The sequence below is a fragment of the Miniopterus natalensis genome, chromosome X (assembly GCF_054644295.1).
Source record: "Miniopterus natalensis isolate mMinNat1 chromosome X, mMinNat1.hap1, whole genome shotgun sequence".
Lineage (NCBI taxonomy): Eukaryota > Metazoa > Chordata > Mammalia > Chiroptera > Miniopteridae > Miniopterus > Miniopterus natalensis.
In genome coordinates, this window is record NC_142103.1 from 27639615 (window position 1) to 27700562 (window position 60948).

Below are 60948 nucleotides of genomic sequence, written 5' to 3' on the forward strand. Positions count from 1 at the left end.
TTGAATACTTGATGCCATTCCCTTCTGGCCTGTAGAGTTTCTGATGAAAAATCAGCTGAAAGCCTTATGGGAGATCCTCTATAGGTAACAAATTGCTTTTCTCTGGCTACCTTTAAGATTCTCTCTGCCTTGCCCGGCCGGGCGTGGCTCAGCGGTTGAGCGTTGACCTGGGATCCAGGCGATCAAGGTTCGATTCCCGATCAGGGCACATGCCCGGGTTGTGGGCTTGATCAATAACTCTCTCATCATTGATGTTTCTGTCTCTCTCTCTCCCTCTCCTTTCCTCTCTCTGAAATCAATAAAGATATATTTAAAAAAAAAAGATTCTGTCTTGAATTTTTGGCATTTTAATTATGATGCGTCTGGGCATGGGCCTCTTTGGGTTCTTCTTGCTTGGGACTTTCTATGCCTCCTGAACTAGTGTGACATTTTCCTTCACCATGTTAAGGGAGTTTTCTGCCATTATTTCTCCAAACAGGTTCTCTATCCATTGGTCACTTTCTTCACCTTATGCCATTCCTTTGATGCAAATATTTTTATGTTTCATGTTGTCCCACAGTTCTCTTAAACTCCTCCTGTTTTTTGTTTTTTCTTTTGGTTTCTCTGATTGAGTGATTTATTCTACCCTGTCTTCTAATTCACTGACCCAATCCTCAGCTTCTCCTAATCTTCTGTTTATTCCTTCCAATATATTCTTTATTTCTGCTATGTCATTCTTAATTTCCTTTATAGTTTCCATATCTTTCCTCATGCTGTTGAGCATCCTTAAAATCAGAATTCTGAACCCTATATCTGACAGATTGCTTATCTCCATTTCATTTATCTCTTCTTCTGGAGAATTCTCTTGTTCTTTCATTTGGGACTTGTTTTTGGTCTCCCCATTGTGGCTGCCTATTTGGGTTTGTTACTATGTATTAGGTAGATCTGCTAGGACTCCCAGGCTTTTTGGATGGTCTCTAGTGCAGGTCTATGTCAGATGCTGTTTGTGACTGGCCTTAAGTACCCTGTTTTGAGCTCTCAATGATCCACAGCTTGTGGCTCCCTCTGTTGAGGCTGGGTGGGTTTGGAAAGAACCAAGATGCACACCAAGGTCTGCTTTTCCAAGCCCCAGGTCCAGAAGCAGATCAGGCAAAGACTCAAAGCATCCAGAAATCCTCCTTTGCCTGCAGGCTGATTGTTATTCTCAGTCTCTTAATGACCCTCAGGCTATAGACCACAGCAAGATATAAACTCCACAAGGTGGGGTGAGAGGTTTTCCAACAGGGTGAAACAATTGCTTCCCTCCACCAGGCAAAAGCTTCCTAAATGGTAAAGGTCTGCCTGAGAAAGATGTCTGCTGCTATCTGGGGGAATGACTCAGCCCAGGAATCCGAGCTCTATTCCTAGAACCCCTAACCCTGGATTCTCCTCACACAGCACTAGTCCACTCTGCCCTCCCACTGCTGGAACCCAAGGTGACTGGTTGTACATGAAAATTTTGTATGTTGGCCTTATAAGGGGGTGCCTGCATTTCTAGCCATTTCTCCCTGGCAAGCAGAAACCCCCACTCCTTTTCACTACCAGATGTTATATGGGCACCTTTCTCAGTTCTGGTGTTCTGGGCTGGGGAGCCCAGCTTGGGGTTTAGACCCCAGAGTTCCCAGTGAGAACCCCCCACAGCTGAAATATCCCTCCAGACCTTCAGCTACTGTCTGTGGGTGCCTGGCCAGCCCTCTTGTGCCTCCACACTTCCTACCAGTCTCTATGCAGTCTCCACTTTTCGTACTTGATTATGAGGGTTCTCTCCAGCTAGTCTTCAGTTGATTGTACAGGTTGCTTTTTCTGTTTTAGTTGTTATTCCAGTTTGGTCCTGAGAGAGTGTGAGTGTAGCTTCTACTTAATCCACCACTGTCTTGCTCTTCCACCAGGTGATTGGTTCTTAATTTCAAGTGATGGAAGTATTGTTTAAGGCGGGGATTGGTATTCACCTATTTAAATGTGTTCCTTATTGTAATAGTCTGCTCAGGTTGCCATAATAAAATACCACAGACCAGATGGCTTAAACAACAGTAGTTTATTTTCTCACAGTTCCAGAGGATAGAAGTTCCAGATAAAGGACCAGTAGAGTCAGTTTCTGGTGAGAACCCTCTTCTTGACTTGCCAATCAGCACCTTCTTGTTGTGTCCTCACATGGTGCCAGAGGGGGATGGGGAGATACCTCTGGTGTCTCTTCTTCTTTTTAGGACATAGTCCTATCAGATTAGGGTCCCACTCTTATGACCTCAATTAACCTTGATTACCCTATCTCCGGATCCAGTCACATTGGGAGGTAGAGTTTCAAAATATGAATATTTTTTAGAGTGGGGAGTGGTGATGGTGAGAGGTGTGTGGACAATTCAGTCCATAGCATTTATGCTCTCCACAAATGCCAAAAATACTTGGCTCATAAGACAGTGAGTTATGTTCAGAACAAGAGCTAGACCCAGAGTGGGTCATTAGCAGCTATTAGATATCTAAGTTTATGCTCAGTGGAAAATGTTATGTGCTTAACAGTGTGTGTTAGAAAGTGCCTCCTACTCCCTTCCGTACCCAACCCTAGACCTGAGTGTCCCCTCCCATTAAGTTGAACAGCACTTTCCAGAAACCAAGAGAGTTCAGCTAAAATTCCAGCCCTGATTCACCCTAGATCACTTCAGACCCTGTGTTTTCATTTTGTCATCTTTGAGATAAGAGGGCTAGTCCATGTGACCTCTTCGCCCAAAGATTCTCAAATTCTATGATTCCAACTCTGAAAAATCACCTAGCATTCCCCAGTCAGTACCCACTTGATCTAGACAGAAAAGTGCTATTTCCATGAAACAAATCTGCTAGAGTACCCATTTAAAAAAAAATTTTTTTTGGCTGAAAAGTATACCCTTGTGTACTTCCACCAAGAATGAACCACAGGAGCCTGAACACAGTGATTATTTGCATTATTTTATTGCTACATTAGAAATAAAAATAAACTGTGAGAAGCTGCAAAAGCATGCCACTTCATGAAATCACTGCAGGATGGGACGGTCAGGTCATCTTCACAGAGGAGGTAGGATTTGAGCCAAGCCTGGAAAGGTGAATAGGATGAAGGTAGAGTGAAGGTGAAGGAGGGCAAGGTTTCATGAGAGTGAGGAGAAACAGCTTGCCAACAAAGCCCTGAGTCAGCAATGCCCAAAGCTAGTGAGGTAACAAGGCATTTTCCAATTGCTCCCTAGCAACTTCCCATCACAACTCAGAACAACATTATTTCTGCAACTTCACAAAAGCTCAGAAGGGAAGAAGCATCCTCCCTTATCTCTCTGTCAACCCTAAGCAAACAGATGGGACCAAGGTAGCCAGGAAAACATGTCCATAGAGCCATCTGGCACCAAATCTCACCTCCACCACTCCAATTGCCTAAGAGCATGAATCTCAGGACTGAGAACAAGTACTGTCATGGTTCCTTGGGTGCTCTGTCTCATTACCTCACTGAATCCTCACAATCTTGTAGACCCTATTCTACAACGGAGGAAACTGAGGTCCAGAGAGTTCAACTCACCAAGGCACTGCAGCTAGTAAGAGGCATGGCACGCCTAGGGTTTGAATCCAATTCTAATCTGACTCTAAAACCTGTGCCTTAATCACTTGCTGTATGTAGAGCCTAGTCCCACTAGTTCACAGCAGTTACAGGACCTACACAGACACTTTCAACATCTTGTGTCTCTTTCTCCCATTAATGCAGCCCAGCAACACTATTTGTCTCCAGAAACTTTTAATAATTAAGTTAATAACTAATAACTGTGAACTTTTAAAAACTAATAATTAATAATAACTAATAATTCTTCTATCTGAACTTCTGGAAACTGCCAAAATACACATGTGAGAGGATGAGACTGAAAAAGGTAAATTTCGTCATAAGTAAAATATTCCCCAAAGGGCTGACCTAGAAAAATAACCAGGAATGACCATTTAGGAAAGCCATAAAATGCAACAGGGTTAAAGGAAATCCGCGGTTTTTCTGTGAAATAAATACATAAAATATAAGTGTGAGGATAGAATTGATAATGCTTTGTCCACAGTAAAAGTGCCCTAAATGTTGGCAGAATGCCGGAGGATCAAAACACTGGATTAGGTTCCACGTTTCCAGATACTGTACAGATCTTTTTGTGACAAATGAGGTGGCTCTGAAAAGAGCCTTTGGGTTACGATGTTCAGATGCTCAGGTGGTGCTGAGGCAGTTCATTTCTGTAGCTGGTACTGGAGCATAGCCTTGGTGCTCACGGACACGGCATGACTGCCGAGGTGCCCAGGCAGGAGCAGGCACACAGCTGTCTGGATGTCTCTGGAGGTCATGGTGGGGCGTTTCTTGGAGAGGACCAGGAGTGCGGCCTCTGGCCGACTGCTCTAACATGTCCTTTTCGAACAAATTTGGATGAACACAGCCTGCCGCAACAGGCTCGGGTTCTGATGAAGGTTATTCAGGGTCCTAGGAGAAATAGGTGGCGAAACTGTTGAAGGTGGGGCGGTGGCACAAGCAGCGGCCCCTGGGCTTCTCCTGTTCCGGGATCTTTGTGGGGGTCTTCTGTGGGCTCTCCGAATGCAGCAATTCCTCAAAAGTCTCAGAGGCAGGCTCCGCCATGTCGGAAGAGGTTCCCCACAGCCTGTGAGGAAGTACAATGGCGACTGCCGGGCGGCGAGGGGGGCTGCGGCATATGGGCGCTGCCTCCCCTGCCATAATAAGCCGTCTCCACATCTGACTGGATGAAGTGCCAGTGCAAGGAGCCTGTCACTGTTTCAGAGGGAATGCAGCAACAATAGAAAGAGCAGCGCTCCTCAGCAGTCGCCATTTCCTTCCTCACAGCCTGTGGGGAAGCCGCCTCCAACATGGCTGAGCCTTCCTCTGAGGAATTCCTGACGAACGAGCCCAGGGAAGTGGTCCAAAGATCCCCGAGCAGAAGCAGCCCAGGGGCTTCCTTCCCTAGCCAACCCTAGCCCTGGGTGTGCTGCCCTATTAAGCTGAAAAGCACTTTCCAGAAACTAAGAGAGTTCAGCTAAAATTCCAGCACTTACTCACTTTAGATGAAGTGAATGAAGACCCCGTGTTTTCATTTCTTCATTTTTGAGATAAGAGGGCTAAGGTCCTCAAATTCTAAGATTCCAGCTCTATGGAAAACCACCTAGCAGTCCCAAGTCAGGACCCACTTGATCTAGACAGAAAAGTGACAAATCTGTTAAAGCAGGTTTCCCACACCCATACACGCTTTATGTCGGCAGAATGCCAGAGGATCAAACACTACATTAGATCCCACTTCAGCCATTGTACAGCTCAGCTCTTTTTGTGACAAGTGAGGTGGCTCTGAAAAGAGCCTTTGGGTTGTGATGTTCAGGTGGTGCCGAGGCAGCTCATTTCTGTAGCTGGTAACGGAGGACAGCCTTGGTGCCGGCGGACACGGCATGCTTGCCGAGGTGCCCGGGCAGGAGCAGGCGCACGGCTGTCTGGATGTCTCTGGAGGTCATGGTGGAGCGCTTGTTGGAGTGGACCAGGAGTGAAGCCTCCTCGCCGATGCGCTCGAACATGTCCTTTACGAATGAATCCAGGACGCACACGGCCTGCTGCGATAGGCTCAGGTCCTGGTGAACCTTACTCAGAACCTTGGGGAAATAGGTGGCGAAGCTGTCGAAGGCGGGGCGGTGGCGGCGGCCCCTGGGCTTCTGCTGCTGCTTCTGCTTCTTCTGCTTCTTCTGCTTCTTCTGCTTTGAGGTCGTCGGGATCTCTTCCGTGGGCTCGCTCGTGCTCAGCAGTTCCTCAGAGGCCTCAGTGGAAGGCTCAGCCACGGCGCCAACAAATTCCACAGAAGCCTCAGAGGAAGGCTCGGCCATTGCGCCGACAAATTCCACAGAAGTCTCAGAGGAAGACTCGGCCATAGCGCCGAGAAATTCCACAGAAGCTTCAGAAGAAGGCTCAGTCATGTCGGAGGCAACTTCCACACAGCCTGTGAGGAAGTATAATGGTGATTGCCAGGGGAGCTGCCCTATTTATGGGCGCTGCCTCCCCTGACGTCATGGGCAGCCTCCACATCTGATTGGATGAAATGGCGGTACTAGGAACCTCTCACTGTTTGAAAGGGAATGCAGTGACAATAAAAAGGGCAGCACCCCTCCGCAGTCGCCACTGTCCTTCCTTGCAGGCTGTGGGGAAGCTCCCGCCAACATGGCTGAATCTTCTTCCGAAGCTTCTGTGGAATGGCTCGGCGCCTTGGCGGAGTCTTCCTCTGAGTCTTCAGACGAATTTCTCGACGCCATGGACGAGCTTTCCCCTGAGGCTTCTGAGGAATTGCTGAGCACAAGCGAGCCCACGGAAGAGCCCCCGAAGATCTCGGAGCAGAAGCAGCCCAGGGGCCACCGCCGCCGCCGCTGCTGCCGCCCCGCCTTCGACAGCTTCGCCAGCTATTTCCCCAAGGTTCTGAGTAAGGTTCACCAGGACCTGAGCCTATCGCAGCAGGCCGTGTGCGTCCTGGATTCATTCGCAAAGGACATGTTCGAGCGCATCGGCGAGGAGGCTTCACTCCTGGTCCGCTCCAACAAGCGCTCCACCATGACCTCCAGAGACATCCAGACAGCCGTGCGCCTTGTCCTGCCGGGGGACCTTGCCAGGCATGCTGTGGCCGCGGGCTCTAAGGCTGTCCTCCATTACCAGCTACACAAATGAGCTACCTCGGCACCACCTGAACATCGCAACCCAAAGGCTCTTTTCAGAGCCACCTCACTTGTCACAAAAAGAGCTGAGCTGTACAATGGCTGAAGTGGGATCTAATGTAGTGTTTGATCCTCTGGCATTCTGCCGACATAAAGCGTGTATGGGTGTGGGAAACCTGCTTTAACAGATTTGTCACTTTTCTGTCTAGATCAAGTGGGTCCTGACTTGGGACTGCTAGGTGGTTTTCCATAGAGCTGGAATCTTAGAATTTGAGGACCTTAGCCCTCTTATCTCAAAAATGAAGAAATGAAAACACGGGGTCTTCATTCACTTCATCTAAAGTGAGTAAGTGCTGGAATTTTAGCTGAACTCTCTTAGTTTCTGGAAAGTGCTTTTCAGCTTAATAGGGCAGCACACCCAGGGCTAGGGTTGGCTAGGGAAGGAAGCCCCTGGGCTGCTTCTGCTCGGGGATCTTTGGACCACTTCCCTGGGCTCGTTCGTCAGGAATTCCTCAGAGGAAGGCTCAGCCATGTTGGAGGCGGCTTCCCCACAGGCTGTGAGGAAGGAAATGGCGACTGCTGAGGAGCGCTGCTCTTTCTATTGTTGCTGCATTCCCTCTGAAACAGTGACAGGCTCCTTGCACTGGCACTTCATCCAGTCAGATGTGGAGACGGCTTATTATGGCAGGGGAGGCAGCGCCCATATGCCGCAGCCCCCCTCGCCGCCCGGCAGTCGCCATTGTACTTCCTCACAGGCTGTGGGGAGCCTCTTCCGACATGGCGAGCCTGCCTCTGAGGCTTTTGAAGAATTGCCGGGCACAGACAAGCCCACAGAAGACCCCTCCCTGAGATCCTGGGGCAGAAGCCCAGGCGCCGTCACCCCCACACTCCTACGTAGACAGTCAGTGCAAGGACAGGCAGCTCCCCCGTACCCTCATTGCAGCCCAGCTGGCCACTTCTGACCAGCAGGCCACTGGGGGCTGCTCAGAGGTGGCATGCACAGTAGGGGTGCCCCATGGACTCCAACCCCCCCCCCCCCCCCCCCGTGTATGGGTGCGTGGCAAGCCTCAGGTGGCAGGCTGAGGACTGTGTTATTTCCAGGCTTCCTTACCACATGTTTTGTGGCACGCGCCCCACCCCCCGCATTTATCCTGATACCCTCCATAGGCAGGGAGCTCAGGGAATCCCTTCCATTGGCCAAGATGGAGCAGGAGGAGGTTCTTACATTGAGCAGCCAAAAATTAGAAAGATGAATGGACAGGTCCCCAGCTCGCCAAAAGCTAGCAACACAACTGGATAGAAAAAAACCACTCCCCTCCTAATTTCTACAAGAAAAGTGGGCTTGAGCATGAAGGGAAGATAGTCTTTGAGATGGGAGTACACCATTCTCCCAAGTTGAGGCACCCAAATAAATCTCTTTCCTTTTGCACCAGCACGTGTCTCAGGAGTTTGGCTTTGGTTGCCCAATTGCATTTTGGTTACAGGACCTTGGATAGTTTCTCCACCTATTTCCACAGAGTTCTCAATAACTGTTCACCAGGACCTGTGCCTGTTTCAGCAGGCGGTGAGCATCATGGATTCATTTATGAATGACACCTTCTGACACATTGCCCACAAGGCCTCTTCCTGGACCATTCCAGCAAGCATGCCACCATGACCTCCAGAGACATCCAGTCAGCCATGCACCTGCTTCTCCCTGGGCAGGTCTGAAAGCATGCCATGTGTGTGAAGGTCAAGGCTATCCTCCAGTACCAATTGCCTAAATGAGCTACATCAACACCATATGAGCATCTGAATATCACAACCCCAAAGCTCTTTTCAGAGCCACCACACTTATCACAAGAGACTTATACCTGAGAGAGAAGATGGTGGCACTCTGACAAGAAGCAGAGCACACTTGATCCACAGCCATGGACTGGATTTACATCTAAAATACTGTGTAACCAGCTTGAAAAAAAAGAGAAAGGTACCTGAGTGGACATATTTTGAGTAAGGAGCACTGAAGAAACATCATAGAGTCTGGTTAGGAGGGTGCATAGAAAGGAGGAGTCACCCCTGAAGCCAGTGCTGGGCTGTGAGGCCTTAGGGTTAGAGGCTGCAAAACTCCCTCCTCTTCCAAGTGTGGACTGGCATCCAATATCTGGGATCTCAAACCCAGAGTGGAGGAGAAAGCAAGGAGAGCCTATGCACATCATGCAGAGGGACTCAGGGGTACAGTGTGCCTATGAGGAGGGGGCCGCGCCTTCCCAGTGAAACAACTCACCTAATGGCCCTGGCAGGAGAGATTCACCCCTGGTGCTGATGGCAGGAAAGGCTGTCCTACAGGGTGTGGCTTCCAAATAGAAAGGGTCAGAGGGCTGAACTCAATCACCTACAGGGATCCTCTGCTTTCCTGTAAGACATTGTGTAGAACCTCAGAAAGCATTTCAACTATGTGGCATGGGGAAGGTGAAGAGACCCCTCCCGCCACCAGAGAGGGTGGATCAGGACTCCAGCTGCCAAGAGCTGCTGGTGGGGTGAATCAGATTTTTTACCTGATCTGAGGGGAGCTGGGATAGCAGGCACCTCTCTGGCTTCTAAAGGACGGTAAGCTGGGGGAGAAGACAGCTGGTAATGAAGAAAAATGGGAAAGTTGAAAAGGAGACCAAAGTGAGACCTAGTCTGGGATAGAAATTACCTTACTCTTAATGGATGGAAAAGGTGAGGTCATAGAGCTTCCATGTGTCTTTGTGAGACATCAGAAATCAGCCTGATAATAATGTACTTTCAAAAAGAATAGAACACAAAGTACAAGTTTCAGCAAGGCAAAGGAGAGGCAGGGCTTGTAGTTAGGGCTTGCATGACCAGAATTTTCTCATTTCACCCTAAACTGACTGAGTTCCACTGAATTCCACTGAGTTCACAAACACACACACACACATACACACACAGGGAAGGGGAACCCAATATTTTATGGTGACCAAATTAATTATTGTGCTGGAGAAAATGATGGCATGACTCTCAACAGAAGAGGGCCTAAAGCATCAAGATTGTCAGTCATCCAGGGTGCAAACTCTGTTGGATGGCTCTCTTCCCTCTCCTGGGCTCTCATCCATATCTACTTAGTCATCATGGACTATTGATTTATTTTTTTTTCATCTAATGTACCTCACATCTGTCCCTTTGTTTTTAATCCTTGCGCCATTCTATCAGACCAGGTGCTCATCAACTCATGCTTGAAAAACAACTGAACTAACTAATGGGGAGAAAATAAAAGGGTCAGCTTAAGGGCTAACTAACTGCAAATTTCCTCTTAGGGGAAGAGTTCTATGTTTGTTTTAGCAAACACCTTGATGGGTCATTTTGATTGCTGAAAGATCACCCTTGGATTATGGTTGGAATACACCTGGAACCAAACTGTTCTGCTTGAGAAATTAGCAGTAATGGCATGGCCTCTGCAATGAGAGGCAGGGCACTTTCCTCCACCAAGATACACACAACACAGGTAGTTCAGATGCTACGCAACCATAAAAAGATTGGTAAATATTTACCATAATACACCAATCACTTGTGAAATCTTTACCAGGTTGTTCAGTTTTATAAGTTCTTTATACAGAGTCCTTTATGAGAGACATGATTTTTTAAAATATTCTCCTTTTCTGCAGGTTGTCTTTTCATTTTATTGAAGGTATGCTTTGAAACACAAAAGTTTTAAATGTTGATGAAGTCCCATTTAACTACTTTTTCTTTTGTTGCTTGTGTTTTTGGTGTCATATCTAAGAAACCATTGCCTAACCCCAAGTCAACAAAGATGTATTACTGTGTTTTCTTCTAATAGTTTTGAAGTTTTAGCTCTTAAATTTCGGTGTATGATCCATTTTGAGCTAATTTTTGTATATAGTGTAAGGAAGAGGTTCCCCAACTAATGGCTGCAAGCCAGCGAGCCCTATCACTCAGTTTCAAGATTCTTTGCTGCTAGTCAGCTGTTCCTTTCATGCCTTTCAGTTGATTCTTACTGCACACATTGGGCTGCTTCTCACTACTGACATTAAATCCCTTTCTCACCACTTTCTTTATCAATATATGGCTCAAGTAAAATCTAGTGACCTTAGGTTTTTCTTTTTTTAAGGAAAAAAGAAAAGACCCTGAAGTCAATTGTTGCTGCTGTATAGAAGAAATGGAAATTACATGGTTTACTTCTGCCACCTGCTGTCAGTCACAGTTCAGACAATTTGTAGCCCAAGAAGTTGACCGGGTTAGCAAATTTAAATCATTCAGGGGTTGGGTAGGCAGTAGGAGTGTGTGCAAGGTTCTGGTTAAGAACTGTGAACTGCTACCACCAGCCCATAATAAGTAGGCAGCAGCTCTTTCCCTCCAGAGAATTATTGCCATAAGGGTCCATTGATTGGTTCGGTAAGGCCAGATCACTGAATTTTTTTCAAGAGAATCCAGAAATCTAGATATTTAAATGTGAACGCTCCCAATTTTTAACTGATAATTTAAGAAAAGTCTAAGTGCCATGGCAACCAAACAAAACAAGTCTCTAAGATAATAGTTTGCAACCTTTTTCCTGCCACAGTCCCAAGGACTATTTTGATTAATACAGGAGTGAAATTAAAAGCAATTTTCTCTAATGAAATTCAAGTGATATTAGCAGTGACCCAGCATCTTTAGGCTGCTTGACTTATTTTGGAATCTGAAGACATGGGCTTCCTTGAGGACAGAGGGACCAAGTATTCTGCAACTTCGTCTCTTTCAATGAGTACATTGCCCTGGATGGAGTAAGTGCTCAATCAACAAAGGATAGATGAATAGGTTTATGCTTTGACCCTGCCACTGAACAGCTCTGGGATCTAGGGTGAATGAACAGCTCTGGGACTTAGTGTGAATCAAATAGTTTCTCTGAGTGTCCATTTCTTCATATGTAAAATGTGAGTTGTGATGTTAATTTTTTTTTTAATCCTCACCCAAGGATATGGTTTTTAAATTGATTTTCTAGAGAGAAAAGAAGGGAGGGTGGGTGGAGAGAGAGAGAGATATTGATCGGCTGCCTCTCCTATGAGCCCTGACCAGGAATTGAACCTGCAACCTAAGTATGTGCCCTGATTGGGAATTGAACCCACAACATTTTGGTGTACAGGACGACACTCCAACTGAGCCACCTGGCAGGGCGTGAGGTTAAATTTTTATGAAAGTGATCTTTATTTAAAACTGACTTAATAGTGATGAAAGACAAGCTGAATAAAGGAATGTTTACATTTTCCAAGAAGAAGTTCCCAAGCATAAACTGGGTGAACTATAGCCCAAAGATCCTCAGATTTCAGGGAAACCAATGTCATACTAAAAAGAACCCTGATGAAAATCAGTCACAGAACAATTTGACACAGACTAAGAAGATAAAATGTTTCAGCTTGAACATAAATTAGAGAGTAAATTGAATGATTAAGGCTAAACCCACAACTTTGCTCTCATATACTATTCAAAACCATCTACCTAATTAATTTTATGTAATGCAATCATTTCTAATCTTTAAAATGCCATCAGTTGTGGTGATTGTGAAGGGCAAGTGTCAATATGGAAATTGCCATCTAAACATAAAGTTTTTTGCCATCTATACATAAAGTGAATTGCCATCTAAACATAAAGTTTCCCAAAATTACCTGATCATAACACTCACCTCACAGTGGGTACTTGTTAAAATACAGATTCCCAGGCCACACCTCCTCAAGATTTTAATTCAAGAAGTCAAGGTGGATATAATCTGTTTCATCTGTATTTCACAAAGCCCCCCAGGAGATTCATATAATCAAGCAAGTTTCGGAAACTCTAAAGAGGACTTGGTTTCTGATTTTGAGTTCTAGGTGACTGCTAGAAAGCTACTTTGGAGACTAGATTTAGTTTTGATTAGCAGATTTTTAAGACCCCTTTATGATCTAAGAATCTAGATATTATGTTCATTAAATATGAATGAAAGACTGGCATACTCATTCCCTCCATCTTTTTAATTCCTAATGTTTCAGAATCCCCACATCTCTCTAAAGGAAGAACCATTTTGACTAGGTCTGCTTGAGAGGCTTTATTTAGGTTTTTAATATTTGTTTCAGATAATATTGTACATACAGTTCCAGACACAAACTGACAATATTGAAGAAAATTACATTTATCAGATGATTTTAAACTTGTGTCTTACTATTGAACAATGGGACATAAAGAACATTGTTGATTACATATAAAGTCTTATTTTCCAAATAGATTATATTACATTATGTGGGGGTTGGTGGTGTTAGAAGCATAAATATGTTAAAATATTTAAAACATCTCATGATGTTTAAACCCTGTTTTGACATGTCATCATTATTTTATTTTAATCTATCAGGAACCTCAAAAATAACAGTAGTGGCCTAAGCCTCTTTTGAACTCTGAGAGTCCTTGTCTCTAATTATATAACTGGAACATCCTTCATATTATCCAAAACTAAATGTTCCACTCATGCTCTTATCTCATTACTTCTGCCTCTTCTAGAACATTTTTCCATTATTTATTGCAATGTCTCCCTCTCTAGGAACTCACCTATATAACTTTTCCTTCTTGATCTTCTTCAAGGAATCCTCATCCTCCACCAGTCCCCTAACTGGGCTTTTCCCAAGTTTTTAGTCATAGCTCATGTGAACACAAACTCAAGTGCTCAAAGAGACCAGGCAGTAAACATAAATGATTCAGTGTTCCATTGGGGGTTTCTACTTGGCTATCCCACCATCATTTAACATGTCTAAAAAATGCATCAACTTCCTTTGATTCAGTTCTTCTTCACCCCCTACTTTTTTTCTTTTTTTCTTTTTTTCTTTTTTTGTCAGTGACATAATTCTGACCCATCAATCTAGGACCAGTGAAGAACCCTGACAGAATTGAGTCAGACAAAAAGATGTGTGTGGGTGACATCAGCATGGTTGTTATAATGGCACAGGTCTACTCAGAATCCAAGATTAGGCAATAAACAGAAATAAGGTCAATGTGGGTTGTGGGGGCAAAACAGAACTAGGTAGGATTTAAAATACATTATATAATGGCAAAAAAGAGACCCAAAGCCAGGTAAAGCTCAAGCAGGTCTAATCAAGGCCCCAGGAAACTATAAGGAAACAGTTGCTTCAATTATGTTCTCCAGTTACTTTTTTTTCCTCTCCAGTTACATTTTAATTAAAGCAGTTTGGGACTACTGTCTGGCAGTTATCCCAGGGAAGGACCCTTCAGTAAGTGATTCTTAACATTTTATGGGTCATGTAACTCTTTGAGAACTTAATAAAAGTTGTAGACTTTTTCCCTAGAAAAATACACAGATTAACATACTCAAAAATTATTATATATGATTTCAGAGACCCCAGGCTGAGATCCCCTGTCACATAAATTAAAGGACCTTGGCTAAATAGATCAATACTGAATCTCTTAGAGGTAGAGTGGGTAAGGGAAGGAATACTCTTTGCTCAGAAGGCTAAATTTAGCATCAGAAGTTATGATGTCTTCCTTGTTCTCTCTCACAATGGATTCCATTAGGCTGAATTGCCAAAATCTGTGAAAGAAATCTCTCATTCCTGCATTTTTAAAATTTTTGTTCAATAAATATATTTTGAGAGCTGATTATATTTCAGGAGCAAGGCTAGGACCTGAGGAATGAGCAGTGAGCAAGAGAGACAAAAATGGAGCTTGTGATCTAGTGGGGAACACTGACATTAAACAAAGAAAAATACATTAATAAAAGTATTGCAAGTTGTAAGTGTTAACAAAAGAAGTAATCATGGAGTTTAGATATAAAGTTATGGGAGGCAAGGATGGTGGAAATTATTTTTGATAAGAAGGTAAGAAAAGGCCTTCTGAAGAAGAGATTCTTATGCTGAAGTCAAAGGAGTTTGCCTTGAGAAAAATCAGTAGAAGAGCATTCTAAGTGGAAGTGACAGCCTGCAAAATGACCTTGAAATAAGAAAGAGGTTGCCTTGTTTGAGAAAATGAAAAATGTCCAATGTGCACAGAGAAGACTACATGATGGGGAGAATGGCAAAGATGAGGGTGCTGAAATAAGAAGAAGTCCGATCATGCAGAGCCCTTAACAGGTCATGATACCCAAATCTAACTTTTATTCAAAGTGTAATAGGAACCCATTGAGTAGTTATAAATAGGAAAGTCATGTGATTCAATTAACAGTTTAAAAAATCACTTTGCTGCAGAATTCAAGATGGCAGCAGAGTAAGTGGAAGCTACACTCATCTCCTCCCAGAACTAAGCTGGGATTACAACTAAAATATAGAATAATCAATTTGAATAACGAGCTGAAGATTGGCTGAACTGAAGTCTTATAACCAAGGATTTACAGAAGAAGCCACATTGAGACTGGTAGGAAGGACAGAGATCCAAAAGGGCTGGCCCTGCACCCAAGTGTGGCAGCTGAGAATCCAGAGGGATATCTCAGTTGCAAAGGTTCCCCCTTGAGGAGCATGAGGTCTCAACCCCACACCAAGGTCCCCAGCCAGGAGACCAGAACCAGGAAGAGGAGACCACATAACATCTGGCTGTGAAAATCAACAGGGATTCTGTCTGCAAGGGAGAGACAGGAATCTACTAGAGACCCAGGCACCCTCCTAAAGGGGCAACACACAAAATCTAGTTTGCAGCCACTCATGCTAGACTCTGGTGAAAGAAGGACAGCTCAAAGGGAGGGCAGCTAGGAGCAGACTAGAGTTGAATGAGGAGAGACTGGATTGTGTGGCTTTGGGGAGAGAGCTCGAGGAACAATCACCAAGGTCCCTGTGCTGAGTCACTTCCCCACATTGCCCACAGACACCATCTTTCTTGGGTTGAACAATCCCCTCTATATGGTATCAGACTGGGTAAGTACAGCAGTGGCACCCTGCTGAATCCCTGTCCACCACCATGCTGAGCTTAAACCCTGCAGAGAATTCAGCTGTCTGGGCCCATTGTGTAAAGGTCTGGGTGGACTCAGGGGGTGTCAAAGACTGAGTTGTGTGGCTCTGGGATGGAAGCCATTCCACCCTTTCCTATAAACCTGACTGGCACCACCTCCCCATGAAAGATCTGCTAGCTCAACCCTCCCAACTCCTAGCAGCCCTGGACTCCCAAAGAGCAAGAATTGAGGACAGACTGAGTACTGTGTCTGTAAAGCTGGTGGCTATTTTTCCCTTGATTACTCAACTGGTGCCACTCTTCCTGAGCAGAGCCCTTCCTTCACATGGCCAAATCTTGGCCTGTTTGAGCCTCAAAAATTCTGCTCACTTGACCTCTGACATACCACTCCACTACAAACGTGTGTGGGCACATGGCAGGTGGCAGCTGGCCTTGGTGTACACTGAAATTTTTGCTGAGGGCCTCAGACTCGGCATCAGTACCAAGTTTGAATCTATATCAATCTGGTGAGCACCACTCACCCCTACCAGGTGACTCACTGAGAATCTACCTCACACAACTCAATTACCGTCAGAGACTCTTTCAGTGATTGTGCCTAATAGACAGCCAGCAGGCAGAAGCAGGCAGAGGCAAAACTCTTTTTATGAGGCCAGCATCATCCTAATCTCAAAACCAGATAAAGACACTACAAAGAAAGAAAATTACAGGCCAATATCCCTCGTGAACATAGATGCTAAAATCCTCAACACTATACTAGCAAACCGGATCCAGAAATACATTAAAAAGATCATACAGCACAGCCAAGTGGGATTTATTCTGGGGATGCAAGGCTGGTATAATATTCACAAATCAATAAATGTGATACATCACATAAACAAAATGAAGGATAAAAATCATATGATCATATCAATAGATACAGAAAATGCATTCGACAAAATCTAGCACCCATTTTTGATAAAAACTGTCAGCAAAGTGGGAATCAAGGGATCATATCTTAACATAATAAAGGCCATATATGACAAATCTACAGCCAACATCATATTCAATGGGCAAAAAATTAAGCATTTCCCCTAAGAACAGGAAAAAGACAGGAGTGTCCACTTTCACCACTCTTCTTCAACATAGTACTGGAAGTCCTAGCCACAGTAATCAGACAAGAAGAAACAATAAAAGGCATCCGAATTGGAAAGGAGGAAATAAAACTGTCATTATTTGCAGATGACGTAATATTGTTCATAGAAAAACCTTAAAGACTCCACCAAAAAACTACTTGATTTAATAAATGAGTTCAGCAATGTAGCAGGATACAAAATCAACACACAGAAATCAATGACATTTTTATACACCAATAATGAACTCAGAGAAAGAGAAACTAAAAAACAATACCATTTACCACTGCAACAAAAAAATTAAGATACTTAGGAATAAACTTAACTAAGGAGGTAAATGACTTGTACTTGGAAAACTAGAGGGCATTGCAAAAAGAGAGAGGAAGATATAAACAAGTGGAAGAATATACCATGTTCATGAATTGGAAGAATTAACATCATTAAAATGTCCATACTACCCAAAGCAATCTATAGATTCAATGCAATCCCCATTAAAATACCAACAGCATATGTCACAGATCTAGAACAAATAGTCCAAAAACTTAGATAGAACCAAAAAAGACCCCGAATAGCCTCCGCAATCTTGAGAAAGAAGAGCAAAGTTGGATGGATCACAATACCAGATATCAAGTTATACTACAAAACCACTCTAATCAAAACATCATGGCACTGGCACAAGAATGGTCACATAGACCAGTGGAACAGAACATAGAACTCAAAAATTGACCTAAGACATTTTGTTCAATTAATATTTGACCAAGGAGGCAAGAACATACAATGGAGTAAAGACAGTCTCTTCAATAAATGGTGTTGGAAAAATTGAACTATTACATGCAATAAAATGAAACTAGACCACCAACTTACACCATACACAAGAATGAACTTAAAATGGATAAAAGGTTTAAATGTAAGCCCTGAAACCATAAAAATTCTAGAAGAAAATGTAGGCATCAGAATCTCAGACATCTCTTGCAGCAATATTTTTGCCAATACATCTCTTAGAGCAAGGGAAACAAAGGAAAAAATAAACAAATGGGGCTACATCAAAATAAGAAGCTTCTGCACAGCAAAAGAAAACATCAACAAAGTGGAAAGGAAGCCCACTGTATGGGAGAACATATTTTCCAATGATACATCTGATAAGGAGTTAATATCCAAAATATATAAGGAACTCATACAACTTAACAAAAAGAAGATAATCTAATTTTAAAATGAGCAAATGACGTAAATAGGTACTTCTCCAAAGTGAACATACAGATGGCCAAGAGACATAAAAATATGCTCAAAGTCACTAATTAGAAAGATGGAAATTAAAATGACAATGAGATATCACCTCACACCTGTCAGAATGGCTACCATTAACAAATCAACAAATGACAAGTGCTGGCGAGGATGTGCAAAAAAGGGAACCCTAGTACACTGCTGGTGGGAATGCAGACTGGTGCAGCCACTATGGAAAACCGTGTGGAGTTTCCTCAAAAAATTAAATATGGAACTGCAATTTGAACCAGTGTTCCCATTTCTAGGAATATATCCTAAGAATTCAGAAACACCAGTTAGTAAGAATTTATGCACCCCTATGTTCATAACAACACTATTTACAATAGCTAAGATCTGGAAACAACCCAAGTGCCCATCAATAGATGAGTGGATAAAAAAGCTGTGGAAATTTAAACCGTGGAATACTACACAGCTGTAAAAAAAAAAAAAAAAAAAAAAAAAATCTCTTACCCTTTGGGACAGCATGGATGGAACTGGAGAGTATTATGCTAAGCAAAATAAGCCAGCCAGAGAAAGACAAGTATCACATCTTCTCAATCATACATGGAATATAATGAACAAAATAAACTGATGAACAAAATAGATCCAGAGACATAGAAGCATGCAACAGACTGACAAATCTCAGAGGGAAGGTGGCAGTGGGGGAGTGGGTGAGGAGAGATTAATCAAAGAACTTATATACATATATGCATAACCCAAGGACACAGACAGTAGAATGACGAAGGCCTTGGGGGAGGAGAGGGATGTAGTGTGGAAGGGATCAATGGGGGGGGGGGAGGAAGTACATCTGTAATACTTTCAACAGTAAAGATAAATTTTAAAAAATAGACCAGTGGTTGCCAGGGTTTGAAAGCAGGAGAGAGGGAAGGTTGTATAGGTATAGCACAGGGGATTTTTAGGGCGATGAAACCATTTTGCATGGTACAGAAATGATGGACACGTCATTATACATTTGTCAAAACACATAAAATGTACAAAACAAAGAGTGAACCCTATGGAAACTATAGACTTTACTTAATAATAATGTATAAACCTTGGTGCATCAATTGTGACAAATAGTACAATTTCAGATGTTCATAATAGGGGAAGTTGGATAGGTGAAGTTGGGATTGGGTGAGAGGTGTATGGGAACTCTGTTCTGTACTCTCTGTTCAATTTTTCTATGATCCTAAAACCACTTTTAAACTCTATTTTGAAAAAAATTCTGGCTTTTTCCCACTGCTCTGAAGTGCTCCATTTGTTATAAATGATATATGCATCACCTTGTTATTGGATATCTATTCTACTTCATTAATCCTTTCATCTGTATCTTATAAATAAACATTGTATTAATTATCCTCTCTGTATAATGTAAAAAATAAAATAAAATAAGGTACCTAAGAATAAATTTAACCGCCCGACCGGACGTGGCTCAGCGGTTGAGCGTCGACCTAGGATCCAGGCAATCAGGGTTCGATTCCCGGTCAGGCACATGCCCAGGTTGAGGGCTCAATCAATGTCTCATCATTGATGTTTCTATCTCTGTCTCTCACTCTCCTTTCCTCTCTTGAAATCAATATATATTTTTTAAAAAAATTTTTTTTAAAAAAAGAATAAATTTAACCAAGGAGGAAAAGACCTGTACTCAGAAAATTAAAGGACACTGAGAAAGAAATTGAAGAAGATACAAGTAAAAGTAAGCATATACTGTTCTCATGGGTAGGAAAAATTATCATCATTAAAATATTCATATTAGCCAAAGCAAGATATAGATTCAATGCAATTCTATTTATAATACCAATGGCGTATTTCACAGAACTAAAACAAGTAATCCGAAAATGTACATGGAACGAAAAAAGACTCTGAGTAGCCACAGCAATCTGGAGAAAGAAGAACAAAGTTGGAGGTATCACCCTACCTGATATTAAACCATATTAGGCTATAGTAATCAAAAGAGCATGTTTCTGGCATAAAAATACACATATAGATCAATGGAACAGAATAGATAGCTCAGAAATAAACCCACACCTTCATAGTCAAAAATATTTGACAAAGGAGACAAGAACATAAAATGGAGTGAAGACACCTATTCAATACATGGTGTTGGGAAAATTAGACTGGTACATGCAAAAAATAAAACTAGACCACCTTCTTACCCATATACAAGAAAAATCTGAAAATAAATTAAAGATTTAAATGTAAGACTCAAAACCATAAATTTCCTAGAAGAAAACAGGCAGTAAAATCTCAGACAATATTTTTCTATATACCTCTTCAGGTCAAGAAAACAAAAGAAAAATAAACAAATGAGAACATATTAAACTAGAATTTTTTGCACAGCAGAGGAAACCATCAACAAAACAAAAAGACAGCCTACTGAATGGAAGAAGATATTTGCCAATGACATACCTGATCAGGAGATAATCCCCCAAATTTATAAACAGCTCAATACCAAAAACCAAGCAATCCAATTAAAATATGGGCAGAGGACCTGAGTAGACACTTCTCTAAAGATGGCATATAGGTGGCCAATAGACATATGAAACGATGCTCAACATCACTAATCATCAGAGAAATGCAAATTAAAACCATAGTGAGATATCACCTCGCAGCTGTCAGAATGACTATTATCAATAAATCAACAAACAACAAGTAATTGGTGGGAATATGGAGAAAAGGGAACCCTAGTGCACTGTTAGTGGGAATGCAGATTGGTGCAGCCACTATGGAAAAGAGTATGAAGGGTCCTCAAAAAATTAAAAAATGAAACTGCCTTATGACCCAGCATTTCCACTTCTTGGAATATATTTGAAGAAACCCAAAACACTAATTTGAAAGAATACATACATCTTTATGTTCATTATAGCATTATTTACAATAGCCAAGATGTAGAAGCAATCCCAGTGCCCATCAATGGACAAGTGGATAAAAAGCTGTGATACATATATAAAATGGAATATTACTCAGCCATAAAAAGAATGAAGTCTTACCTTTTGCGACAGCATGGATGGACAGAAACGGTATTATGCTCAGTGATGTAAGTCACTCAGACTGAAGGTTGCAAGAGGGGAGTATGGTTGAAGGACTGGTGGAAAATGATGAAGGGATTAAGAAGTACAGATTGGTAGTTACAGAATAATCAAGGGGATGTAAAATACAGCATAGGGAATCTAGTCAATAATATTGTAATAACTATGTATGATGCCAAGTGAGTACTAGAGATATTGCGGGAACACTTTGTACAATATATGTTTATCTATCTACTATGTTGTATACCTGAAACTAATACAAAATAATATTGAATGTTAAAAAAACACACAACACAAGCTAACCAACAAATAAATAATCAGCCAGTAACCCTAACAGAAAGTTTTAAAAAATAATAAAAATATTTTTTAAAATTAAAAAAAGAATATTTTAATAGGGGAAAGATATTTAACTCAACTGTGCTGAAACAAAAGGATGGGAGGGTTTTTAAACTCTGGAGTGAGCTAGTGGAAAAGTACTGGAGGATGTTAGGAAGGAGGTTGTTCAATGAGATTAGTGCATCCAGTGTTGGCTAATTGTTTCTTTTTGAAGTTGAAACTCCTACCTCCCACAGAGACTGGGAGACAGGGGCAATATCTTCCTTGATTGCATTCCAAAGGGACTGCTCCCAGATCTTTGTTGTAAAACTGGTCAGAGGCTGAGAGAAGATTTATCTACATTTCAAAGGGGCAGAGAAATAAATTTACGATTACAAATTTTCTAAAGTAAATGCTCTAAGAAAAGGGAAGTCAGAGGCCTGTAGTCAAGAAGAAACCTGCCTGAAGTTTATTCAAGCTGAGGAGAACTTCAGGCCATTTTGATCAATGCAGAGTTGAGACTTCTCACATATCTGCCAATGTGAAAATCATCATTGGCTTCTGAGTTTTTACACAAGTTTCTGCTTGTACACAGAGGCCAAGTTGAAAACAAACCCTCCACCTGAAGGGAATATCAAAAGTAGAGTCCAATGGTTTGGACAGAGACAGGATGTTCTGTGCTGGGAAGACAGGGGTAACCGTGGCCCAGAAATTCCTCTTGTAGTGATTGTTTCTGCCCCACTGGAGTTTTTAGTCTCTCCTCTCTGTGGCACATACACAAAGAAACTTTCTATATTTTTATAATTTAACTTTGAGGCTAGAGCATTTGGGGCTGGGAAAAAGCATAGCTATTAAGTCCCACATTTAACACCCTACCCCTTCTTCCCCTCATGGCCTCCTTGATGTCCTTTATGTAGTGTTTTACTATGACCCTCCTGTCATGGTATCAGTGTTTACACTTTTAATCCTGCTTTATACTATATAGCTCTTAAATTGAGGATGTAGTTTCATTATTTTAGTTTTTGTCCAAGTGATCTTGAGAGAGCTAAAAATTAGTAAATATTTTAAATGGTTTAGGATTTTATGTATTCTTTTATTCTTTTGAAGCCTTGATCTTTATCCCTCTTCATTTATAAATTTGTCTGATCTTACTCAACAAAATAGTCAATCTCCCTGATTTTTAGTAACCTTCTGTTATCTTGGATATCTGATGGGAATGTAATTGCTCATTGTATCTGTTTGGAGCCCCAAAGCACAGAGGCTTTGCAATTTAGGAAATATAATTTACTGTTTCATGATTCTTCATTTTGGCCCAGATGCTTGCCCTTCTCTAAATTCAGAACTTGTCTAAATGCAGATCAGTAGACATCGTGGGGCTTATTTAAATATCAACAAAGTCTAAAAATCTAACACTGTGATAATTCTCAGATTCTGAGGACAAGCTGAAGTTTTGTGCAGAATGATGTATTCCCTGTTCGGCAAACACTCATTTCCCCCCTCCATCTTCAAGTCACTAGTTGTTAGCTGTTTAGTTTCTTTTGTTTCAAAGCTTTTGTCCTAAGTTCTTTGTTAAAAATTAATACATAAGAGTAAATGTCTAACTGTTTGATTTTCTGTTATTAAAATGTTTTGGTAACAACGAGTTATTTGGAAGATGGCTCAAAACATTTGCAAAGAATTAGTGGCAAGTAGAGTTTTAAAATAGCTTATTGTATAAATTGCAATGATTGTTTTGGCAGGCTTCTCAAGAACAGGAACACTCATTCAAAATACTTTTCCATAAGAAACTGGAGATGGTAAATGAGGATTGATAGGAATAGAGTAATTTCACTGAGGCCTTGTCTATGAGCAAATATATGGAAGAATGTAGGATCAGTTAACATTAATTTAGGTGCCTACCAATTTACCTAGTTTGCATGTGTTATTTTATTTTATTTAATACTTTCTTACACCATAAGCAGTAGATGTCATTTCTATATTACAGAGAAACAATCTAAGTTTGAGAAGTTAAGCAAGTTTTCTCAAATTTACACAGCCAGAATTAACTAGAACATTTTAGATGTTTAATAAATAGCTATACCAGATAAGAGTGCTACAAAATGCATTATTTAACTAATTAGTCCACCTTCTCCAACTAAAAGAGGTATGATTATTCCCATTATATAGGTGAGTAAGCATTTACTATATAGCCCTTTAAGAAATGGTTTGCCAACCTTGCTCTAGTCCAACCTTGCACTTATGCTCCTCAGGGTGAGTTATATCCTTATAAAGAGTCAGTGGTTTTCTTTCCCAAACTTGTTTGTGCCAGCTGTTCTTGTTATTGCGACCATTCAACCTAATTGCATGTACATCAACCAATGTCATGTGACTTCAATACAAAAATAGAGATTTGGGGGGAAATCACTCTGCTGTATGGAGAATGGATTGGAAGAGGCAAGAATGAAAGCAGGAATATCAGTTGGGAGTATTGTAGTGACTCAGGTGTGGCTTGACTAAGATGGTCAGTAGAAGTCAGAGGTGGGTTGCAGATATATTTTGGCACTACAATCGGCATGCTTTCCTGATGTACCTCTTTTGGAGAGAAGGAAGGCATATCAAAGAATCAAGATGTCAGAGCAAGGCATCGAGGTTTCAGAGCAAGGAATCAAGGAATTCATAGTTTTCTGAATAGGAAAACTGTGAATGGATGTTGATGCCATTAACTGAAATGGGAAAGACTGTGAGGGGAAATAAGGCTGGTAGAAAAAAAGTTTCATTTTCAACATGTTGTTTGATATTAATGTGAGATATCAGAGTGGTAATTTCAAGTAGACAGCTAGATAGGAAAATCTGGAAAAACAAATTTGAAAATCATCAACATCAGATGGAATTTAATCCATGAGAACTGATGAGCTTTGTTAGTGAGAGTAAGTAGCAAGAGAAGAGGGTCCATAAAGTGTATGGAAGAATGCCAACATTTAGAGTCAGTTATAGGATGTGAAGCCAACAAAGGAGCCAGAAGTGGAATAACCAGCTGAGGTAGGAACAAAAACCAGGAGAAACTAGTGTCACAGAAGCTGGTGTGGACTTAATTGTGCCCCTCCTCCAAATTCATATGTTGAATCCCTAACCCCTAATGAGACTGTTTTTGGAGACAAGGTCTTTAGGAAGTAATTAAAGTTAAGTGAGGTTCTAATGGTTGGCACCAAATCAGATGGGATTGGTGGTGTCCTTTAAGACGAGGAAGAGACCAGAGTGCTAGCTAATGCGTTCCCTCTCTCTCTCTCTCTCTCTCTCTCTCTCTCTCTCTCTCTCTCTCTCTATGAGAACACAGTCAGAAGGTGGCTTTTGGGAAAACCAGGAAGAGGTTTTTACCAGAAACTAAACCCTGTAGGACCATGACCTTGGACTTCCCAGCCTCTGGAACTATGAGAAATAAATTTCTATTGTTTCAACCACCCAGTGTATGGTATTTGCCGTGGCAGCCCAACCTAATACAAAAGTCAAGAGGAGAATGTTTCAAGAAAAGAGTGGTATTAAGGCATCAAGTAAAATGAAAACAAAGCAGTAACTATTGAACTCAGCAATACTGAGGTAATTATTGATTCTTAACAAAAATGATGTCTCAAGAACAGTGATGAAGGTAGAAGCCAGGAAAACATGGGCTGAGGAGAAATGAAAAGGTGAGACTGTGGAGACATATACTATTGGGAAGTTTTATCTTAAAGGGAATCAGAAAAGCAGAACAATGGCTGAAGGGTGACCTACGTTCAAAACAGTTTCTCTTTCAAAAAATAAGAGCTCGTAGAAGATGCTTTATGCTAGTGGAAATGATTGCAGAGAAAATGATGAAAAAGATAGTGAGAATAACCAATCCAAAGAGCAAGTTACTTGAGAGGTAAGATAGATAACACTCAAAGCATATGTTTAGAAACTGGCCTTTGGTAGGAGGATGGATACTTACTCAGAGGGTAAGAGAAAGTAAGAGGAAAATATGGGTGAAAGCAAGGGTAAAATTATAGACTTGATGGTGGGAACAAGTAGGAGTTTCAGTGATGGCTTCTATTTTCTCAATAAAATATGAATCAAGGTCAACAGATGGGAGTGAATGTGAAGAAGGAGATATGGGAGGTTTGATGAGAGAACAAGTTTGAAATAAAGTTCATGGGAAGAAAGAAAATGAGCCTCTTGGGGGAAAATGTTGGCATAATAATGCAGAGTTAGGCATAAGTTTGCATGTTTTTGTATTTTATATAAATAGAATCATACAGTGCATATTCTCTTTTGTCTGGCCTTTCACTCAGCATTATGTTTGTGAAATTGATCCAATTTATTTGGATGGATATTTGGGTAGTCAGTCATGCTGACAACTGGTCTTATGCATTTTCCATGATGTCAACTGTCTCCTGCAAATAATAATAGAAACACATTTCACCCATACACTATTCTAGCTCCTTTTATATATAACCATAAATTCCTCAGAATCCCTTTCAGCCTGTGTCTTAATGTACTGTAGATTTTGCTGTTCATCTACAGTATAGAACACATAGCATTTCTACTGTAAGAATCAAATATTTGCATGTTTGGGTTATTGTAATGACAGAAGACAGGCGATATTTTCCTTAATGTGGAATTAAAACTTTGTTTTTTTCCAACAAATGGAAAACTTTATAATGAATTATAGGCCAGTCCAATAATTTTCCATCTAAAGGGAGCTTCTTCTCCTCTAAAGCACCTCTATGGTTGGCCAAGACACAGCTGTCCCTGATTCCCTTCTGTAATAATTGGTGTTGTTGGTGTTGTTGATGTTGTGTATACACATCGTGGCATTTAGATTTTTTTACTTTTCTAAAATTAAGATTTTATTTTTAAACAGTTTTAGGTTTACAGAAAAACTGAGAACAAAGTATAGAGATATACCCTCTCCCCCATACATGCATAACCTCACCTGTTACTAACATCCCTCACAAGAGTGGTACATTTGATACAGTTGATGAACCTACATTGACACATCACTATCACTCAAAGTCCATAATTTACCTTAAGTTTCACTCTTGGTGTACATTTTATGGGTCTGAACACATGTATGATGACATGTATCTATCATTATGGTATCACACAATATTTTCACTGCCCTCCTCAAAACCCTGGAAATCACTGATCTTTTTAATATCTCCATAGTAAAAAGCGGTAAGCAAAATCCTATGCTAGCCCAAATACTCCTAACTACATATCCTATATTAAAAGAGTCTCCAGAGCCCACTTGAAAAACAACTACTATCCAAGTAGAGTAGAAGGAACATACTACCACTATTTATGAGGGAACAACACAAAACAAATAGCTCAAAGTGCCTTTTCCAGAATGTTATATAGTTGGAATTCATACAGTATGTAGCTTTTTTTGATTGACTTCTTTCACTTAGTAATATGTATTTAAGTTTCCTCCATGTCTTTTCATGGTTTGGTGGCTCATTTATTTTTAGCACTGAATAATATTCCACTGTCTGGATGTACCACAGTGTATTTATCCACTCGCCTACTAAAGGAGATCTTGGTTGCTTCCAAAGTTTGGCAAGCAAAATTGTTATAAATATCCAAGCTGCTATAAATATCGATGTGCAGTTTTTTGAGGTTGACATAAGTTTTCAACTCCTTTCAATAAATACCAAGGAATGTGATTGCTGAATCACATGGTAAGAATATGTTTAGTTTTGTAAGAAACCAGCAAACTGTCCTCCAATGTGAAAGTAGCATTTAGATTTTTATCTTCTAGATTGTAAACTCAAGAGATCACATCTGTTTTTACTCACCACCACATTCTTAAGTTCTAGAGCAGGGCAAGGCACAGAGTAAGCACTTATATTTGCAGAATAGATGGATGAATTAACCTGAATTATGGGATCAAGAACATGCTCATTAATTTGTAAATGAAACCAAATTAGGAAATGAGGCTAGCATCTTAAAATACAGAGTAAAAATTTTGCATGGCCCTGACAAATGGGAGAAATGGCCAGAAAGGAAACAAAATGAGCATCGATAGGGCAAAATAGGCAACCAGTTTCAGAAATAATTGTTAGTATTATAAGTGTAGTGAAAACATATTTGTATTGACTTTATGTCTAGCCATCATATTTCTAGAAGAACAGTGACAAATGTGTGGGTGTTTAGTGGGGAAGAGAAAAATGAATGATCTCAAAACCAGGTCCACATGGAGACTGGTTGCAGTACTCTCAGATACTTAAGCTGGGGAAAAGAAGAATTAAAGGGTGTATGAGGGCAACCCAGATATTTGGAGGTCTGTTATGTTAAAGAAAGATTGCATTGTCTAACACACGATGTGCAAGTTGCCAACATCCCACTCTTGTCTTCACAGCAAACATCACAACGCATCTTCCCATTATTATATAAGTGGTAAATATCAATTGATCTAAATTAGCAAATGAGGTAAAACTGTCAAAGACATTAATTAGCCAAACAATTTCTATGCTATATATAAAATTTAAGAAAATCATTTTTATTTTGAAGGAATAGGAATATTATCATAACTTTAACTTTACAATCAAGATAAACTGATCTTTAATGGGTTTAGAATACAATGCTTTCTTCAAGAAAAGTTGAGTAAGTTTACTTTGGATGTTTTACATTAGCCAACTCAATTTTCAAAACATTTTTTTATACAAACGATCGTGAAAGGTTAAAGTCGGTGGTGCTTGGCTAGGCTAAATAACAATCTCAGACAGTGAATAAAGAAAAATTGAATTTATTTAAAGAAAAGGGATGGGGGTGGGAATATCCAAAGGGAAGGGCTGTCCAGCACCGAGCCAAAGGGTATTGGGTCGATGATAGCAGCCCCTAGAGGTTGGAGTCTCTTCCTTATATGCAGCCACTTGGGGGAAGCTTTTGTCATCACCGGGTTTTGGGGGCTTGGCTGGTGGGCTTGGGCAGTGGGGGTGGGTCAACAGGAATGAGGATGGGTGATGGATCCGGTGCTTCTTGGAAGTTTTAGTTCTTTACATGGTTTGATTTCTGGTGGCCAACATTTTCTGCTTGACAAGTCTTCCTGGTCTTTGTTCTCCTGTGGTGGGGAAGCTTACAAAATGGCCATTAAACCCAGCAGGGCGTGGCTGAGCGGTTGAGCATCAACCTTGGATCTAGGCAATTGGAGTTCGATTCCCGGTCAGGGCACGTGCCTGGGTTGCGGGCTCGATCAATGACTCTCTCATCATTGATGTTTCTATCTCTCTGTCTCCCTCTCCTTTCCTCTCTCTGAAATTAATAAAGATATATATTTTTTAAAATGGCCATTAAGAATTAAATTGCCTTGTAAGTCCTAACACATCATATTATAAATAACGCATTCATCTGAACAATGTTTTGCGGCATTTGCAACAACTGTAAGACAACAGATCTAACGTTCTGGAAAGTAAAATATTAAAACTTTCAGACTTAGAGAAATTCATATTTTTTAAAAGAAAAATTGTTGATACCTTAGTGAATAATGACTTCTTGCACAGAGATGCTTAGCATTTATTTGCTTTGATTTTTTTTCTTTTAACCTACATTCTTGCTGACAAGCAAATTCTTTTTAGAAGCTACTCACTATCTTCAAAGAAGAAACTTTTGATAATAAAGAATCTATGCTTTTGATAAATCCTGTACGTGACTTTGATATGCAGCTAGGTTTGGGAATTCATGGATTAGATAATCTCTAAGATCCCTGCCAAAACCCAGAGTCTATATACTGAATTCTGAAGACATAAGAGGAGGTGGGTTTTCAATTAAAGGGGGACTTCAAAGGGTGGAAAGACCCATGAGTCAGCAAGACGTAGGATATTCTCCTTGGTTTTACAGGTACAAGAAACCTCAAACGATGATTAGTAATGTTGAGCATTTTTTCATATATCTCTTGGCCATTTGTATGTCCTCTTTAGAGAAGTGTTTATTCAGGTCCTCTGCCCATTTTTTCAATTGAATTTTTGTCTTCCTTTTGTTGAGTTGTATGAGTACTTTATATATTTTGGAAATTAACCCCTTATCAGATGTATCATTAGCAAATATGTTCTCTCATACAGTGGGTTCCTTTTTCATTTTGATGCTGGTTTCTTTTGCTATGCAGAAGCCATTTAGTTTGATATAGTCCCATTTGTTTATTTTCCTTTGTTTCTCTCGCCCTAGGTGATGTATCAGTGAAAATTCTGCTCTGTGAGATGTCACTAATCATCACAGAGACGCAAATTAAAATGACAATGAGGCATCACCTCACACCTGCCAGAATGGTTGCCATCAATAAATCAACAGACAACAAGTGCTGGTGAGGCTGGGGAGAAAAAGGAACCCTAGTGCACTGTTGGTGGGAATGCAGACTGGTGCAGCCACTATGAAAAACAGTGTGGAGTTTCCTCAAAAAATTAAATATGGAACTGCCATTTGACCCTGTGATCCCACTTCTAGGAATATATCCTAAGAATCCCGAAACACCAACCAGAAAGAATATATGCACCCCTATGTTCATAGCAGCATTATTTACAACAGCTAAGATCTGGAAACAGCCCAAATGCCCATCAGTAGATGAGTGGATAAAAAGGCTATGGTACATTTACCCAATGGAATACTATGCAGCTGTAAAAAAAGAAGGATCTCTTATACCCTTTGAGACAGCATAGAGGGATCTGAGTATTATTCTAAGCGAAATAAGCCAGTCAGAGAAAGATAAGTATTACATGATCTCACTTATGTGTGGAATCTAATGAATAAAATAATAAACTGATGAGCAAAATAGATATAGAGACATGGAAGCATGGAACAGACTGATGAATCTCAGAGGGAAGGAGAGAGGGGAAGACGGGGAGAGATTAACCAAAGAATTTATATGCATGTGTGCATAACCCAGGGACACAGGCAGTAGTTCGGTGAAGCCCTGGGGGTATGTGGGGTAGAGAGGGTCAGTGGGGGGAAAAGGGGGACATCTTTAATACTTTCAACAATAAAGTTAAGTTTAAAAAAAAAAAGAAACCTCAAAAGAGACAGATACATGCTGGTCAAATTCATGATGGCCATATGCCTATTTATATACTTACGATAGATAAATTGTAAAGTTATGCAGTTTCTATACGGATTTTAAAATCAGCTTGTAAATTTTTACAAGGAAGCCAACTGGGATTCTGGTAAGCATTGTATTGAATCTGTATATCATTTTGGAGAATATGACCATCTTAATAATTTTAAGTCTTCTGCTCTTGGAACATGAGATGTCTTTCCATTTATTTAGATCTTTAGTTTCTTTCAACCTTTTGTTGTTTCTAAGGGTATATGATTTGCACTTTTTAAAAATTTACTCCTAAATATTTTTATTCTTTTTTATGCTAATGTAAATATAATTGTTTCTTGTTTTTATTTTCAGATAGGTTTTCTCTTGTAATTTATTTGTTGAAGAAACCATGGTGTTTTCTGTAGAAGTCCCTTTCCAACATCCTCACTCTAAATTCAAGTCTGGATGTTCTTGCTTACATACATGTGATGTTGCTTAACATCTTTGTTCTTGTATCTTCCTAAAAAGTCATAGTTTTATCTAGAAGTTTGATCAGATTCAAATTCTATTTTTTGGCAAAAATACCTTGCTTTTTAAAAAATTTCTCTTTGTTGTTGAAAGTATTACAAATGTCCCTTTTCCCCCATTGATCCCCTCTCTCCTGCACCCCTCCCCCAGGCCTTCACCCCACTATTGTCTGTGTCCATGGGTTATGCATATATGCACACAAATTCTTATGTTAATCTATCCCCACCCACATACCCACCCCTGCCTTCCCTCTGAGATTCATCAGTCTGTTGCATGCTTCTATGTCTCTGGATCTATTTTCTTCATCAGTTTATTTTGTTCATTAGATTCCACAGATGAGTAAGATCATGTGGCACTTGCCTTTCTATGACTGGCTTATTTCACTTAGCATAATACTCTGCAGGTCCCTCCATGCTGTCTCAAAGGGTAAGGGATCCTTCCTTTTTAGAGCTGCATAGTATCCCATGGTGTAATGTCCAAGAAGATCCTTGTGATGTTTAACATATTTGTTCTTGTATTTTCCTAAAAATTCATAGTTATATCTAGAAGTTTGATCAGATTCAAATTCTATTTTTTGACAAGAATACCTCATAGGCATTGCTTTTAAAATTTTATTTTTTAATTTTTCAATTACGGTTTAAGTATTATTTTGTATTGGTTTCAGGTGTGCAGCACAGTAATTAGACAATCATATACTTTACAAAGTGTTCCCCTGATGTTTCCAGTATCCACCTGGCACCATACATAGTTATTGAAATAATATTCCCTATGCTCTACTTTACATCCCTGATAGGCACTGCTTTGTTTTTATATTAAGAGTCATACAATATTTTGTTATTACTCCTTTTGTAATGTTAGCAGACATTGATAATCATTGTCTAAATACATTAATTAATTAACAGGTATAAATTCTACAATTCTCTCTTAATTTATTAGATGGAAATCTTCCAAAAAACAATATTTTTCTCACTATTTGATTACACAGAAAAAGAATGTGTACAAGAAAGACAGGTTAAATGTTTGATTTGTTATTGTATTCATCAGTTTCAAAATAATGAGCTAGTTTCCTAGCTTTCTCCAAGTTGAGCAATTATATTTTTAAGTATCATTAACTCATATATTTAAAGATATTTGATATACAATTTCAATCCATTGTAGTTAGTGTCTTTACTGATGCTCAAATTGCTTCATGTCTCACCAGTGAGAATCTCTTCAATTTGGCTCCCAAATCCTTTTGACACAACCCTAGTAGTGTTCCAGTACAGGGAATAACCTGATCACAAGTCCATGTTGTTACCTGTGCTTCTGACTGATCAGCTATATATCAGAGGTTCCCATGACCTCCTCTCCCTTGGATTCCATTATTTGCTAGAGCAGCTCACAGAACTCAGGGAAACACTTACTTTTACTAGTTTATTAAAGGACATGATAAAGGATTCAGATGAATAGCCAGATGAAGAGATGCATCGGGCGAGGTCTGTCAAGGTCCTGAGAGTGAGAGCTTCTTTTCCTGTGGAGTTGGGATGCATCACCCTCCCATTATGTAGATGTTCACCAATCTAGAAGCTACCCGAACCCCACATTTTAGGATATTTATGGAGGCTTCCACATGGAGGCATGATCAGTTATTAACTCCATTTTCTGCTCCTCTCCCCTCTCTAGAGAAGTGGGGCGGGGGGCTGAAAATTCCAAGCTTCTAATTATGACATGGTCTCTCTGGTGACCATCCCCCATCCAGGAGTCATCCAGGAGCCACCCAGAGTCCCCTCATTAGAACAAAAGGCAATACTATCACCCAGGAAATTCCAAGGGACTTAGGAGCCCTGTGTCAGGAGCTGGGGTCAAAGACCAAATATTAAAATAAAGATGCTATTATCACTTAGGAATTTACAAGAGTTTCAGAAGTTCTGGTCAGGAACCAGGGGCAGAGGCCAATATATACATATTTTTCTATTATTTCACACAGTTTCTTAGCTGCTTTGCAATCTGGTGTGGAAAGATATTCCAGGTTCATCTTGGACATTTCTTGCCACAGAAATTTACTTAAGAAACCTTGGTTCCTTTCACTGGGAAGCGATATTCAGAATTGCAATCTGGGAGAAGACAGGAACAAGATGGCGGCATAGGTAACTGCAGTACTGGCTGCCTCCCGTAACCACATCAAAATTACAACTAAAATACAGAACCACCATCACTCTGAACCACCTGAAATCTGACTGAACAGAAGCCCTACAAGGAGGGAACTGAAAAAGCATCGAGACCGGTAGGAGGGGCAGAGATGCAGGCGGATTGGGGATGAATCCCGGAGACGCGGCCGAGGGCCCACACCCGGTGCTGCAGTTCAAACCTGGGAGGGACATCTCGGGGCGGTGGTTTCCCGGAGGAGCAAGGGGTCCCAGCCCCACAGCAGGCCCCCAGCCCAGGGCTCCAGGACCGGGAAGAGACGTCCCCACAACTCCGGGCTGTGAAACCAGAGGGGATATCGCTGAGGGTCGCGTAGGCTGCGGGAGCCCCAGGCTCTCCTCTTAAAGGGCCGTGCTCGGACTCACTCAGGTGCTCTCCCTCTGAGCCCAGCGCCAGGCAGCAGTTTGAAAGGACCTGGGACACTCGGGGAGGAACTAACCTGCCTGAAATCCAGACAAGAGGTGGAGGGGCAGCTTCCTCCCAGGCAGAAGAGCTGTCGGAGGCCATGGCTCCTTTGGTGAGTCCTCCCTGCACACGGCCAGCAGGCAGGCGCCATATTTGAATCGCCAGCACCTGACTCACACCTTTGGCCGCGCCCCATGATTCCCGGACGCCCCGCCCCTCCCCACCTGCAGCTCATCCAAGCCATTTCCAGGGGCTTTTCTATGCAAGTGGCCTCTTGAGCCTCATGCTTAGGACCTTCCTAAAATCTCTTAAACAAGCAGCAGTGGGCCCCATACAGCTTGATAAGTGGCCCCAGGCCTGGCACTAGCGGCAGCTGCATTGGCTCATAGCTTGGCCTCTCCTGGGCTCCTCCAAGCCCAGCACAAGTAGCAGCCAACTACAGTTTGCTGTGCAGCTCATGCTGGGTGGCCCTGGGCAAGGCACAGGCAGAGGCTGACTTTGCACTGCCCAGGAGGGCCCAGAGACAGTGCACCCGGTGGTCGGACTCGACCACACTGGATTACAACCCTACCACATCCACAAGTGACACACTCAAGGAGCACGCTTGGTGAACACCAAAGCTCCACTGAAGTAAATCCTGCTCCATTGGGGTGTCTCCAAAATAGCAGCTCTTTGGTTGTAGTTGCAACTGGTCCTCACAGCTGATTGGCCTGGGGGTCAATTCCTCCCAGTGATGCCAACAGCAACCAAGGCTCAACTACAACAGGACAGTGCACACAGCCCACACAGAGGAGCACCTAGAAGGACCAGCTCAGGTGACCGGGGAGGCTGAGCCACTGGACCCTACAGGACACCCACTACACAAAGCCACTCTATCAATTCCAGGAGACATAGCAGCTCTACCTAGTAAATAGAAACAAACACCTGGAAGCAACCAAAATGTGGAGGCAAAGAAACATGTCACAAAGGAAAGAACAGAAGAAATCTCCAGAAAAGAAACTAAATGAAGCAGAACCAAGTAAGCTACTAAATACAGAGTTCAGAATAATGGTTATAAGGATGCTCAAGGATCTTAGTAAGACTATTAAGAAAGCAAGTGAGACCGTTAATGACATAATAAAGTACCAATCAGAAATGAAGGCTACACGAACTGAAATGAATAATTTATAGGGAATTAACAATAGAGTAGAGGATGCTGAGAATCAAATCAGCAATTTGGACCATGAGGAAACAAAAAATGCCCAACCAGAAGAACAAAAAGAAAACAGAATCTAGAAATATGAAGATAGTGTAAGGAGTTTCTGGGACAACTTCAAGAGGCCCAACATTTGTATTATTGGGGTGCCAGAAGGAGAAAAAGGAGATAAAGAAATTGAAAACCTACTTGAAACAATGACAGAAAACTTCCCCTACCTGGGGAAAGAAAGAGACTTACAAGTCCAGGAAGCACAGAGAGTCCCAAACAAGAGGAACCCAAAGAGGCCCACACCAAGACTCATCATAATTAAAATGCCAAAGGTTAAAGACAAAGAGAGAATCTTAAAAGCAGCAAGAGAAAAGCAGTTAGTTACCTACAAGGGAGCACCCATACAACTGTCAGCTGATTTCTCAAGAGAAACCTTGCAGGCCAGAAGGGAGTGGCAAGAAATATTCAAAGTGATGAAAAACAAGAACCTACAACCAAGATTACTCTACCCAGTAAAGCTATCATTTAGAGTCAAAGGACAGATAAAGAGCTTCTCAGACAAGGAAAAGCTAAAGGAGTTCATCACCACCAGACCAGTACTACATGAAATGTTGAAGGGTCTTCTTTAAGAAGAAGCTAATGAACAAAAGAATCTGATGAACTAAATAGATCCAGAGACACTGATGCACGCAACAGACAGTCATATTTCAGAGGGAAAGGGGAAGGGGAGTGGAGGGTGGGAAGAGATTAACCAAAGAAGTTATATGCATATATGCATAACCCATGGACACAGTTAATAATGGGGTGAAGGCCTGGGGAAGAGGTGGGAGCGAGGTGGAAGGGGCCAATTGGGGGGGAAAATGGGATACCTGTAATACATTCAACAATAAAGATAAAAATATATATATTAAAAAAAAAAAAAAAGAATTTCAATCTGGGCACTAGGCTGCTGTTTGGCACTGGGATTTTCATTGTTTCTAAGTGTTTTCAGTGAATAGAGCTTGAAAATACATATTTTTAAAATAATAAAACTGAGTTCATACTGATGCTTTCAATAATTGAATGATCTTCAGAGATCTTTCCTTCAGTCTATGGAAAAACTTGCAAAGTATCCCTATTCCACAAGATTATCCACATGTCAAGTGATAAAAAAATTATCTTGACACTGGAACCAGTGACTTGTTTTTGGACAATGATGGGTGAAGACTGACACATTCTTACTGCTCAATTTCCTTTTTACATATATATAACTTCTATATTTTCTGAAAAAAATATCAGATGGTCCTATAAGTATTACTGTAAATACATGGCACCAGATCAAAATATTCAAAATCAGAATTACCTGAAAAATATGAAATGTGTAGTTGCCATATAAATACTCTAGGCCAAGGAGAGCAAACACTTTGCCTCATCCATGGTAGTCATCACTAATTAATCACTCTTCCCTACTGAGCTGGATACACCTTGGAATCCTCCAGAGCACAACTCTCCAGGAAGCCACTACATATCAGTCTGAGTTGCCAAGCAAGAGGACATCTATTGCCATCCATGTTCAAGGCAAATCAATGTCCTGTTACTACATTACAACTTTGTACAATTGATTAAGACAGAAGTTGCCAAATTGGGTTCTAAAGTGTAGTAGTTCTGCTAACAGGTGTTCCATAAACAAAAGATGCTTTAATGTTCTAATACACATTGCGACTCACCAGGAAGGGAAATAGTATGCAGTGTTTATAAGTTTATTTGAACTCTTCATGGATCTCTTTTGTTCATAAACATCTTATGAACACTGAATCAGGCTTTTCTTTTATATTAATCATGTTCCAATTATGTCTTTTTGAAGCCCAAGTCTGTGTATTTAAAAATTGAATCAGGATTGGGGACTTTGGGAAATAATAAATTTCATACATTAAATGTTGATTTTTGCATGTGTGTGTCGCTCTCCAAAGGTAACCTTTTCTCCAGTTTTCTAAAGGCAATCTTGGTTTAGCCTCCTATATCCTGACCACACTATGATTCTATTTTCAGTAAAAAAGTGGGGTGTGTGTGTGTGTGTGTGTGTGTGTGTGTGTGTGTGACTGTGTTACAAAGATAAGATTATATTATTTCATTATGCATGAAAGCATTGTTTATGGAGGGAATGATTTGACAGTGCAAGAGCTACAAAACCACCTACAACTTTACTTTGAAACTTTGAGCTATCTTGTTTGTGTTATTTCCTCATAAGTAGTGATAGTAAGTTGCTTCTACTCTACTTGGATAGTAGTTGCTTTTCAAGTGGCATCTAGAGACTTTTAATATAAGATACGCAGTTAGCAGTATTTGGGCTAACATAGGATTTTGCTTACTTCTAAGGGTTCCAACATTCTGCAAATATGTGATGCCTTAAGTAATTATGGGCTTCTGACTACAGAACAGGTTATCCAAACCTAGAAATTAAAAGGCCCTTAAAAACTTGCAAGAGGATATTCAGAGATGATTAAACTGTTGAAAAATGCTATCTATTAGAAAAGGACAAAAGAGTCTAGAGTCATCTAAAGATGAGAGACTCTAATATAAAGGACTATTATTTTGAGCAGTTTACAACACAATTCATTGGAGTGCAAAAAGAAAACATTAAAATGTATTTTTTCTCATTCTTTTAAAATGTCTATGTTGGAGTATTTTTATGTATATGTATTACAATGTATATATAACATAACATATAAAGTATATATGCACTGTAGTACATGTATGTAATCTTTAAGTACATATACATATATTGAGGCCCTTGCTCAAAAGTTTTCTGTCATTACAGATAAGAATGTGGGAGTAGAAAATCGATGTAGAGGACTATTTCCATCTCCTCTCCATCAGAAGAGAGTTTTAGTGTTTTTGGAAGAGGGAAGAGTAACCGGTTTAAATAGGAGCACAAGAGATTCAGCTACATCCCTTTACTTTATTTTTAAAGAACAATAATTATTGATGATATGACATGTATTCATTTTCAACAAATATTTTCTGAGCATGTCCTATGTAACAATTGCCCTAAGCCCTGAGGATATGATGGTGAATCTCGACAGTCTCAGTCCTTGACTTTATAGTGCAATATAGTTTAGCGGAGGAAGTCAGTTGTCAATCAAAATATACATTTAAATATCTAATCATTAACAGATAAATATTATGAAGAAAAAGCATAGCAGTCTTCAGGAGGCTGCAAGAGAATAAATCAAGGCACTTTCTCCATTCTGGGGTTATTGAGAAAGTTTACCCTGAGGAAGTGACATTTTAACTGGGCCATGTGAAATTGACTTGCGAAAAGGTAGAGCAAGACTGTCCTAGATGGAGAAGGCATTGTGAGGGCCCTCAGGGGATGCATGGTGAGTGAGGGGCAGTGCCATGCAGGCACAGGTTCTCAGACATCTGGGAAGCTTCACAGATGGACTACCTGGCAGAAAGACGGGGTGCGAACTTCGTCCTCCTTAGATTCCAGAGAAGAATAAATCACAAACAAGTTGGAGGTACCAGAGGGCCACAAGAGACAACAATAAAGGACTGGCTGAAAAGCTGGGCACAACTGGAGTATTTCATTCTACCCCAGCAACATTTCCAGAAACTTCTAGCAATGCTCTCTATGTGTCCCTCCAGAATGCTAACTGGTAAGGGTAAAGGGTGATGTGCCTTCTATGCCTGAGCTACCGATGTGAGCCTTTCTTTTTGGATTGCCATGAGAATTTCATGAGCAGTAGCCAGCTAGAGGACCTAGTAAAGCATTGTGTAATGTATTTCCCTGCGCTGTTTGAAACAGGAGAATGTATGTGCTACCCCTTTAGCAAAAGTAGAGAGTCTGGCACACACAGTTTGAGGCAGGTCCAAGGGTAACTGCAGAAAATGGGGCTGCTGCAAAGGAGGTAAGTGGGAGAGCAATATTTGATGATCCATTGTCGCTGTGCCTACCGAGGGGAGAGGAGGAAGACAAGAGAGACCAGGGTTGGACACTGAGCATGAAAGAAGACTGAGCGAGCCAGGGCTGGATCTGCGACTGCGGGAGGCAGCCGGGTCCCCAGTGCCAAGAAAGAGGCCCATAGAGGCGGCGCGGGCCCCGCCCCCTCCCCTCTCGGGCGCGGGCGCGAGACGCTGCGCGGCAGCAGCGGCGGGCGCGAGCGGCAGCTGTCAGGCCACCAAGGTCCAAGCTGCACTTGCTGCCCCACTGAGGACAAGGAGGCAGCAGGAGCTCTAACGGTGCCGCTGAGGAGCCAGGCAGCCGGCTCCCAGAGCTGACTGCCTGGCGCCCGCATCTCTTTTCGGTCTCTGTCCCATTGTGTCGGGTAAGGTGCCTGTGCATGGGCAGGGAGCGCCGCCAATGGCTGGGACCCCAGAGGCCTGGAGGTGGGGGGTTTAGGGGAAGACGGAGAAAGGGAGATCTAGGTGATTTCTGGGGGCACTCGTACCTTGGGAAAGGGACCTCGGCACTGCAGGGGTCAGAGTTCGGGGGTAGGTGACGGCTGGGGAGGGTCGTTGCTGAGTAATCCAAGCGGTTGTCAGAGCTGGTCAGGGAAGGGTAGGACTCCGTGGGGAGCGGGTGTGGCTCAGTGCGCATGCGCCACAGCCGCTGGTTCTACGAGCTGGAGGTGAGATGAGAGGATCTGGGTCCGAGGTAGTTGAAACTATGCGTGACATCTCACTTCTTAGATCCCCAATGCTAACAGTGCCCCTGTCATAAAGATGACAGCATTCCCGGTCTCCTAAGGAAGCTTCTTCTCCTGGTACCTTGATCACTTATCCAGACCTTACCTATTTATCTCTAGCCACTCTACTTGGGAAGAAGTGGCCTGCGGACAGTGCCAAATTGCTATCTAGTGCGCCTTCAGGCTTATAGCTGCAGAGCTGTCATCCTGAGGAATGAAAGGTTAGAGGTGAAATTCCACATTGGTTTCTTCTAGTTGCATATAGGATCTAAATATGGACATAAATGTGGGAATAGCATTTCAGTGGCATGACAGCTGTGACACTTGGACTCAGTGCATGGATGTAACTGATAACTTGTTAGCTCTACCAGATGAATTCAGCGCACATGTCAGAGGGCTTACCCGCTAGGAACCCCACCACCACCACTAAGCATCAGGTTGTATTGGAAATAACTTACACCGTGTGAGATGCAGGATCTCAAAGATTTGATCGTTTCTTATTTGTACTGGTTTTCACATAGATTAAAGAAAGCCTCTCCCAGTTCTTCAGTGCAGTATTAACAAGTATTGTGCCAGGAATCAACAGTGAGTTGAGTAGCCGCTACCAGCATGTCACCACAAGATGGGCTTTCCCCACAGCCCCAACCATGGCTCCTCCCCTGTGCAGATTGCAGCCAATGCCCCTCTCATCCACTGCCTAGCTCTCCCCCCACCCCCAGCCCTGCAGTACACATCCCTCTCAAGACTTGCTCCCAATCTGCACTATGGATTTGAGCATCATTCTACCTATGGCAACTGAACTGATTTGCCAATCTGCATTTCTGTCTCTCTTCTCTCCATCATCACACTAAAATGTACTGTTTTCAAGAGTTCAACCTCTTTCTTGTCATTGTACTGCCTCCTCCCTCTCCTCCATTCTCACCCTCAACTAAATACAATCAGTGGGTGTCAGCACAGCAGATTCAGAAGGTTTCAAGTATGTTGAAGAACAAAGAAAGCTGGCAAGTATCGTTATGTGAATTCCTAATTCACCTTACTGTCTAAGACTTAAACCTTAATTTGGGGGAAAAAGTGAATAAGCTATCCTTAGAGAATGCTTGTTAATCTATTTGGGGCCGTGGGGTAGGAAAGGAGAATTGCATCTCTAGGATAGTTGGTCTGTTAAAGCCAGATCTTTCTCTGAATAGGACCAAAATCAGAATAAACATTTTAGTCCAAATCCTAACCTAATATGGGACCCATAAGTGATGTATAAAGGAATTGACTTTCCTATTAAGTGTACTTAGAATTATCAAAGAGTTCTTTTGTCTACTTTATATTATCTTCTTTCAAGGTTTGATTTAAATTTGGCATATTCCGGGAGAGGAAAATTGATTTGCTTTTATATTGTGCTAGTTCTTTTTAACTTAAATATGTACTAAAGGAGATCACACTCATTTTCAGTGATGATGGTGGTGGGGATGCCAGCAAAAACTGAAAACATGAAGTGGAGATAATTATTCTCCTCTTGTTTTTTTATGAGAATGGAGAGATTTATATACTTATTTTTAAAATGTGAGGGGAGAGGGAGGGAAACTGGAGTATTTCCACCAACTTTCAACAGGTGGAATTCCTGTTAAGTCCCATCTAGAAAGTTATCCAGAAAAGTCCATAACTTCTGCTCTTTAGTCACCTTGTAAATAAGAGTATTTGGATTTCTCACAGAACTGTGGCTCTATTGTACCTTGGCATAAATTAAGAGGCATTAATTTTAGGCACTTACTTAAACAGTTAATGAACAAATATTTACTGATTAGCTATATGGAGTACCCTGGTGCTGCATGTTGAAGAGGCTTCAAGGACATATACAAACAAGGGCTTTACTATCCAGAAATTTAAAATTTGGTTGTGTCAGAAAGATATACTTGGAAAAAAGGTTTTGTTAACAAAATAAGGTGGTATAATGATACTGTTTCAACTGTAAACCAGGAGATCTGAAGCTTATATGTTAATTTGTAAACTTATTGAGGGTAAGACCTTGCCTGAAACAGTGAGTGTTCAAGTGATTAAGCTTTGCAAAGTACATTAGGTAAGGATAAACCAGAAGCAAGGGAGAGAACAGCTAGGAAGCTTTCATAATAGATTAGATGCAAGATGTGGGCCAAAATGAGGATGGTAGCAGAGGACCAGAAAAGAATATTCCAAGGAAAACTCAGCAGGATTTAGTGACCGAAGGCAAGGAGACAAGCCTTAACTGCATTCATCTCTACTTCCAGCAAACAAACAGGAGTTGGAGACAGCAGAGGAGAGTGGAGGGTCACCTTAGTAAGGAGACAGCACACAATAGGCAATCAAATGTTTTCTCAAGCATCAGTAGCATGATTGGACCAGAAGACCCTTCAGTTCCCTCCAACGCTGAAATTCTGTGGTATATGCAGATACTCAAAATTATTGGGAAACAAGGCAATCTAAAATATGGAAGACAGAGAAAAGGAAGAATTATCTTCCTACTGACAGGCCCTTTCTGAGAAGGGTTAATACCAAGTCATAAGGCCCCCACTAGTGAATGAAAGGAGGTGAAGGAGCAAGAAGAACAAAAACCTTAAACCAAAAATTTCAATTAATGCTCACGACTCTTTGCAGACTTCATAAGTTATTCATTTCCCCCAAATCCTTTGAGTTAAGTAGGGCAGGTATTATCAGCTCTGTTTTTATACAGGAAGATATTGAAACATGGCAAGATTAAGTGACCTGTCCAAGTTAATAAAATAAATGAATGGGAAAGCAGCGATGAAGACTCTTATCTCCTGATTGCTGCCAGCCCAGTGCACTTGACACTGAACCACATTGCTTTTCCTCCCTGTGTTCCCAGAAATTATGTGTGGACATGACCAAATAGGGAATGCACAAGCAACTGCAGCATTATCTCAGATAGTTATTATTCTTAGAGCTGAGTATTTGGTTTTCAGATGCACTCATTCTTTGACCCATCATCTGATGTATCCACAGTGGGAAAGTAGAGTTAGTGAGTCATTGAATGATATGAACACCTGTTTGCTAGATACTTAAGGAAGCTCATTTGGCACAGGCCCTTAATACTGTTAGTATTGTGCCCAAGTTTGCACTTCCTTCTGTTACTTTTTTAAGTGAGAGTTCAAGAATTCTGCTCTGAAAGTTATCCTACAGACCAATATTAAAAATAAAGAAGTGTGCTGACAATTTTTTCATCACCATTTAAAGAAATGTTTGCTACTTGAGCTGGTGCCAAAAATAGCAGTTTGAGAGCAGAAAAAAAGAGGACAAAAGTCAAGAATTGTAGGAAACTTGAGAATTCTTTAGAATATAGACCAAGAAGGATAAAGCCTATCAATTTAAAAGACATTATTGGGGGGGGGGGGGAAGAGCTTAACCAAAGAACTTACATGCGTATATGAATAACCCATAGACATAGACAATAGTGTGGGGAAGGCCTGAGATGGGGCGGGAGCTGGTGGAGAGAGGCAAAGAGGGGCAGGAATGGGGGGACATCTGTAATACTTTCAAAAATAAAAATAAATTTAAAAATAACATGAGATTATTATGCAAGAGGGATTTTTTTCATTTTTTAATATGTTTTTAATTGATTTGAGAGAGAGGGGAAGGGAGAGGGATACAGATAGAAACATCGATGAGAGAGATATATCAGTCAGTTGCCTCCTGCATGCCCCTTACTGGGGATTGAGCCCACAACTCGGGCATATGCACTGGCTTCTTGGTTCCTAGGTTGATGCTCAACCACTGAGCCATACCAGCCGGGCCTTATAACCAGTTTTGGCATATGGTCAGTGCTTAATAAATATTTGTTGAATGATTAAAGAACTTATATGCATAACCTATGGACATAGACAATAGTGTGAAGGTCTGGGGGGAAGGGGGTGGATGCTGGGTGGAAGGAATCAATGGGGGGGGAAGGGTATATCTGTAATACTTTCAACAATAAAGGTAAATTTACAAAAAGAAGAAGAAGAACAAAGACAACAAAAAGTAAACAGAACTCAGGAGAACTAAAAAGTTTTTTTTGTTTTTTTGTTTTGTTTTGTTTTGTTTTCTTTTCTTTTCTTTTCTTTTCTTTCTTTTCTTTTCTTTTCTTTTCTTTTCTTTTCTTTTCTTTTCTTTTCTTTTCTTTTCTTTTCTTTTCTTTTCTTTTCTTTTCTTTTCTTTTCTTTTCTTTTCTTTCTTTTGTTACTGAAGCCTTTAATGTGTTAATAATCATTCAAGAGAGCTTTTTTTAAAAGCTTCTTAATTCCTCACTAAGAAAGAACTCTCAACAAATCCAGGGACTGTTTTTCTTTTTAGACCGGTATTCTTTTTATTAACTTTATTTTTATTGTTGACCTTATTACAGATGTCCCCCATTCCCTCACCTTTGCCCACCTCCACCCAGCCCCCACCCCTCCCTCTCTGGCATCATCATACTGTTTAGACCTGTATTTGTGATTCTGGTTGAATAAAACTCTTGCCATAATTAGCTAAAATGTTAAATGAAGTTGTGTTTGAATTTAATAAAGCCAGCTAAATACTAAAACTTGTGTTTAAAACAGATGATCAAAATTAATGAGTAATATAATTACCCAAGAGAATATATTGTAAACAGGGAATCCCCAAACATAACGTTTTCTTCTCTAATCTTGTGGAATCAAATGCAGAGACAAACTCAAGGCAGATTGGTGAGTGCACTAGGAAGTTCATGGAGATGGGAACATTGGTAGGTATAAAGGGAAGGAGTTTCATTTTGACATAGAATCTCAACATGTCTTAGGCTCCCCTGTGCTTTCCCTTTCCTGAATATCTTCTACTGTAAATATTACCCACTTTAATTTACTTTGAATGGAGAGTTCAATGGACAGACAATATAAAACTTTAAAAATCATATAAAGTACACTCAAGTTAGGACAAGTTGAAGTTCTTGGATAAAATTATTTTTCCCATGTTAAGCATTTTAAACTCTTAAATGTATTTATGAAAAGCATTCTCTGTAGGTAAGTTGAGGTCAGCCTGTTGTTTTCCTGACTTGAGTGTAATCTATATATTGAGTGTGTGTGTGTATACATATATATTCTTTATTTTATTATAGGTTTTTTTTAAAAAATAATGTTTCCCAATTTGTTTTTTAGAATCCGAAAAAAGAAAAGAAAAATAAAAACACACAAGAAAAAGACAAGATTGTGACAAAGACCCAGCTGGGTAGGTTTACATTTTATACTCAACTGGATAGATATATATTTTATATTTTTTATTGGCTCTTCTAAAAATGAATGTTTAGAAAAATATATGGTTAGTACATATGCACACCAACATTATTTTAAGGACTACTGAGGGTTTTTTTAAATTACATTTCAAATTTATTTACCTCCAGAAACATTTTTGCATGTGCTGTTTGATTCATGATTGCTTTTTACCTCTTTGGGTCTCTTACAAAAATAACACTCAATTAACATCACTGTTGAGTTTCCACAATGGAGCTAGTGTGAAAGTACCTAACAGAATCTAGGACAAGGTAGTTTTTCAGTAAACATTTGATCTTTTAATCTTAAGATGCATTCTAGGTATTTATTCCATGTATAGACATGTTATGGAGGTAACAAAAGGGTTCAGTATAATTATTAGCTCTTTAGAGGTTACAGTATGTTTCTTTAGTGCTGGTATGGAATTAGAACCTAAAACTAAAAATTAATAGGCTATTCAAGATATTCTTCCTGAATGATAGCTATTATATTGGTACCAGTCAGCTGTCATCAACTTAACTGCTATTGTTCCATGAAGAAAAGATTATGGAAGATCCTTTACTTGTGAGGGTATCCATATCAATGCTAGTATAATGGGGCAAATGCCAGAAGAAATTTGACCTTTTTCTCTCTTCCAAGTTTGGTCTAATTCTTGCCCAAACCTCTACTGACAGAATTCTAACTTATGCAGCCTTCTCTCCTCAGTAATGCTTGGCTACATCAGGAACGGACTTCAAACTCTGAATCAATTACTACTTGCCTCTTGTTTAGAACTGTCCAAATCTGAAGCTAATATGGTTACACTTTTGAGTGACACCCCTGTTCTAGGCTTTCTCATCTAAGAGGGAATAGGGTCAGAACTGAACCAAATTGCAGCACCATCTGTTAGTCTGCTTACCCATGGCATTCATCCATTTTCCTGGCACAGGCAAGAGACCTGAGAAAAACAAGACCTATTTTCTCCCTCATGCAAAAAGAGTTTTATTCCTTCTGCTGTACTACATCAGTTAATGAGCATGAATCAAGAGAAGCTAAATTAGAAGGCCTCATAATTCAGAGAAATTTATTATGAAGTTGATTTCCATTTAAAGGTTAACTGTTTTCCTTATTTTTATTTTATTTTCAGGTTATCTTGGTTAGAAACTCTTCCCCATCTGGTGCTGCAACAATGAGTGGTAAATCACTGCTCTTGAAGGTCATTCTCTTGGGTGATGGTGGAGTTGGGAAAAGCTCACTTATGAACCGTTATGTAACGAATAAATTTGACTCCCAGGCTTTTCACACCATAGGGGTAGAGTTCTTAAATCGAGATCTGGAGGTAGATGGACGTTTTGTAACTCTCCAGATCTGGGACACTGCAGGGCAGGAACGTTTCAAGAGCCTTAGGACACCCTTCTACAGGGGAGCAGACTGCTGCCTCTTGACCTTCAGCGTGGATGACCGACAGAGTTTCGAGAACCTTGGTAACTGGCAAAAAGAATTCATCTACTATGCAGATGTGAAAGACCCTGAGCACTTCCCATTTGTAGTTCTGGGTAACAAGGTAGACAAAGAGGATAGGCAAGTGACTACTGAGGAGGCACAAGCCTGGTGCATGGAGAATGGGGATTACCCTTATCTAGAAACAAGTGCCAAAGATGATACTAACGTGACAGTGGCCTTTGAAGAAGCTGTCAGACAGGTATTGGCTGTAGAGGAACAGTTGGAGCATTGCATGTTAGGTCACACTATTGACTTGAACAGTGGCTCCAAAGCAGGATCTTCATGCTGTTAAAAGTAAGAAGCCTTTTAAAAGTATGCCCCAAGTTGGTCAGTCAGTAGTATAAAAACAACTGTGCCCCTGTAAGAATGCACACACACAAAAGAAAGGGTAAGAGATAATGTAATTGTTAATTAGAGCCTTTTAAACTGAAGTTGTAGAGCGATTTTTTAAAAAGCGCTTTATCAAGCCAAGTGTTTTTTGCGTGATTTCTGCTATTTCCTTCTTGTGTGCATCAAGACATTTCAGAGAGCTTTAGTCCTGAGAGATTTAAATATTTTTTCAAATCACAGTTTAAACTTAGAACCCAGCTGCATGAAGGAATTAAAGAGTTACAGCTATTCCTTAAAGTGTTCCATTAACCAACTAACAAATGTCATCACCGACTCTTGCCAAGCAGTTTCTGACATGTCTGCCAAAGTGGGGAAAATAATTCTCTGAGCTTCTTTACAATAAAAATAATACAAACAAGGATGTCCTAAGCTTGAATTCTAAGACATTGTAATTATTAGGAATGCAAAAGTATAATGATGTACACTGCCTTGTTTAAATCTTTATGTATGCTTTGCTCCCATCTGAGCTTTTCAAAAAACACCATCTCAATAAGAGATACACTGATGACACTGGAAATTTATTATACTCCTTGTGTTTGAAGTAACAGGGTACTAGGGAATGGATTATGCTTAAATATGCCAGCCACCCTTGCAGATAAATGGTTGGTCTGCTTTTACTTCCTAAGTCTACTTTTGCTGCATAGGGATGTTGCTTCTCTGTCAACCTCTTATCAATTTAGCAGTGCTGCTTAGTATATGGCTTTGGATGCAGTGCTCTGTGCTTATAAGTTTGATGGTCCTTTGGTCTACCATGCTGTGCTCTGAGAAGCCTTCGGAAAAGAGTGGGGGATAATGGGCTTTTCTCACAAGGTTCCTTAACTCCAATATTTATTGTAGAAGAAGAAACTGATTTTTATTTTTTATTTTTTGTATGTTGTACTGGCCGAATTAGGACATTGAAAGTGACAAGGGGGCAGACTTTAACCCAGCATTAGAATTCATTTCTTATCATTAGATTTGTCCAACAATGGAATGGACTGCCTTAATAGTGGACTCCCAGTAAAAATATTCAAGTAGATGCTGGATGACCATCTGTTAAAATACCATAGAAAGGATTTCTGTACTGGCTTAATGTTTGGTTTAAGGTCCTTTCCAGTTCTAAGTTCTATGAATCTATAAACTACAAACTACATTTCAGTGCCATGTTATAGTTAGATGTATCTTAAGACAACAGCTAAGACTATGGAGAGGGACTTTTAAAATACTCAAACTATTCTGAGATCAGCATTTAACAGCAACTACATAGCTCTGTCTTTTGCTTTTGTACTATGGCAGGAAAAATTCTTGAGATCTGAGTAATCATTGTGTGCCCTGATATAAACACCCTAAAGATACCATATTCAAATAAAAAAGTGGTTTGTCAAAATTTGATTACTATGACCACCAGCTATCTATATGCAGTCTGATTCTTGTTGGTTGATCTGTTTGTCCTCCATAGCTTTTAATCTGTACTTTTAAAACATTTATGATAAAAATAGTGACCCAAGTTAGTGAGGAACAATTATAAATGACCCCCCAAAGAGACCTGGGCCAGGGAGGGGGTGGGAGCTTTCACAGGAATACAGCCTAGAACTCTCCATTGTAGCCACATATGGAATCAGCCTTACACATGGGACTTTATGTGCTTTAAGAGTTCTGGGACTTTTTGGCCACATAGACAAGTTGAATACAGTATTTCAACCCAGTCATACTCAATATTTCCAATTTAAATATAGTCCTGACCTCATTGCCCAACTAACTTTTATGCCAGAAGTCAAAGACAGAACTGGGACCCTGCAATTCGTAAGTATTAGTCCCTCACATGCCTATGCCTATAGCCAGCCAGACTGGTTTCCAAATTCTATGATCATTTTGCTACAGTCTTGTTAGGGTGAAAATCTGTATGTCAAAACTATTAAATGCTAACTGTTTTAAAGTGCATGAGACCTGAAGCCTTCTCTTTCTACTTGCATTCTGCTTAAAATAGTTTCTATTTGTAGATCTCCAGTCTTCCTAAAGACCTCCATCCACTTACAAAAGTACTTGTCTCTATCAGAATGGCATGTGGTCATTTAAGAAAAATTATGTGGGTATACCATTCATAGGTCTCCTGTCCATCCAAAACAATTGTTAATTTTATTGGCAGGTCAACTGAAGCCCCTTTCCTCTGAGCCATGCCAATTTTTTTTCTGGCAAATCACTACACAATGTCTTAATGAAAGCACTTAACATTAATTGACAAAAAACAGTGGCATTTTGGTAAGCAATATTCAGTGGGGTGTTGATGTATCATTTGAGTAAGATTAAAAAACACCAAAGGCTGAGGTCTGTGAGTACCAGGAACTGTGCGTATAGGCTTAGAAATTGTGTACCCTAGAATGTGCAGTGCAGTATTTTCAGTAGGGTTTTGTTTGTTTTTTATGAACACTAATTTTTTGAATAAGGTATTTCTAATTGAAACTATACTGTTTTTCAATGGCTCATTAGAACATCATACAGAATATTTAATTTGTTTATTTTCATGCATTGGGCTAATATCAGGGGGCCTCAGATTCCATATGTCTTCAGTGGATTGATAAATTTCAGGTTAATTTGTGCCTGCCTCAGCCATCTCTACTTTACCCTGAGGTATTCCACAATCCTCTTGTTGCAGGTGCTGCTAAAAACTCAAAATTGTGTATCAGATGTTTTGTTTCAACTGTAAAAAAGTCATCTGTGTTAAAGTAAATAAAAAGTGCTTTTTGAATAACCAGTATACAATGTTTGTGCTTTTTCCCTCCCTTTCTCTTTTTGAGCAACTGGTGGGAATGACAGTACTTATCAATCAAGTCACTCAGGTTGCATTGTATGTGGCCTCTGGATCGTTTTTTCACATGGTACTCCAAGCAGCTACTATCTAGTGATCAGACAGATACTCTTCTACTGATTGCGAAATAAACTCAAAAAATTAAGGTGGGGAAGTTCCTTTTATTTTATGCCACTTTAAATATATATATATATATCGTTGATGTTTCTCTCTCTCTCTCTCCCTCTCCTTTCCTCTCTCTGAATCAATAAAGATATATTTAAAAAAAGAAAAAAAGATTTGCTCATCCAAAACTGATATTTTAAAAGCAGAAAACTAACTTTCTGTCTTTGCTATTTTTCTGCCTAATTGATAGCCCAGAGGGAAATCTCTTTCTCTATTAAGAAATAGAATAGATCCTCATTTTTTGGAAATAGTTTGGCTATGGTCCTCCCAGAAAGTACTGGATGTTGAATAGATTATTTCTCTTCAATTCTGTAATTGAAATTTTAAAACACTGGAAAATTGAGGCATCGACTTAAGTAATTTCAATATAAGAGTTGGGGTGGGCATCTCTACTTTCATTTGAATTACCTGAAGTAGTTCTAACTGCAACATTTTTTTTTTTTTTTTACTCCAGTGATCCAGATAATAATTTCACTTTTTTCTCTTCTTGCTATGGAGATGTAGGATTTATTACAGTGGAGTGCTTCTCTTAATCTTGATTTTAGGGCAGGTAAGCTGTGATATATCTTTTGATAAAATGTTAACATAAGTGCATGAGTTTTTCCAGACTAGTCTCTTTCTTCCTCCTGGCTTTATTGAGGTATAATTGACAAATAAAACCAAATAAAACTGTATGTGTTTAAGGTGTTCAATCTGATGATTTGATATATGTAAACACTGTGAAATAATCACCACAAGTAAGCTAATTAACATATCCGTCACTTCACAAGAGTTACCCCTTTTCTTTTCTTTTTGCTGTCTTTTTAATTTCCTCAAGTTACCATCACAAATAAAGCTCTCACTGTTTATTCCTTTCTCTTTAAGAGAAGAAAGGGATAATAATAGAAGCTAGGCATATTTAAAGAAAAGTTATTAAATGTCCCCTTATTGATATATTTGTAAAAACTGTTAAGCAAGGATCTGCCTTTTATTTTGCTGTTTGGTGATGTATGTGTGAAGTTTTGGTTTGGTTTGGTTTGGTTTTGAGGGATTGAGGAGTTACTTAGTGCTTTCCCAGTGAGAATAAGTGTCTCCACAGCTCAATATGCAAAGGAATTGTCACATTTAGTCATATAAGAACTACTGCAGTGATTTGTTTGTAAATTGCTTTGTCTTCTCCAAGGCAACACAGAGAATTTGGGTTCAGCTATATTTAAGAGCCTTTTTAAACAGTGGGTTTTGTTAGTGCAAGTATGTATATTTTCGAGTCATCTGTCAGTTCCTTTTATGCTCTATGAATTATGGCACTCCAGAATTTTAACCAGACATGTCAAGCTGTGCTTCTACTTAAAATGATTGATAAAAAGGAATTGAAAAATGCTGCCTTCATGAAAGAAATAGCTCTTAATTCAACATTAGCTGTATTGATTAGAGTAAAAACACAAATCATGCCTTCCTGTGGCGAATTCGTGAGGAAAAAATAGACAAGCTTATTTCTTCTCTTTTCTCTTTGATTTTTCTTGGATGCCTTAGAAACAACACATCCAAGGATGTGTCCTTTAATATATTGCTCAATATAGAATCTGCTGATAGATGAACAAGAGTTCATATAACATTTGAATTGTCTCTTTTTCCCTTTGTTTCCAAGAAAACTGTCACCTGTAAATACTTTAAAACTTTTTATTTTTTTCTGATCACAAAAGTTATACACACGCATGGTAAAAAAAAACAAAAAAAACAAAAACAAAAAAAAAAAACCAGGAACAAAAGAAACAGAAAAGCAAGATAAAGGAAATAAAAGTCATCTGTAATTCTATTACCTTGAGGCAGCCAAATATAATACACATATTACTTTTTAATGTGTATTTTAATATGTTTATATAACAAAATTTATATCATACTGCACACACTGATTCTAATTGTTTCACTTGATAATACAGGACTTTTATCTGTCATCATGTACTCTTCTAGGGATTATATTTAATGTTTGCATAATATTCTGTTGAAGGACTTACCATAATATATGTAATGAAACAGTTATTACTAGACGTTTGTTTTCCAACTCTCTTCTTTTTATAAAATAAAACAGTAGTGAACATCCCTAATACTAATCTTAATTCACATCTCTGTTTATTTCAAATAAGTAAGATTTATGAGTCAAAGAATATGAATATTTTTATGGCTTTTAATATATAATGGGCAAATTGCCCTCTAGAAAGTTGTCTCAAAGTACATCAACACCAATAGAATAAGAGGAGGCCTATCAATCATTCATGAAATATTAGCTTACTTTTTAACCACATTTGCCCAATTTGATGGATGAAAAATGAGCTCATGTTTTGACATGCATTTCTTTTACTCTTCGAGAGTGAATAGCTGTTCATATATTTATTGACCTTTTATTTTCCTTGAGCGAATAGCCCATTCTATTCCTTAGCCCATTTGTGATGAGAAACTTTTATTTCTTATTAACTTTTAGAAACTCTTTTTATATTATGGCTATTAACCTTTGATCTTATTCATATTGCTGGTTTTCTGCAATTTTCTCCCATATCTCTTTCCTTTCAAATATGTTTATGCTGTTTTTTAAAATACTGACAAATTATTGAAACAGTCTTGTTCTAATAAAATAAATAACTAGGGTCAGGGGGAGAGAGAAATGCCTGCTTGATCTGTCCTTTGTTTCTTATCACATTTGAGACTGTATTTTTATTTAGAAAAATTATGAGTCTACGCTTGTGTCAGCATAATAAAAAAAATTGGTAGAAAGCAAAATATTCATTTATCCAGGTTCTTTTTCTGCATGATGTCAAATGGCTGGCTTGATTCGGGTTTATTGGTTTGGTTTTTTTTTAATAAGCCAATTATTCTGAAATCTTGTACAAATACAATGAGACTAACAATTCAGCTTTCCCACAAGAGGGCAATAGAGACCAGTGGGTGTTCTGCCATAGAGTAAACATGGAGACCACAGACCTGTAGAGCTGAAGGGGCACCTAGAAATCATCCATTTAGTCTATCTCTCCCTTATTGTATATTTAGGAAAATGGAAATCTGGAGCAGTGAGATGACTTGTTCAAGGTCACAGAGCTGGCCAGTCAGAGAGCTGAGTCCTAGGTACTTTCCAATGTACAGTACTGTGATTTAGTTAAATTGACACAAATAATAAACACATTCTTTTTTCTGATTTTTAAATTTTGTTTTGCCTTTGGAAACAAAATTCACATAACAACATTAACCATTTTAAAGTGTACAATTCAGTGGCATTTAGTATATTCACGATGTTATAAACACATTTTAATCTCCTGGATTCAAATCCCAGTCCTGCCACTAAATAGGTGTGTTTCTTTAGGCTAGTTATGTAAAATTCCTGAGCTTCAGTTTCTTTACTTTGTGTAGGGAGAAAATTATGTATTTAACAGATTGTTGTGAGGATTACCAAAAATAATATGCACAAGAGCCTAGCAATGTGCTTAGAGTAGAGTAGATGAGAAATAAACTCTTTCCTTCATGATATTAATCAGCTGTTCCCCACCTAGTATTAGCTTACTTATTTCACAGTAAGATAAAAATAGATTCCAGAGTAAATTTTTTCTCTTCTTATGACTATTACTGCATTACCTATATTGAATTTCAAATGTGCTCAGAGGGTAATAATTATTAAAAAGAACTTCACAACACAGGTTCTTGAGACATAGTTGGAAATGAACTGCAGTATTTAATAGATGCAAAGACCCTCTTTAAAACAAACACGTTTCTTAGAGGAATTTTGAAAAATAGAAGATGATTCCAGTTTAGAGGTGAGGTACAGAAAGCATGCTGATGTGTGTGATACTTTAGGTCAAATTTTGAAACCAACTATAAGAATATGATCCTATCCCCTCTTTTTATAGATAATAAAACTGGGGAACAGAGAAGTTAAGCAAATTCCTGAAGGCCACACAACTGGCCAGTGATAGATCAGGCCTTAGAACTCTCATTTCCTGCTTCTCAGTCCAATGTTGTTTTCAACACATCTCACTATCTGGGCCAGGAATTTTTTTTCAAATTTTTCCCAGCTTCCTTGAGATATAATTGACATTTAACATTGTGTAAGTTTAAGTTGTGATGATCTGATACACATATATATTGCAAAATAATTACTACAATAAGGTTAGTTAACACATCTTTCACCTCACATAATTACTATGTTGTTGTTGTTATGGTGAGGACATTAAAACTATACCCTCTTAGCGACTTTTACATATACAACACAATATTGTTAACCCTAGTCAACATGCTATTTAATAGATCCCTGAAATCTATTTATGTTATGTAGTTAGGGAAGTGTGTAATACATAAGGATGAGGAGGAAATTAAACCAGAGGGGCAAAGACAGGAAAAGTAAGGTTCTAAGCAGAGCAGGGTTTAGGCTTCAGACTGTGGAAGGAAAAGAAGCAAGCAGCTCCTGCCTGAGAGAAATTTCTTTAAAATAAGTGATGCCCTTATTATTCCTCCCAAGGAAGTAACATTAGGAACTGCTAAGAAGGTGTGTCTCCAGGATAGCCTATGCCTTATTGAATATACAAAAGCTACTGAAAATTGTTGTTGAAATCAGAGCTGTTGGTTTTTATTAGCATCCTAAGTCTTTAAATATGATTAAAAATTACTCAAATGACTAAAATATAAGTGTCTTAATAAACAGAACAAGGAAACAGATACCTGACAAAGAGTTTCAAAAAAATCCTGTTCACCAGTCCCACATTCTCTTCCATTCTTTTATGTAGAGATACAATAAGAAAAATAGTTATTGGCAATTGTGAAAATTGCTGTTTAATTATGTAGCAGTTGTTAGCTTTTGTTATTAGCTATATTTCAGCCAAATGAGCTTTTGTTCTAATGAAAAAATGTCTGTAACATACTAAATTGAGCTGGAGAATTATTATATCTCTGCATGATACACTTTTTTTGTTAATCCTCACCTGAGGATATTTTTCCCATTGATTTTTAGACAGAGTGGGAGGGGGAAAAGAGAGAAAGAGAGAGAGAAACATTGACGTGAGAGAGACATGTCAATTGGCTGCCTCCTGCACAGGCCTGGACTGGGGTTGGGGATTAAACCTGCAACCCAGGTATGAGCCCTTGTCTGGGCATCAAACCCGAGACCTTCAGTGCGTGGGCCAATGCTCTAACCACTGAGCAACACTGGCCAGGATATGATACACTTTTAAAATTGATTTTCCAGAGAGAGGAAAAGAGAGAGAGAGAGATTTGTTGTTCCACTTATTTATGCATTCATTGGTTGACTGTTGTATGTGCCCTGACCAGGGATCAAACCCACAACCTTGGAATATCAGGATGCCACTCTAACCAACAGAGCCACCAGGTAATTATACACTTTTTTATTCTTTTCTAGAATACTTCTTTACACTAATAAAAGCTGATGTATCTAATATTCTGGTAGATTTTTCTTAACTGGCATTCCCACAGTTCAATATTGTCATGAGAATTCATATTTGTAATGATAGCCCATAGATATTGTAAGAAGCTAAATTACTTACTGGATCATCAAAGAAAAACAAGGGATATTATTTTTTGGTCTATTCCATGGTATGGAAAACCAGGTATTCCATGTATGATGTATATGAGTATGGTGTGTATGGTAATATAAACCACAATACTCTACTTCCCTGGAATACAGAATTCATTTTCTTACCTTCTCTCATTCACTTTTATTTCTCCAAAGAATCCTATTTCAACAATAGTAGGTAGTTACTTCTTCCAAATTCTACTCCATGCTTGAGTACTTTTACCAAATGCTTGCTAAGTGGTCATGGAATCAATGCTGCATGTGACAGGGAACTTACCATTTTACAATATAGATGATTGCATCTTTGCAAAGATGGCACATGCTTCCTTATATGGAGTCAAATTCTGGCTTCTTGCAACTTCCATTGATGGGTCCTGGGGCCATTCAGAAAACATGTTTCACATTACACAGACCTTCCAATATTTGCAGATAGCTCTGTCTCTCACAGATAATATATTCATGACTTGAAATATCCCATGGTCCAGTGAAATATGACATGTTTAAGCCCCTCATTTTCACAATAATAAATAAATATCTGACCAATATCTACACTGCACCAGGCACTAATTGAGGTGTGGAGATGAAGAAGGTAAGTGGGAAATAACAGGAACTGAAGTTGAGGCAGAATCAAAAGGACAAAGAACTTTAATCCCAACTAAGGAATCTGAATGTGTTTTGAAAGTAATAGGCAATAAAAGAAGGAGTTTTCAGCAAAAGGGTGGAAGCTCAGGTTTTTGTTATGGAATGATTACTCACTCCAGTTATGTGGAGGATGGGATTGTGATGAGAGGGGCATGAACAGTGTAGAGGCAGGTGACCAGTGGCTATAACAATAGAAACGGCAGTTATGCCAACATATTTAGACTTTATCCTGCCAATGCTTTCCAAGAAGGTTCCATAAACAGCAGATCAACTGTAGTAGAACCAACTGGGGACCTTGTTAAAAATGAAAATTCTTGCCCAGCCGGCCGTGGCTCAGCGGTTGAGCGTCGACCTAGGATCCAGGCGATCGCGGTTCGATTCCCGGTCAGGGCACATGCCCGGGTTGCGGGCTGCAGCCAATCAATGACTCTCTCATCATTGATGTTTCTATCTCTCTCTCTCCTCTCCTTTCCTCTCTCTGAAATCAATAAAGATATATTAAAAAAAATAATTTAAAAATTAAATAAAAATAAAAATAAATGAAAATTCTTGCTAATATCAACAAGACAAGTAATAACAAGTGTTGGAGAGTTGTGGAGAAAAAGGAACCCTCATTTGCTGCTGGTGGGAACGTAAACTGGTACAGACACTATGGAAAACAGTATGGCAGTTCCTCAAAAAAATAAGAATAAAGTTACCATATGACCCAGCAACCCCTCTTCTGGGTATCTACAGAAAAATTTTGAAAATATTTATTTGCAAAGATACATGCACCCCTATATTCATTGTAGCACTATTCACAGTGGCCAAGACATGGAAACAACCAAAGGTGTCCTTCATAGATGCTTGGATAAAGAAGATATGGTACATGTATACTATGAAATACAATTTATCCATAAGAAAAGATGAAATACTGCCATTTGCGACATGGATAGACCTTGAGAATATTATGCTAAGTAAAATCAATCAGTGAGAAAAAGCTAAGAATCATATGCTTTCATTCATATATGAGATATAAAACTGAAACTCATAGACACAAACAACAGTATGGTGGTTACTAGAGAGAAGGAGTGTGAGGGGGTAATAATCAGTAAAGGGGGCAAAATATATATATATGGTGATAGAAGATGATTCGACTTTGGGTAGTGGGCACACAAAGCAATATACAGATCATGCACCATAGAAATGTACACTTAAAACCTGTATAATCTTATTAACCAATGTTACCCTAATAAATTTAATTTAAAATTAAAATTTAAAAAGTAAAAAAAAAAATAAATGAAAAGTTGGGCTGCACCCCAATCTGCTTAATCCAAGTCACCAGGGGATGGGATGTACCAGGCATTTATATTTTATCTAGCTTTCTAGCCAATTCTGATGCTTGTGGTCTGAGGGCTGGACATTGAAAAACCTGGGTGGCAGCAGTCAGAGAGTTTATTTGACAAGTAAAAGCCAACAGACATTCAGAGCTCAGGGAACCTGACTCTGCCAAAGTAAAAGGGCTTGGAAATGCCCTTGCCTCAAGGTGGGGACACACCTCTGCCTCTTGCACCCAACTCTCTGGCTGGTGCCTATTCTTCCCCAGGGTCGGGCTTCAACATCTCCTCAGAGTTCTTTCCTGGCATTCTACTTGATCTTAGAGGGATTCACAACATCTTGCTTTTATTTTCTTCTGTTTATTGCAATTCGGGATTTCACATTCATGTGTGTGGTTCTTCATAAGTACCCCTCCCCCACCTCCCCACTAGAATGTAAGCTGCTGAGGTCAAGGCTCTTGCCTGTTTTCTGCTTCCTGAGCACCCTAAGCACCTAATGCAGGGCCAGGCACAGGAAAAGTGGTAGCTAAATATTTTGGAATTCATGCATGAATGAATAAATAAAAGAATGGATAGGAAAGCACTGGTGGTAGCCCCAGATTTGCCTACAATACTGAGTGATAATCCTCCATGGGGCCAGTCCTAGTTGCTCTGTTAGCAAGTTTGCTTGCAACACCATCAGCGGGCTTGAAAGGAGACAAAGCAGGGCCCGTTTCTCATAGGTTCTTATGTAAAGCCAACAGAGAAGCCAAGGCAGCCAGGTCTGGGGTAAGAGACCAATGGATGTGCTACATCCCCCGTTGGTTGGCTGGACACCAGGAGGTTGTGGGTGGGGAGCCCTGGGACTTGTTGCCCTCTTGCCCTGGCCCTGTTTCTGGCTCTCTGGGGGTGGGCATAGAAAGGGATCAGAATTTGCCACTCCAAAATATGCCTCATAGGCAGAAGGATTATTTCAGGCTGATTATTATTTTTTTTAATATATCTTTATTGATTTCAGAGAGGAAAAGAGAGAGAGAGAGATAGAAAGATCAATGATGAGAGAGCCATTGATCGAGCCCGCAACCCGGGCATGTGCCCTGACCGGGAATTGAACCCGGATCGCCTGGATCCTAGGTTGATGCTCAACCTCTGAGCCACGCCCAGCTGGGCAGGCTGATTATTTTTTTAAAAAACAGCAGACATAAGGAAAGCTCTGAAAACTGAGTAAAAGTTACCCTTTTGCTAGGGACCTTTACATTAATAAAGGAGGTTTCCATTTGTAAGGGTGTCTCCTTCTGTACCAAGAAGAGGATAACTAAATCTCTAGAAATTTATCAATGGAAAAGACAGACTTAAATCTATATAACAGCCTTACCCTGTTCACTGTGCTTTGCCTGGTAACTTCCCATAACTGTTCCCCCCTCCACCCAGCATCTTCTTTTGTCTCTAACTGGAGATGATATTTAAGGTGGTGGCTTGGGTCATTTTGAGGAGTTACTCAGTTTTCCTGGGTTTCTTCTCAGTATACAGGAGGTATAGATGTTATTAAACTTCTGTTTGTCTTTCTCTTGTTAATCTGTCTTTTATTACAGGGGATTCAGCCAACAACCTAGGAGGATAGAAAATTATTTTTCCTCCCCCACAGCCCTTACTGTGATGTATGCAGAGTTGTGGGCAGGTGGCCTCAGGAGCCCAGGAGTATTGGTCTCTAGGGCAGTGTTCCCAAGGGTGCTTGAAAATGAAGAGGGCCACATGTGCATGTGCATGAAATCACAGGCAACGTGCATTTATCTGTATTCTGAAGGGCTCCCTCAGGCAACCTGCAAAACACATCTTCTCATCCTCAGAATGTCATGCTCCCTCTGGAATGAAAAGCCAGGTCCCGGTGACTTGAACACTGGGACAAATGACAGACCTGAAAGGTACACTGTTCAACAGCTCAAGCTGTGGAGAATGAGGATCTCTGATGAGATGCAAATAGCTAACGTTTATGGAGTGTTTCCTAAGGTTGCATGCTGACTTTTGTACATGTGTTTGCAGTAGTCTTTTGAGATGGGCACTGTCGCTGTCCCTAGTTTACAGAGGAGGAGAGTGAGGCTCTGTCAGGCTAAATGATTTTCAGTCACCTACTTGGAAGAGGCAGAGAGAGCTGGGATGTGAACCCAGGCAGCCTGGCTCCAGAGCCTATGCCCTGAATCTCTGCTTCCCTTGTACAATGAAGACTCAGACACAGAGAAGCCAAGCTGGGTACCCACAGTCACACAGCCAGCTAATGCTAGAGCTGCAACCAGAAATTCAGTCTCTTCTCCCCTACTGTGGCTTTCTTTCCTCCATGGCCCCATTGCTGTAGGTACAATGGGGATAACTTGTCCTACTTTAACCAGCCAAGTAAAGGCCCAATGGTCTAGACAGAGGCGGAGGTTTTTTTCAATCCCATGACTGGTTTTTCTTTGCTCAGCACTTGCTAGGAAGCATGGTGGGATCAGGCTTTATTTGTCCAAAGCTTTATGAAGGTTGACACAGCTGACCAGCACTGTGGTCATCCTGCAGTGAAGAGCCTCCACTTGCCCTATCACTCTCCTGCCACCTAGTCTCAGGGGTTCCCTTTCAGTGGCCCTTCGGGGAAATCATCCACCCCTGATGCTATACTAGTACTATTATCCTGATACCAAATCAGATAAAGATATCATGAGAAAAGAAAAATACAGACTAATAATCCTTATAAGTATAGATGCAAACATTTGCAACAAAATACTAGCAAACTGAATGAGGCAACATATAAAACATACACCTTGACCAAGTGGGAATTTAAGACTGGTTCAACATATGAAAATCAACAGTGTAATACACTATATTAATAAAATAAAAGAAAAACATGTGATCATCTTAATAGATGACAAAAACAAAACAAATCACTGTTTCATGATTAAAAAAACACACACAACATTCAACAAACTAGAAATATAAGAGACCTTTTTCAACCTGATAAAGGTCATCTACAGTTAACATCATACATAATTGGAAAAAACTAAATGCTTTCCCCCTATAATCAGGAACAAGACAGAATGTTCCCTCTCTCCACTTTTATTCATTACTGTAATGGAAGTTGTAACCAAGGCAATTAGGCAAGAACAAGAAACAAATGGGATATTTCCCAGATATGAATAGTCACGAAGCCATCCTTCCAATTTCATAATGAAATAAAATACCCTCTTCACTGATAAATAGGGTTATGTTTCTTTAAAATAGAAAAAAATATATTTTTTCAAAATGACCATGGAATAGTAAATAAAATTTCCTCTAAAATATGATGGACCTCAAAGTTTTACAAATACCATTAAAAAAAATTTTTTTAAAAGATAGAAGCATAAGTAAATGCAGTACTCAGGTCCTCCCACAACCACATTAAAATTAAAACTAAAGTACGGAACAAACATTGTTCAGAACCACCTAAAAATCTAGGCTAACAGAAGTCCAACAAATAAGGATATAAAAAAGAAGTCACATCAAGACTACTAGAGGGGTGGAAACGTGGAAGGGGCTGGTCCCACACAGACACATGGTGGATAAAAATCAGGAGAGATATCTTGGCTGCAGAGGTCCTCCCTGTGGAGCAAAGGGTCCCAACCCAAGACCAGGCACCCCCAGCCTAGGTTTCCAGTGCCAAGAAGTGAACTCCCTACAACTTTAACTGTAAAAACCAGCAGGAATTGTGCCTGAATGGGACAAAGAGCTGCTGGAATTGCAGGTATTCATCTTAAAGGGCCCACACATGGACTTATTCAGACTCACTTGCTCTGAGCTCCAGCTCTGGGACAACAGCTCAAAAGGCACCAGGGACACATGGTAGGAGCTGAATTGTCTGGCATCAGGGTGAGAGTTGGAGGAGCAGCTTTCTCCCAGACAGAAATGCTGGCAGAGGCCATTGTTCCTTTTCTTAGCCCTCCCCCCACAGAGCCAGCAGGTGGGCACCATATCTAAGTCTCCATTAACTTGGCTAACACTGTTAGCCCCACCCTGGTGACTCCATGAGACACTGCCCCCCTCCCAACTTGTAGGCACACTCAAGCCCTTTCCAGCGGCTTTTCCCTACAGATGGCCTAGCTTGGTTCATGCTACTGACTTTCTTAGA

At 40.0% G+C, this 60948-nt stretch overlaps 1 protein-coding gene across 2 annotated transcripts; it reads left to right on the forward strand.

The window, feature by feature from the left end:
* Positions 1 to 38738: 38738 nt before the first annotated feature.
* On the forward strand, positions 38739 to 49109 carry RAB9B (RAB9B, member RAS oncogene family). Of its 2 annotated transcripts, XM_016213033.2 has the most exons (3): positions 38739 to 38906; positions 44399 to 44468; positions 45636 to 49109. In XM_016213033.2, exon 3 carries the CDS (start codon positions 45678 to 45680, stop codon positions 46281 to 46283), a length of 606 nt encoding a protein of 201 aa, XP_016068519.1. In that variant the 5' UTR covers positions 38739 to 38906; positions 44399 to 44468; positions 45636 to 45677; the 3' UTR covers positions 46284 to 49109. The 2 variants fall into 2 exon arrangements, with proteins under 2 accessions (XP_016068519.1, XP_087685532.1); XM_087829406.1 differs by lacking the exon at positions 38739 to 38906 and having other exon boundaries at positions 43649 to 44468.
* The last annotated feature ends 11839 nt before the right edge of the window (positions 49110 to 60948 follow it).

Bases quoted from the DNA above. Each gene is read 5' to 3' on its own strand.
- RAB9B (XM_016213033.2), top strand. From the start codon at position 45,678: ATGAGTGGTAAATCACTGCTCTTGAAGGTCATTCTCTTGGGTGATGGT.